Source organism: Eimeria acervulina, genomic scaffold (genome assembly GCF_000499425.1).
Source record: "Eimeria acervulina Houghton genomic scaffold, Eah_scaff22, whole genome shotgun sequence".
Classification (NCBI taxonomy): Eukaryota; Apicomplexa; class Conoidasida; order Eucoccidiorida; family Eimeriidae; genus Eimeria; species Eimeria acervulina.
In genome coordinates, this window is record NW_013548571.1 from 40,841 (window position 1) to 110,552 (window position 69,712).

The 69,712-nt window shown below is 50.4% G+C and overlaps 7 protein-coding genes across 7 annotated transcripts in view; 3 read left to right on the plus strand and 4 right to left on the minus strand.

Moving 5' to 3' along the window:
• Positions 1–18,304: 18,304 nt before the first annotated feature.
• EAH_00005390 (hypothetical protein, conserved) lies at positions 18,305–19,842 on the plus strand (the record flags this gene model as incomplete). Its single annotated transcript, XM_013392835.1, has 4 exons — positions 18,305–19,099; positions 19,280–19,342; positions 19,498–19,569; positions 19,771–19,842. The coding sequence occupies 4 exons, from the start codon at positions 18,305–18,307 to the stop codon at positions 19,840–19,842; spliced, it is 1,002 nt and encodes a 333-aa protein (XP_013248289.1).
• Positions 19,843–21,138: 1,296 nt separating this feature from the next.
• On the plus strand, positions 21,139–22,605 carry EAH_00005400 (hypothetical protein, conserved; the record flags this gene model as incomplete). Its single annotated transcript, XM_013392836.1, has 1 exon — positions 21,139–22,605. One exon carries the CDS (start codon positions 21,139–21,141, stop codon positions 22,603–22,605), a length of 1,467 nt encoding a protein of 488 aa, XP_013248290.1.
• A 4,601-nt stretch (positions 22,606–27,206) lies between these two features.
• Positions 27,207–28,349, minus strand: EAH_00005410 (hypothetical protein, conserved; the record flags this gene model as incomplete). Its single annotated transcript, XM_013392837.1, has 1 exon — positions 27,207–28,349. One exon carries the CDS (start codon positions 28,347–28,349, stop codon positions 27,207–27,209), a length of 1,143 nt encoding a protein of 380 aa, XP_013248291.1.
• A 2,134-nt stretch (positions 28,350–30,483) lies between these two features.
• EAH_00005420 (hypothetical protein, conserved) lies at positions 30,484–32,405 on the plus strand (the record flags this gene model as incomplete). Its single annotated transcript, XM_013392838.1, has 2 exons — positions 30,484–30,529; positions 30,703–32,405. 2 exons carry the CDS (start codon positions 30,484–30,486, stop codon positions 32,403–32,405), a joined length of 1,749 nt encoding a protein of 582 aa, XP_013248292.1.
• Positions 32,406–33,005: 600 nt separating this feature from the next.
• EAH_00005430 (Cytadherence high molecular weight protein 2, related) lies at positions 33,006–59,523 on the minus strand (the record flags this gene model as incomplete). The annotated part of the gene is made up of 50 exons (XM_013392839.1): positions 33,006–33,059; positions 33,239–33,532; positions 33,830–34,267; positions 34,569–34,881; positions 35,050–35,196; positions 35,358–35,810; positions 35,913–36,178; positions 36,486–36,677; positions 36,994–37,663; positions 38,064–38,246; positions 38,398–38,633; positions 38,810–39,012; positions 39,150–39,912; positions 40,157–40,721; positions 40,907–41,025; positions 41,315–41,622; positions 41,771–41,985; positions 42,485–42,833; positions 43,027–43,236; positions 43,840–43,958; positions 44,309–44,472; positions 44,800–44,889; positions 45,108–45,246; positions 45,706–45,856; positions 46,188–46,351; positions 46,488–46,658; positions 47,016–47,065; positions 47,266–47,342; positions 47,764–48,250; positions 48,382–48,538; positions 48,859–49,227; positions 49,325–49,439; positions 49,994–50,335; positions 50,580–50,699; positions 50,952–51,130; positions 51,234–51,321; positions 51,512–51,628; positions 51,991–52,379; positions 52,528–52,584; positions 52,797–53,001; positions 53,308–53,451; positions 54,082–54,447; positions 54,605–54,612; positions 54,875–55,314; positions 55,639–55,741; positions 55,983–56,139; positions 56,301–57,880; positions 58,057–58,473; positions 58,642–59,392; positions 59,487–59,523. 50 exons carry the CDS (start codon positions 59,521–59,523, stop codon positions 33,006–33,008), a joined length of 13,731 nt encoding a protein of 4,576 aa, XP_013248293.1.
• Positions 59,524–64,889: 5,366 nt separating this feature from the next.
• EAH_00005440 (hypothetical protein, conserved) lies at positions 64,890–66,021 on the minus strand (the record flags this gene model as incomplete). Its single annotated transcript, XM_013392840.1, has 4 exons — positions 64,890–64,939; positions 65,294–65,374; positions 65,575–65,709; positions 65,850–66,021. 4 exons carry the CDS (start codon positions 66,019–66,021, stop codon positions 64,890–64,892), a joined length of 438 nt encoding a protein of 145 aa, XP_013248294.1.
• A 2,771-nt stretch (positions 66,022–68,792) lies between these two features.
• The window catches only part of EAH_00005450 (Chromosome I, complete genome, related), a gene marked incomplete at both ends in the record, with an annotated part of 1,293 nt that continues 373 nt past the window's right edge, over positions 68,793–69,712 (minus strand). Inside the window, 3 exons of the mRNA XM_013392841.1 lie at positions 68,793–69,037; positions 69,205–69,345; positions 69,479–69,712. The exon at positions 69,479–69,712 is cut by the window's right edge and continues 373 nt beyond it. Coding sequence (XP_013248295.1) covers positions 68,793–69,037; positions 69,205–69,345; positions 69,479–69,712 — 620 coding nt within the window. The remainder of the gene's footprint in view (positions 69,038–69,204; positions 69,346–69,478) is intronic.

Here is a 69,712-nt window from a genome sequence, read left to right on the forward strand (position 1 = left end):
ATAGGAATAGATATCCTCTATCTCTAAGTCGTTTCGGGCACAAATAAATAATAAATAATAAATGAGGTGTTGCGCAGGTAGAGGGCCTGCACTCTGTTGCACAACATAGGCGTGTACCAACTTGGTGAGCAAGTTTTAGAACATATCTCGGCTGGTTGAATTCCCCACAGTGATCCATCAGAAAGCGAATATGGCGGAGAGCAGTGACACCGACGCAAATCCAACGCCCGAATTTCCTTTTCTAAAATGTGCAAATAGTCGACACAAAAATTTCACCGAAGGGAAACAAATACCGAGTGTGAAATTCGCACACTTTTGTCATGGGCAGCGGAAAATTGTCGATATTCAGCCACTCCTTACTAGATACAAAACCAACGCCCCTTATCAGCTCCGCCAAACCGTCCAATTCAGGTACACTGGTTTGTAGCCTTTGATGCCGTGCACTCTTCTTTGTTTGGAGAGTCTTAGAGCGACGTAGTAAAACCGAATGCTAGGTCGCTGTAAACTCTAAAGTTGGGCGCTAGTGATATCCAGGCCCAGCCGCCTTGTCTGACTCAAACAAAGGCATTTCCTCACATTTTCTATGGTCGCTGGGCTTCAATAACAAATACTTAGTGTGGCTAGATAACTTATTGTTTTGCCAAAGACCTAAACTGATGCATTCGCACGGTTTAGATTCAAGGGAAGTTTTTGACGAGAATGGTGACTTCGTATGAATAGTAGTTGCTGGATGCTTATGGAGGGTAGTTTCAAAATAGATGGTTGCTCTTCGGGCCATCAGGTAGACAAGCGCTGACACGCAGCACAGGTTTATTGCACTCTCTTTGCTTGGAAAATTCAAAATGGTGTTTTTTGCCCAAAGGGCTAGCTGGTTTTCATATCATATGAGGGAAGAAGCGTGGCACGGAGTGGCTGATCGAATGGGTGTGCAACTAAAGATAACGCAGCCTGCTAGCTAACACACAACAAAATCGCATTAATCCTCTCGCAAGATATGGTTCATCTACGTTGCCAAACAGCGAAAAGACGACATTACAGTGTAGCAATTAGTAGTAACAATAAATTATCGGTGCTCTCGTAGCGCTTTTCCCCCTCACGCCGATATGTCATATTCAGTAGCCGACGCTAGCGAAGAGAGGCTGACAGAAAACTGGCAGTCACTCGTACATATAAGAATTTTATGTTTTCTTTAAAAGAGCTTCACTGATGGAATAAATGCTGAAACAATTTGGAGCTAGCCTGTTCAACTGCCTAGTAGCTAGCAACGCGCCACACGCCACTCTGGCTCAACTGCACATCCGTAATACTATGCAAAACATATCACATCGTTGCAACTTATTGTTTCGGAAAAATATGAAAACGACCAATTGAAGGCGCCCAAGAAACTATATTTGGGAAAAAAGGTGACGCCTGTCTGGACTAGGAAGATATGCTGATTAGGTTGCCTGACGCCTCTTTAGGTCACCTTCAGCAAAATATACTTGGGGCGGTGAGCAACGGAAGTTTCTCATGTTCCTCCATCCCCGTATGCAAAACTGTAGCGGTACGCTTTTGCCAAGCGCGCACTCGAGGCGGTGGAATAAAAAGTGAGGCTAAATGACGGTCTACGAAAACTATTTCACATCCTCCCATCTCCCTGTAGTGCTGCGTGTAGCACTGCGCGCCTTTGTGTGCTTGGATACTCGCAGATATTCACATTGAATTCGAATAATTGCGTCAGATGTAAAAAGTGTTGGCCCTTATTAGCTAACTCTTACAGTCGACCGAAGTACGGGCTTCGCGCTACTTTTTCAACTATAACCCGTTTTTCCAGTAGTGGCGGATTTAGCTGTTTAGGCACGTCTTGGAAAAACAGAATGAAGCAGCTGTTCGGGCCGTCTTGTTGATAAGAAGGCTGCCCCATAAGGTTTTCGTGCATTTTGTCTTTTGCCTGGGTTTGGGTAGAAAATATTCTTTTGCGCCTCCCCTAAGATCATCTTGTGCGGCAAAATGAAGGCGCTTGGGATCTGGTCTGCTTCAATTGTAGATTTTTGAATATAGTGCACGCAACCGGTTGCATACGGTGGACCACCGCCGCAAAGCCATGGGCGTGTTGAAATCTCTCCACGTAAAGATGAAGAAATAGAAAACTAGTGCTACTCCCTACAAGGACTTTCTTTTATAATCGGCTGAAGCCCATTCTTCCTTTGCTTTCTCTAACCCTCAATCCATCGCCGTCCATTAGATGCCCCTTGCTGAGATTTGCAGCTCCCGTCAGGCGCGTGTGGCCGTGCATTGCAAAGTTCCATGCCGCTCGTAAGTTTTTGGCTCTCGCGTGGCTTATATATCTAGCTTCTGTTCTGTGTTGTTCTTTGCAGAAATAAGCGCCCTACCCTCGCCTTCTCCTGGTTGTTGGAAAAGGCATTGACATATGCGATTCCCGTGGCGGTCGGTGGACAAATGCAAAGGAGGATGCTTCACTTTTCTTCGGCCAATAGCATACTATCCGCTTTGTTTAGGTCACCCTACGGGGAACTCTGGTTTCTTCCGTCTTGCACAGCAGATCTTGTGAGGTAGCATCAGGATGCCCTGCGCGAATTCGTGTGCGAAAACCTTGTGTTTTGGAGGAATTAAAACACTGCCGGAAGTCGTGGCAGTCTTAATTTTGTATATAGCCTGAGCTGAACAAAACCGTCGGAAGGCATCCAGAATGTTCTCGGAAAACTGTTGTCAAGAATATTCTGAAGGACCGGGCGTAAGCATCAGGGCTCTTTCTCGAACTGCTAGAGGTTTTTTACCCAAAACCCTCGCGCCTGCCCAGAAGTTATCCAAGAATGCGCATTAGCCTCGTGTACGCGGAGAACACAACAGCTCTCTTAGTGGTGCAAGGCCACCTGGATTTTAATCAATCTCAAAGCTCAACGCATTCTAACACGCCTCGTTTTGTCTGATAAAGTAGGATCTCTCGTACAAGCCGATGGTGTGTTAAATCATTGCGAATCGTTCCGTTGGCCTTCGCCTCCTACGTCCTCTCGCGCGCTGCCTATAACTGTATGAAAGCATAAAGAAGCGTCTGCACAGTCAGCGCATTTCCGAAAAAAAAGGTTCGCGGGGGTTTCATGCACCATCGCGACAACACTCCTTTTCTACGCCCGCAGGCAGAGTTTGCCCCCGCACGCATATGATTACCCATTGCTCTGCGTTGTCACCAAAGAATAGACCCTGCAGGAACCAACATGCAGCTCTCTCCATTGGGAGGAGACACCAGTGTTTTCCTGATAAGCAAAAGAAAGTATTTGGAAGTCGGCACAAAAGCGATTAAGTTTGGAAGTAGGCAAGAACAATTGGTAGCTTGGGTAAACGAACACATGAGCATTCGCCCGTGCTGAGCTCATGCCTCGAAGTCGAACACACCCAAAGCAGCCTTGTGAACACCAGTGTGTGCAAGCAACAATACACAGATATGCTGTGTAAATCCTCCACTGCGTGTAAATGAATCCGACCAACAGCCGCCCACACAACTCAATTTTCTCCAGTCAGACACTCAACCTTCCCGCCTCCCACGCAGTAGCACAACCCAGCATGTCACGCTGTTTCTTCGATTTCCGAAGTGCCGCCCATTCTAGAAGCAATAATGCGCCATACCGCCATTGTAAATGGACCTTCCGCTAGCTCGGACCTGCTACTAGGCACAACCATAGCGTGGGCAAATATACTTGCGCGATTTTTGCTGGCTGTATTAGAAGATCGGAAGTGATGCGGGCACCCACGAAACTCTAAGCAGCCGTTTCTAAGAAACGTGGTGGGTCGTCCGCCAGCTCAAGCTAGGCTGGTTCTCTGTGGATAAAAGTTGGGTGTTTTAGCGTGGGGACCGGTAAACGTGCGAAGGTGGAGCCGCATTTTCGGGTAATGTGTCATCGAACGACATTATAGGCGCTCATCTCTTAAAAAAAATTATACCTCTAGATATTTAACGATACGGCATAGAGCATAGCGGAGGATGCAACATATCAAAAACTGACATGCTTGCCATGCGTCCCGTAACTAACGAACCTAACTAAAATGTTTATCGCCGCAGCGACAGGCTAAATCGCTGGCATCTGCGCCAGTCGACAGCACAGTAGAGCCGCTAATCGCCTCCGGTTGAAGTATTCCTGCCAGTACGTGTATTGGCTAACGGTAATAGGTGTATCCCCAGTTGCGTTATGATAATCCATACACACGATATAAGCAAAAGTTAGTGAGCAACGATGAGTCATTAGTAATTGTGCGCAGCATGTTCATCCTTCTTAGGACGCCACGCGAAATTCCAATCGTATTGCTGATATCCAGGCCTCCTCATTGCTCTAACTTAGAAGTGAGCTGAATCACCTTTGCTTGGCGTGACACTTGTTCTTCCGTCCTGGGTTGGCTTCACAATCAACAAGGCCGCACCGTTAGTCCACTACTGGCGAATTCTGCGTCAAATGGTCCACAGCATTTTGCTGGTGTCATTTCTGCTCCCGGCCTGGGTCGTGCTCTCAGATGATTCAAAACCCTGTATTGGTTTTGCCACTGTAGATGCCCCGAAGACAGCCTTTCATAGGTGATTTAACAAACGTCCAGCAGCAAAATGTGGTCGAGCATGTTACGCACAGCACACCAGTCATGGAAAAACAATGGCGCCACGTCTCTAGAATGGGCCGTCAGTAAGAACCGTCTGTAAACGAAAAACCTACAGCCGATAGGTGCCATATAGCACGTGAACGGCAGATATACCTAGTGTCGTTGTGGCTTTCGAGGCTTTCCGGCACCTTCAATGCTAGAAGTGGCCGTTTCTCCCTTCCCACACTAGCGGCCGTGACCCACATCGGCCTTACGATGTGCAGATTCCCGACGAACCTCTCTGAGCTCATGCGAGATAAACATCGGAAGCATTCGCGGTATTCTTCTCTTCAGCATTTAAGGTTTCTCAGCTGTGCGTAGGCTAGTGAGCCCATTACTTGTATTTCCCGGCTTCATGTGACTTAAAGGAGGCAAAACTTTGCAAAAGGAGCTCCCCTGCGCCAAGCATTCGCCAGCATCCGCGATCGTGCGAAATTCCAGGGCGCTTGAGCTCTGGAAAGCTGTCCGCTCCTTTCCTCTACCCTAGCGAACCTATCACTTGGCATTTGGATTATCAACTATATGGGCTTTTGCTTGGCAGTTCCTTCTGAGATTTCGGGCCTTTGGTGGTGTGCTCCGCAAAACGGGTGCAAACTGCGAAAACACAACCCCAAAGAAGTGAATGAAGGCCGACTGGTGCGCTCTACAGTGGTGGATGAGACTTCTGAGCGTATAAGACTAAGCTGCGGCTCGCAAGACGCTGGGGTATCTCATGGCATCTCAGCTAGTATTATGAACGGTGCTCTTTCACTCTTGCGTCCTTCCATTGCCTCTTGTCCATTTGCCGCACAATGTCAGCAGCATTTTTCAAGCCAGTACTCTGTTAGACTTCCCTATACTTAGCTCACTAGTGCTCTACGCTTGCGGTTCCGCTAGGTTCAGCGAGGCGCGGCCAGTGGCGTTCCCCCCAGTTTCCGCCTTTACGCATACATCTCATTCGATCGCCTCCCGCTAGTTTCCCACCCAACCCCTTAGCTGCAGGCCGAATCAGCCAGAAGCATTAATGCAACCCAGCTTTTTGGAAGCCAGGCTATTACGATGGGGGGATGGCCCAGGAGGGCCTTCCATGTTCTTAGTAGTGCCCTGCTCTTTGCCCACTCGTTTACGCAGCTTTCGACGACGGTTGCTCTCCGGCTCTCCAGTCCTCCCGTTAATACTGTCCATACTGCCAAGGCGCATTTCTTCGAAAATGCAAACGGAGAAGCCGGAAAACTGGGTATGAACCAAGTTGTTTCCGCACACTGTGCCGATTTGTACTTCCACGAAGCTGGGAGACTAGGGAATTGCCAGGCGATCGTCACCTTCGCGGCAACTTCCCCCCTTTTCCCGGTCGCTGTGCACGCGTGTCCCTCTGTCATCGTGCGCTGATGACGCACTGAGCAAAAGCCGGCTTTCCATGGCTAGCCGTCTCTTTTTGTAGTGGCGATGCTGGGTGTGGGACTCTTTTGCGCAGGTCATGACATTGGTTTCCTTCCAAACACCTTCCGCCTCACCTAATTTCATGCGGTCTAGGAGCCGGCTGTTTTGGCGACCAGATTGCAAAGGCTTTGCAGCGCCGGCCCTCCTTCAAATTGGTTCTGGTATTTGGTGGGTGGATTAAGCTTTTTCGATAGAATTAACTACCCCCGTTAAAACGCTGGAGCGGGATTCGTTGTGAATCCCGCATGAGCGCGGTGCAAAGTGTTCTGCGTTATACCAACCCACTCGATTGTCCATACTGAATTACGCGTCAGGAGCCGCTTTAACGTGAGTAACTAATGCGCGTACGTAATGCACTGATCCTCTGACCGACTTCGACGAGACAGAAAGGATATTGCGGACCAACCTCCAAGATTGGCAGCGCAGGCTCACTGGGGGATTGGCAATAGCTAACTGAATAAACAAACTGACGCGTATGGCGATTTCCTGAACAAGTAGTGTCTTTCTGTACCCCTGTACGCATAACGGCCTGGATAGGCAATAGTGAACTTCCTAAGCCACAGGCACGTTGAAACAGCCGGGCACTCATAATTTCGAAGGTGCTAGAGAACGGACATTTTTGGACATCGGGCGTGCGTCAGCATGCGTGACTCATTTCAGCAGGGCTAACTCCTGTTTGCACTTACTTTGTAAAAGTGCGGGCAGCCTTATGGTCTTGAAGACTGAACATAAAAAAGTGTTGGCTGTTGCTTCGAGTTTGCCACCATACGACTTGAGTTAACGAACCTTCTTAGGCATCTTTATGGAAGCCCTCGTAGCCTTTAGGGGCGATCGCTTTTCGGGAGTGATGGAGACATTGTAGGTGGGCCAGCTAAGTTGCCTATGCTGCATCTTCTTAGCACGAATCTTCCCCAAATAGCACCATACTTAGCTGGGCACCCGAATCTGTATGCGAAGAGCCGCAAAGATACATTCTACGGTGAAGACGTCCGTGCGACTCTCACCCCATTTCCTGTCAAATTCTGTGGCAGTAGCCGCACTGTGGGCGCTGCTGTAAAACAATTACGTGGACCTGCACGTCCAGGCATTATTCATACTTATCTGCTGTGGCGTCGTTCAATGCTCGAATTTTGCGTTTTACTTGCGAGGTTGGCAAAGTCACGCATGTGGCAGACTTAGCCTTCTTTTGTAACAGAATCTAGCAGCCCACAGTAGAGCTCCGGCAACCACCTGTGCATAGGACGATCGAGCCAAGCCCCGCTTAACAAATTGGCAAGGCCTTCAACTGAGGGCTCCACGGGGTGTACTGGTGATCCACCGACAGGTATCCATCCTGCTCTTCCTGAGTTGTAACATGGCGTTCATGCTGCTCTTCCTATTTTTCGCCTTTTGCCTGTACGAACACACCAGTCTAAATGAGCTCGCTTTTTTCTCAGGCCCTGCGTCTTAAAACGTAAAACCCCCTGGTAAATATGGATACTCTACTCCCTGGCATTCGAACCCCCGTTTAAGAAGAGGCATTCCCTACTGCCTGAGAAGCTTGCTAGAAGGCGAAGCAAAGCAATACGAGAGACACGTCAAGCCTTCGTAAAAAATGTTTCCGGCGATGGGCACTACGGCTCCACGGAAGACTTGGGTACTTTTTCCTCATTAACTCGAAGGTGCGCAAAAGGCCCAGGAAGGCTGTATATGAGATGAACCAAGCAAATATCGAGTCCAACTCTATGCATCGGTTCCCGAGACGTAGCCTTGGCACTTTACAACCTTTGTTTATTATAACATTAACCCAATGTGCCTCTACCAGTGCTGTAACTATTAGAACAAACAAAAAATGCAGCGTACACCAGTATCCATGTAAATACTAAGTAATTCATCTATTTCTATTCCAGGGTCCGTAGTTCAGAATCTGAGATGGCGTGGTCGGGAGAAAAGATCCCGGCACTAAGGGAAGCGCTAGGGGAACCTCTCTTCTCATCTCCCGCTGATTTCTAGGGATCGTTCTTCTGTACTCCAGAGATGCTGGCTCCTTGGCGGGTGCAGGTTGAAATACCCCGGCTACTTTCGGAAACGTTCGACTACCTTGATCAAAAACGCTCTGCCGAGAATCCGGGAGCGGCTAGGTCTCCAGCATAAGCACACGTCTGTAGTCTAACGGTCCCACGTCAAGAGTGCGCCTCTATCGAGCTCAACTGATTGATGACTCACGTTTTCTAGCGGGAATCTGAGCAAACAGTTACTGGTTAATACCACAGGTTCATTTGCCGCTGATATGCCCGATGCATTTTCCTGCATTGGCAGCCAGGCACGTGGTGACGTACAGAGTCTCAGGAAGAGCAGGCGAATGCCAGGAGCAACACCGTAGTGAGGCGTTGTCCCACTACCACTACAGCACCTTGAAGGCCAACACGTGGTGGAGGAGGCAAGAACAACCTGAGCACCCTGGGAGGGGCAGCACACTGCAATACAAGCAGGACACATTACGGTGCCAGTCAATAGGATAGCCAAACCCTGGCCAATCAGGCGGAATTTGAACTCTGGTTGGCTCCAATGCTTCTTGGCTAGCTAGAACTTGGGGGATCAGATCGGTCGTCTTACAGTTCATCTCGGATATCTCCACGACCAACTGGCCTTGTATTAGGTGCCAGGCTTAATGCGGTAAACGCAGCGCTCTACGACGCAGGTTAAACTTTTGCGCAACGGCGTTTGTGAAGGTTGACGCACATACACAAGAAAACCTCGCATAAATTCCACTATTGGGCTTAAGCATAGATGAGGAATCGTGGGGAATATAATTTAGTTGCACAACGGTGTTGAAGAATCGAATTCCCACGCTGTCAAGCCTCTGTTTCGGAATTAAAGTCGAAAACTTCGTACTTGAAGTTTAAGCTGCGCAGCGTCTATCGTTACAGGTTGGGTACCCCATGCAGTGTGCAGGCCTATTGTCTACGAACAGCCGGCATGGCCCTTTCATTCTCGTTTCAGTTGTATCACCCACACACAAAAATTTTAAGGCACGTACACAGGTTGAACATTGTCATTAGTGAGATGGATTGCGCTCGTTTCCTTCACAGCTTGAACCTACCAGGAAATCTCCCACATGAGCGTTCTTTTAAAAGGGAAATTATAAAGCACAGAGAGGAAAGTGGCCGCCAGTGCTGCTTACAACGATTTTGGCCGTATACGTCCACCAATAAATCTACCAATGGGGTAGAAGTTCTCCCACGACTAGGCACCTCTGGACTGCAGTACCAGTACAGTTTTCTGGGAAGGTAAAACCTACGTGAGAACGCAGTGCTATTTAGAGTCTCTTAGCTAGCCTTCAGGAGGCTTTGAAGCACAAACGCGTTGACCAGTTGCCCTGCAGCGTTGACCAGCGCTCAACTAAATGGCGAAATGCACTGGGTATACTTTATGGGATGCCTACCATGGGAAGCCGCCATTCTCAACTTGATGTCACTACACAATTTTGGCCAAAACTGGAACGAGTTTCACTGTGTAATGCCTAGTCTAGCATGCCACCACCGGAAGGTCCTCTCTAAGCCGCCAGTCAGTTCGTCATTGGAAGTCCGCACGAAAGCTGATGCGTTTTCCTCCTGTTCGTTATGATCAGGGAACCTGCCTTTTGAGAGTTCGTGAAAGAAAACAGCGCTTCTTATGACCAGAATACGGTTTCGCTAGAGTCCGCAGGAGTCACAGAAAAAAAAGTGTTGCAGCGCTTCCGGAACACCAAGTGGCTGTCCATATGGCAAGAGCAGAAAACCTTTCTACTACTCCCTAATGGCCTGAGCGCCGCAGGGTAGGATGCATTCCCATAGGAAGATTGCCCAATGATAGCTACACTATTCTTCAGGCGTATATTTTCAACTACATATGTTCTTGTTGACAATATAATTTTGCTAGCGCGAGAATGCATACAATTACATGCCTGTGTACAGATATTTAAGAGGAGATTATTCGACGTGTGGTACCGTTCGCTACACTTCGATGCATCAATGCTCGCTTGTGAATGAGCTTTTTTGCATATCGAGACTGCCTTCCACTCGCTATTTGAGAAGCTTAGTGTCTCCTGAGCAAATTTGCAATTAGCAGGTCTAGGGTAGGCGCATCACGCCAAGCACAAAAGAGCAGCTTCTGCAATTACTTATCAAACACAGCTGCATAATTGTAACCCTGCCGTAGAAAAATTAAGCTGCACAGCTTGAGAACAGAGTGATGCTACTACATCCAGACGGGCGCGCAAGGCCCTTGTTTGCATGAATGAATTTGTGTTTTGTATTTAAAACTGTTGCACCTTCATCAGGGTTCTTGATTTTAACCCAACAATGCAGTTCAAAACACTTTTCATCCGAGCGGCCAAATACCCCTCAGGTGAAGAATGCAACCAGAAAGCACTCCCAGTAATCGCTTGAACGTAGCGAGCTCCATGCCGAGCCTCCCGGGGACGCAGTTCGCCCAAAGTGCCAAAGTCGATATAGAGCGGGAGGAATGGAATTCATTTTTGTGCTCTCAGTCTTCCTGAGAATCCCATTGAGTTTCAGCATCGAGTAAGCACCGTATGGCGGGCAGGACGACACATCAAGATGCTGTCCGCAGTACTTGGCGCTGGCGGTGCGTAGGGGAATTTGTTTTGTATCGTACGTCATTGTTGCAGCTAGCTGCGAGCCTTAACGCTGTGGTAATTAGCAAGACCTTCGATCATAACGCATTTCATGGTGCCCTATGGCGATAGAAAGGGACGGCGTGGATGCTCGACCAGCCAGTCACTAAGATCTTCTCATGATTGTGCACCTTATGTTGAAGGCTGGATGAGCAGGGTCGTGACGGAAGGCGTTTACCCCTAGAGGATAGTAGTTGCCGGACAAAAAATGCATTTGTTGTATCTGTCTGCAAGAAAACATCAATTCATTCGTATATCGTGGTGGATTTTCTCCGTCACGGGGACTCACGATACGAGGAACAGGAGCTTTTGTGGCTGTACCCGAGAATGCAGTCCGCGCACACCTAGACTTCGAAGGAACCTTCTCATCGCTAGCACGCTTTTAGTTCCGGGATGACACAATTGGTTTTGACTCAATTGGCTTCCTCAGTGAAACCATGCTTCGGCTGCTATTCTAGTCGAGATACCGAAGCCCCGCTTTCCAAAACCAAAGCGGCTCTTGAACGGCAAACAGAGGAACCGAAGACTCACTGTGGAAAGACTTACAGTGAAAATAATGGTACAACTGGATAGGCAAGCCCAATCGATATAGGATTTAGAGGAGAAGCCGTTCACATGACTCTCCTTTATAAAACTCCGTTCTATCAGTTGGTGCGTATCAAATCCATGTTTCTAGGCCAACGGTATTGTAGATATGCAGCCTTCAGGAACACTACTTTAGAAAAAATCGCTGAACTATTGGAGCCACTCGTCCCCCCAACCTGTATAGCAAGGGTAGTGACTTTCTCATTGTAGCCACCCATATCATGGGGAGAGAGTGGTGACTTGGCACGGCGTTCTCCGAGCCTAACTACGCCTGCGGAAAAAAATTTCTCCCGCCCAGGGCTTAGATGTGCATGTCACTCAAAGGGGATAAGTCCAGCAGCTAACACGGTGAAGCCCAATGCCTAGCCTTGCCAATTAGCGTGGGGGCGAGTACATTAGCAGGACCATTATGGGGGCGCTATTCCAGTCATCGGTACAAGTGCCTGGGAGGCTTTTTTGCGCCAAGTTTAGGAACGTTGACTCGGAAAGGGTTACCTTCGCGCACCTCCACTCAGCTTGAGGATGAACCGTCCGGCGCAGCAGGCGTCGCTGGTGCTGCACCTCTTCCTGCATGTTCCAGTTACTCCAGACAACGTAACCCACTTGCAAAACCATCCAACGCAGATTTCGTGACCCCAAGGAATGGTTACGCTCTCAGCAAACTTCAGCTGGAGCATGCACGAGCCCGAAAACCATAAATTAAAACTCATTTGCGTGTGCGGGATTGAAACGCAGTGTGGAGCCTATCATCAGGATTTATGGGCAAACGGAAAAATGAGCCAAATCAGTCACATGGCTAACGTTGTAAAACCCCCCAACAGTTCTGGTGGAGTCTCGATGGAAGGGTTGCAAATCTTTCGTTTCACACTACTTGCACGCTATTCTGCAAAGGCGTAGTTGTTGACGTTCCAACGCTGCCGATTGTTAGCAGTTTGCTCCCCGGCCTTTCGATTTTAGCCGCAAGAAAGGGAATTGCGGCGCGTGTTTCGCAGCAATAGTGGGGGATGACGCCCGAATGAGTTTTCGTATCAAAGGGCACTTGCGCCTGAAGTTTATTCAATGATTGTGTGCGTACACCATCTGCTAGGTTGAACTGCAGGGAATGCCCCACAAAGTACCCACATCTGTTGCACATCCTCGACGCACCTGCAGGTACAGCTACCTATGGCGTGTTGGTGTGTTGAGCCGGCACCTCCGATTAAAGCATGCTTGAATCAGAAGGTTCATTCGAGGATTATGCTTTGGTGCTAGTCCCTCTTTTAACCTGATTAGCACGTTGTTAGCCGAGGATATGTCTCGCAGCTCGCGTTGTTGAGTTCGTCGCCAGGCTGTTCAAAGCCTTGCTCCTTCACTTCCCTAACTATTTGTATGCCCTTGCACTTTAGAATTGTGACCTGGTTGATTCCAGGAGAAGGGCAATGTGCGCTGGATACTTTTCCCTGCTCTTCTGAGTGGTCAACTCACCTGGTGCGCCCGTCTCAGGTTTTGTCTTTCCCTGAGTGGGAACGGCCCCGAAAGCTGCCCAGGTGAAGACTGTATCAATGATTTTCAGATATATTTTTTTCTTCCTGAGCTGGGGTGGTACAGTCGGCCTTTCTCTGTCGTTGGAACTTGGGTTTGCCAGCATGTAAGCGACTCCGTTTATCACATAACTGTTCCTCTGATATCCACCCGGATACTGATTGCCTTGCTCTACGCTCAAGGATTGTGATGGAACGCAGGTGCAGAAACTGCAAGGTTGGTGTAAGAAATCTGCTCCCCAAGGATTGATATTCGTAGGGGTTTGATGGGAACGTCCTGTTTTTAACTTTTGCCCCAGGCTGTTTTCCGATTAGACAGGAATCCGTATCGTTCCGTACCATGGGGAATTTTCATACTCCGGAGGTGAGCGGGAAGTGGGGTTTCCTGGCCTAACCCAGCAGCAATTAGCTTGCCTCCGCTCGTGGTGACCAGTATGCCAATATGTACAGCAGCCTTTAGGGCGCAATTTGGAGGCAAGCTCTGACTCTCACCGAAACTAGCGACCCTTTCACTTCCCGCGCATTGCTTTACTCAACAAAATTGTTTTCGACAGAGGCGCCATCATCCCTGGCAGTCTCTCCTGGGGGGAGAAGCACGGATAGGTTCTGGACGTAGCTCTCCACCGAAAGGCAAATGCTGGGAAATGCCTATCATTCAGCGCAAACGTCAAATATCTTCAGGCAAGCTTCTTAATATATTTAACTTCATTTTCGCGTGAGGAGAGGCCCCGTTCCAACCCTGTAGCGGTCTACACCACGCTTCATGAACGATGCCTGCTCGGGTGAGCCACGCAGAGTATAGCGGGGAGACTTTGGCTTCATCCAAAATGCCGGCTGCTGCAATCCCGTCATGACAAACGTGGGCCGGTAACTCCAAAAAGTGCAGCTGATCTCGCCGTGCCTGCGCAGCTCTTCGTTGGCCCAGGGTACTGGAACCAGTGGGCAGAGGAAGAGGCCTATCTTGAGTTGCAAGAGTTGCTGCTGCACCTTCTGCAGCAAAGCTTCCTTCTGTGCAGGCATACTGAAAATCCCCTCTAGTGTATGCACTAATACGCTGTATAATTGTTAAGTACAAACTTGTCTTCCAGTAGCAAGCGGGCACACGGGCATTGCCAGTACATCCAGCAACCTGATGCAGAGCATGTTACAGTTGATGCTTCGACGGTCTGGCAGTTGTCAGGTCTCTAGGAGCCGAAGAGCACCAATGCACTGCATTAACCCCGTTTTTGCCTAAAGAGGCATGCACATGCTTTGCCAGAACACGAATACTAGTTCGCGGAAGTTCGAGGACAAGGGCATAGAAATGCCTGAATGCTTCATTTCCAGCATTCCAACCTTATGATAGTGGCTTACGAAGCTACTACAATACGGTTGGGAGCCACAAGGATATTCCGGGGATGAAGAATGTTTCTTTTAGGCTTTTGCACGCAGCCGCAGATAAGTTATATACGTCAAAAAATTGTCGGAGGAAACCGACTATCAGTATCAGCACGTGTGAGAGTAAGGAGAAAGCAAAGACGCATACGGATGGAGACGTTATCAAGCTAATTTCGGCGGAATAAGTTTGCCACGACCTGTAGGGAAGATGGGCGATTCACATTCAAACGCAACGCATGAGAGGAATTCGGCTGCATAGTCTGCTGTGGAGAGCAGAATGCGTGAACGCGCGGCGGCCACCCACGTATCCCCCCAAAGGGCATTCCTAGCAACAAAACCTTATCGCCGGAAGATAAGTACTCGGCCTGTCATACATACTGACAGACACAAGGCTTCCGATTATTGCCAGAACATTTCTGTAGGGTTTCTTGCATCGCGCAACATGGTTTAAAAATCACCAATTCAGTTATGCCGGTAAGCGTCCTGGACTTTACAGTTCAGTCACACTTTAAGCCAAGACCGCTATACAAACGGTGCCACGCTACATACTGACTAAAATGGGCATTCTTTGACCCTCTCAAAAACCCATTCAAAGGTGCAAAATGTTCAGTATCTGCCGGCGGAATTCTCGCCAAGCATGCATCGTTGTGATCAGTATTACCCCAGAGATCTAGCCGAAGATTCCAACTATGATCGCACAGATTTCCCCCAGGAGATTCCAAGCTCGTTGATGTGCTGCGTCCAGATCCAATAAAGACCACGTGCCTGTGTGCAGTGGTGTTACTCGCATTACGTAAATTGTCAACTGAAGCAGTAGCTTAACCCATGCCTTGCGGACCAGCTGCTGGCTAAGCACGTGGATCCTCTACAGGGAACAGCTAACCGTGAACAATTGGCAAAGCGGGTGGGGAGTCATACAGCAAGCGAGTCAACTGCCTGCTTCTGCAAAATTACAGAGGTGCACCTCGGGAAATGCTGGGCCATGAGTACGGGTCCAAACGTGCTACTGGTAAAGAATAACATCACTTTCGCAATAGCTGGTCGCAAGAGCTTTCTCTTGTGGACGAGTCATCAACAAGGAGTGACCGCGGCGAGTAATTGTGAGGGGTTCCCCTCAATATAACAACTAAACGGGCTTCGCGGCACTTGGGATTTATGGGCTGTAAACGACTGGGGCGCATTCTCACTAGCATCTGTACAAAGACGTAGCCTGCGAGGCTTTAGAGCCCCCTGCAACAGTACATTCGCGGAACGGCTTCCGCTAGCTTATTCCGACAGGGTTCATAGCCTTCTCACACGATGTGGCTTGATGTGGCTTGGAACGGGGAGGTGATCTGGGGGCCACGGAGAATGTTGCAGGTGAGCGAGCCCGTGCCTTTCTCTGTTGTCCCTTGCTTAGAATAAACTGGGTTATAACGCCCTCCTTCCAGAATTGGGTATTTCTTTAAGCCCCATTGACTTGCCAGTTTCTCTTACTAAGCCCCTGCGGGGCAGCTCCCTATGTCCCACTACAGATTATTTCTTCCTGGCGAGCAACACCTGTCCCCCAACCACAACCTGGGAACACAAAAACTCGCATGGCCAGACTTGTACACATCAGCAGGAAAGCGGTATAAAAAGTTCCGAAGAAGTCGATTCCCCCCAAGGCCCACCTGTGACGAGAATCTTACAACGGACCAGAAGAGAATTCCCAGTTGCAATAGTGTCAAAATGCTTGAAACAAAAAATTAATAAAAGCAACACCGCCTTCTGCCATTCCTCAGGTGCCCTGCGCACTGTAACAGGATGGCCTGGGGATGGGGAAGAGATAGTAGTGCCCTAGCATCGTTGCAACTTACCTTGCTGTAACCAGTGTTGCCTCTACAAGCAGAGGTGCACGTTCAACTCAACTCAGCCGCATTCTCTACATGCACCAACACTGCACACAATCGTTAAGCACTTGCTTGGGTCCTTTTTGGAAGGCTGCACGCAAGAACAGGCGCATGCGCCAACTTTGGGCAAACCATCCTGCGGAGAAAGAACAAACGGGCACGGGAGAACTGCAGGGTTTGCAGTCGAAGTCGAGTGCGTACAAGTGATTTACTGCAGGAATGAGCATTGCCGCATGCTCGTGAGTGTCCCGAGCTTGCGCTCGCGGGGAGGACTTTCGAGCTCCAACAGAAGGAATTGGGGTAATGCTGGGTCTCATCGGTTCAGGCTTTCGGAGGTGTTGTTCCAATTTGCTGCACAACAATCTGTACTACCGGGGTAGTATCCGCCAGAAATATTTTCTGTGCTCCGTCGATATACAGTGCACTGCCCGGTCTGCCCATGCCACTCTGGAAGGCACCCGGTGTTGCAGAATAGCCCTACACACGCTATGGAGTTAGATAAAGTCATATACTCCCAGTCACGCTGCTCCAATGCACCATGAGAGCATCTAAGACTCCGGCATATGGGTAGGATAGGAGTGAATAATTGTTTTCGGATTATTTGCCGTAATTTTCTTTGTGCGGTAAATGCCCTCGCATACAAAGCCCTAGGCCGGGCATCATTCCTCTTATAAAAAAGAGAAGTGGTGTCCGGCATGTACACCGCGCAAGAAAACACCAACAGGAATATGGAAAGTCACTGGTGTCAGCTTTTCAGAACCACAGTACACACGTTTCCAGAAGCCTGGTGGACGAAGTGCATGGAGAAACGAAATTGTGGAAAAGAGTCAAAGCTGAGAGTAGGAGGACAACAGGAGAATGATGTTCCACACAAAGACCGAATTGGGAGGCAATTGAGTATGCTTTAATAACATCAATAGAGGAAAAAAAAGGAAATGAAATCAAAGTATAACCCATTCCTGAGGCTGGAGGCAACAACGTGCTACACAGTAGCCAGGAGCCTCGCAAATAGGGGCAAACCGTAGAACTGGAACCCCACTACAGAGGTGTTGCTTTCTGGAATCAAGTAAATATTTGAGTGTGGCCACCTGCAAACATGCTGGTCGCTGATGGGTTTCTAGGAGGTCACTGATAGTTTGGACTTCTCATGCGGCGGCGGGGGCTCTTCAAGGTTGATCACAGTGTGATTTAGAGATAATGCATTAATTCAGTGGTGAGAAATAGTATGGGATTATCATTGTAGCATCATATGTTCCTGAAATAGCCGGAGGGGGGGAGGATGTCTTGTGGCGGACCAATCGTACTGACACTCCAGGATCAAGTGAGACCCTCGCCCTAACCCTAACTATATTAGAGTCCCTAAACTAAGGCTCCAGTGGATAACTGCCACCTGCAAGGTTGATAGTTAAGTGCTTGCCACTTTAAACAGCTCTCGAGATATACAACGAATACGGGACGCTGCGTGCCATGCCCTGGAGAGGCTGCCTAGAGCTTTTTAATGTAATCTGGCGAAAACAGGAGCGTGAAATTCCATTCATGACAACAAAAGCATTCAATTTTGTGTACAACTCCGTATTTCTTGCCTCCCACCGTTTTCGTGACTGAATGCTAAGGGTTCAATCTGCACAGATGCGGGCGCACGGCGGCTTCCGTGACGATACCAAATGGTTATCTTCGAGGCTTCCTTCCTTTTCAGTGCTGTCCTGCCTTTTTGGCCAAATATTTGTTGGACCAGACTTGATTTCCTTTGTCTCTGGGGGATAGGGGCAGACTGATCAGCTGCGGTGCTGCGCCTGGCGTGCTGGTGACAAGCTGCGTCGCCCCTCAAGCGGAGCTCTAAAAAAAATGAACGTTCTTGTCCTTCCTCTCAGATACTTTTTCAGAGGGTTTTAGCTGAGATGGGACACACTATCTTCCAGCACGAGCCTTTAGGGGAGCTTGAACTTCCGTCGATGTGATGCGGCTCCGTTGTGAAGGGGTGACCTTGGGACGAAGCATTGGCACAAAGCTGCATCCCGCCGTTGATCGGCTTTTTTCACTTCTTCCCGAAAGTTAGTGACGAAATTATGAATTTGTTTTAGCATTCCTTGGTGTGCTGCACCCCGCAGTGAGGAAGCCGCCTGAAAAACGTGGCGGCGCTCCGCTCGTCGGCCCGATTTGTTATTTCCTAATTTTGCAACGCGTGCAGCAGTTACATCTTCCCCAAAGTTCTGTAAAGCGGGGAGAAGCTCACATGAAAATCTTGAGGCAAAATGGCTAAGACGCTGACGACGAGTGGGGACAGGACGCCCATTTTTGAAGCCCTGCAGTCAGGTACCAGCGCAGTTTTGCCGGCAGCAACTCGCTCTCAGATACAACAGCTGCAGCAATATGAGACAATCCAGGAAGGCAGACAGGATCAGCAGAGGCTGTCAGCTGTACAGTCAAAAGGGAAATCGCCCGCTGATACTGGGTCGGAAGGAGGTCTTCGCAACTCCTCAACAGAAAATGGAGCAATAGTTGTTGGTATGCTCGTCCAGTGTGGGGAGTGTGGCAAAAAATTTATCAACTCCTACTATTTAGAAAAACATATTAACAAACGGCACAGGGGCGATCCTCGCCAGTCAACTGTTGCTCTGCTTGAAAACCCGCATATCTCAACACTTGGCACTGGTGGCTTTCATCAGGCTTTTGATTCGGTCAGAACCGCCACATCAGCACCCTTAACAATTCTGGAGCAACAGCAACAACAACAGATTACCCAGCAGCAACAACTCCTGCAGCAGCAGCAGACGCTGCAGCAGCAGCAGCACCTGCTGCAGCAACAGCTCAGTCTTCTTAGCGCTGCAGCATTACGAGCAACTGAGATGCCAAAAACGACTAGTGATTTACCTCAGCCTGCGCCAGTGGCGGCTTCCGTGGGGGGCGTGCTTCTTGAAGAGGCGGGAGGTACTCTTGGTTTCGCATCTGGTAGAAAGAACTCAGCGTCGCCCACAGAAGATACCAGAGAACAAGCAATGGCTGATGTGAAAAGCGACGTCCAAAGAGAAATCCAGAAAGCAGTCAAAGTAAGTAAAGGGGAAAGCTAGGTTGAGTAAGATCTGTTTCGTGCACGGTTTCTACTGACGTTGTCCACAGAAAGTTCAGCTCTCAGTTCTCCCACTCAAGCGAATTCGCTAATCAAGCGTTGAAGCACTTGCTGAAGAAGTTACCCGGTTAGGGTGAGCTGAACCTTTGCCTCTCTGCAGACGCTCAAAGATACATTCAAGGACGAACTGATGGAGCTGCAACAACAACTTAACAACATCGAGGCAAGACGCTGATGAGAAAAGCCAATAATTCCCTTAAAATTGTTGGGCACACATTCCGCGCCAACCTACAAAGTCTGTTTACAGCTTCTGTGAAGGAGCAGCATAGGATAAATGCTCATGAGGTGTAGTACAGCTGTGTTTGAACGCGGCCTCAGCCACCACAGCATCGCGATACTGCGGCCGTGTTGCTTGAAGAACTAAGAGATGCACCTTCAAGGGAAACCAAGGTTAGTGCCCCTACCAGAAATGGGGAGCCAGGTTCCACCAATGATATCATGAGCATATTCGAAACAAGTGTACTGGAAACGTCTAACGATGCTACTTTTGCCCATCAAAGTGTAGCATATGCTAGGCGTGGAAGGAAACAACACAAATCGTTGTTGCTCAACGGTTGATCAGAATTGTGTGTTCTCTATGCTTCTCGGCAGAAAAGTCGGAGCAGGAGAGCAGTCAACGCTCCCCCTTCACATACGACAGAGCAAAAGGTGTGCATGCAGTAGAAAACAGCCCGGTACCCAACAAGACAGCCGACGACGTGCTGGGGATGCGAAGCACTGCATTTGTGTGCACCTGCAGTATTCTTTTGGTGGCTTGTCTTTGCAGCACTCGAGATCAATGCGACAATGCTATACGCCGTCTCCTGTTTCTACCAATCGCTCTGGCTAGTCTTTCTTCACTGAAGTTTCCGTGCAGAACCCTACAAACCCCCTCTCCCCCTCCTCCCACCACCATTACGCATAAGCTACGAGACACGAGTACCACGCTCAAAGCCACGAACTACTGGAATATGCTCCAGAGCGCATGTGCCTCTGAAAGCCTTATCTTTAGAAATGCGTCGTTCAGCAATTGCTTTGATCACACGGGCTGGAAGTAGTGCCAAATTTAGAGACTTTGCCCCCGAGTCATTCTACGTTGGCATAAATGTAGTAGCAATATTCGCGAAGATTCCACAAGCAATGAGGCTCACTCCAAGTTACTCTTTTCTTGACAAAGTAGCAGGATAGAGCCTGTCGAAGGATGCATCCTGGATGTGCAATCACTCTGTTTTTCGTAGAGTATGAAACTTTTAAGGGAAACAAGAATAAACTTAACTAAGGGAGGTAGAAAGACTATCCACTCGTACGAGGCAGCATCTCATGAACTTTTTGTTCCGGAGATTATCCCGAATTGCATGCAGACAGTACAGGGAGCAGCCGCACGTACAGGAGTACTTCCTCCGCTTCTACTGAGCGTTGCAGCGCAAATGATGGAATCTCTGATATAACCAAGCATGCTATGAGGCGAGGGGGGGACAGCCACCTTTCGCAGAGGAGCAAAGGAATTTACCAGCGCGGCCGTAATCGGGGAGAAGCTGAGGGAGGTCGTGATTGGTCGAAGACGGCCACAAGGGGCAGTGTACGTAAGCCAACAAAGGCCGTGGACGAACAGAAGCACGCAAAAAATGCTTCACGACAGCCATGCATGGTGCACAACGAGGACAATAGCTCAGTCAGGTCCAAAGACCCTCAAAACAGTTCTGACCTTTCTACTAAGGGGATTCCTCAGTCAGCTGCCGCAACCGGTCCTGAAGCAGCCAAGGAAATGCGACGAGCCATCCTCTGCCTGTTGATGTACTCGCACAGGCAAGAAAACAAGTATCAGCACAAGCGACTAAGAAGTGCACAAGCAAAAGGGGGAAATCTGTATTGTCGCATGCAGTGCAGTGCGTGGTGAGCAACGTAGCAGCAATGCAAAATGCTGTCTCCTTTCCAGATGTTCTGGTAGGTCGCTTTGCCTTTTGCGTCTGCAGAGAGTTCATGGCGAGAAGTCAACTCCCTGACGTGCTGAGGCATAACAACAAGCCTCCTCCCGACGAGGTGGAGAAGCAGCTTGAACTACCTCCAGGAACACTATCCTGCCAGCTAGCCAACTACTTGCTTCACCCAGCCGTCGCAGCGCATCGATCCGGGGTGACGACGTCCAACGCACCCCAAAACTCTGACAGTCTGAATTTGCCCTGGCCGGCTCCCCATGGAGTGGGAGGATGCTGCTATCATCTACACAAGCCTCCCCAGCCCCCAAGAACATTTTCCGTTAGAGCAAGATTGCAGCAGCTTATACAGCGGTTCGCTGGTAAACCGGCTACTCCTGCTATCGGATGCCCTGAAGCTCAACAACAAAATGCAGCGGCAGGTGGTCCTCTACAGACTCCACGTCAGCGGTGGATTCCTCCTTCCGCTGCGGCTCCCCCGAGGGCCGCTGCCTGCAATTTGGGAAGCAATCCCCCAGTACGCCTTAATGGGGCCCAGTTGGTAATGCAGCACGGAGGCCAAGCTGGTAGCGTTGCATTACCCCAGCTGGGGGCACAGAAGCAACCTCAACAGATCTTGCCGTATACTATAGATGGAGGAGCAGCCCAGTCCCCAGTAGGAACGCACCCTTTACCGATGAATACACCGAGAACCGGCGTGGTTCCTGGGGCGCCTCTGGGCCCCGCACCTCGCAGGGAAGCCCTCGAATCAGCCCCACTACAAGATGGTAAAATCACTAGGCAGCGTCCTCAGTCGCAGGAGCAATATGTTGGAACCCGTGAGAAGTCGAAATCTATCACAGAGAGGGAGGTAGGGACTGTTCTACCTGCTCTGGCGTGGGGAGGCGACGAAGCAATTCCCTCAGAAGAGGACCTAGCATTACCTGAGCCGAAATCTCCCTTCTACCCAGCAAGGAACCCCGTCGACGGAAACAAGGTGGCCCCAATATTCCCTCCCTGCACCAGCTGGACTCCCATAGAGCCCCCACCGACTGCAACGTCTGTTCCGGTCTCGGTCTTACACGCAGCACTGGCTGCTAACGGGATGGTTCTTCCACCGCATACGGGTGCAGCTGCACAACCGATAGGGAGGCAGACCACCGCGCAAGTCACGCAGCAACGGGAAAATAACGGACTGATCCCGGAGAAGCAACAGCTCCACCAACCAGCCTTTCCTCAACACCTACAGTCAAACTCCTTCGGAGTGGACTTCGCCGGAAGCCGTTTACAAGCTGCATCTACCCATGAGGAGCTAAGCGGTGTGCAGCTTAGGGCCCCTGATGGCGCTTTTGGAGTTTTTGGAGGATCTGCAAGCACCGCTGCAGCCCAGGGCCTACCAGGCGCTCAAGGAACTGCAGAATTTCTTCCTTCGGCAAGGGGCAGCAGAACGCTTCCCGAAGATGCCGGGTGGACCACAACGACCTACCAAGCCCAAAATGACCTTGGTCCTTGGCAATTCGCTGGGCTGACGTGATGCTGCACCTCTTTGCACCCGCTAACGACGCAAAACTGAACACTCCTGGAAGATGGCGTATTTATATTGCTTGGAAGGGTCCTAACCTTTGGTGTTTTGCATGAACATATAGTGCGTTTTGACTCCTCCAAAGATGAGCAGAATCAGGGAAGAACGAATACTCGAGTATCAAACAACCGTTTATGTTGCTGCAGCCCCCATATCTAGCTCTAATTTAGTCTCCCCCCCAGACGGGTGATGGCATATGAGCTACTCAACGCCTTGCAGACTTTCCAGACTCCAAAAGTAATCCGTTTTAAGAGTATCTGTGCTGGTGTATACTCTATGAACGAAGCGCCTGTTTCCTCATTCCATCGATGCTGCGTAAGCACAATTTTATTGAGGCTCCACCTTTAGCTTGCAGCTTCAGCGAAGGCCTGTCAGACACCCCTATAACTGCAGATGGAAATTTTCATTGTGGAGCTGCACAATAAGATCATTGTAGCGGCAGAATGGGCAACAGGGTACCTTTGCACTGGAACGCTGGCCGATGAGGAACCGCGGAAAGGGTTAGCGGCAGCGACAAATTAATTACAGCATGCGGTTTGAATAGACATTTAAAGGATATGACAGCAGTGCGGTGTCTGACCAGCTGGATGCTTCTAGCACACTTGAGCAAATCAGCTAACTCAAGCGACACTGGAGTTCAACACTCCTGCGGTGTGTAGCGATTGAAGATGGCATTTGCACCGAAGATGGAGGGGCCACCCCACTTAATTTCTACATGCATAAATTTCCACTTCTGCATGCTATAAAGTAAAGCAGTGGCCATAGCACACTGAAATTGCTGCCGCAGCACTTGTACCGCTCCGCAACCGTTTGAGGCTCAGGCGCTGAGTGACCTCGTGGGGCTGCGTGAGCCAGATGGTAAGGGATGCATAATTCCACAAAAATTCACCTGGGTCTTGAAGCTACTGTATTATAAAGTTGTAGGGCAAATATATCTCCCAGTATTTGCTGTAGAACTCTCATGCTGCGTCACTGCTGCTGCTGGCACGACCAGTGTTGAGCACTGCTACAGGTACTGTGGCTGCACGTTGCTTTAACTTGTCCCATGCTTAATATCCTTGTTTATATTCTATATATTGCTAAGTGGGTGTGTGTACGTGCCCCTTCTCCTGCAGTGCGGCAGAAAAAGTAAAAGGTGCTCGACATCTTCTCAGCCAACATCTGTATAGCACAAAACACTCAGTTTCCCGTCAGAATGGATGGAGAAAGCGATGAACCCGGAACTCCCAAGTTTGTAATTATCACCCCGCAGGGGAGGAGCACCAGCAGCAGGGGATATACAGGCCCGGGCATCGCAACTTACGTCGTAGATGAGGAAGGAAATACAGAGAGATTTTCTGGCGAATATATCGGAGGCATTAGGCATGGGGCAGGTAACTGGAGAAGCACACCTATGCCATGCGGCAGGCTGCATGGCTGAGACGAACCACATGATGACTGCTGAGAGTGAATGAAGATTTGCAGCCAGCGTCGAATGTAAAGCAACAGCGTTCTTACGCTGACTGTCTCCCCTATCGTACGACACAGCAGCATGTTTACGCTAAAGAAGCGTGCGGAATAAAAGAGACAGTATGAAAAAGTTCGTCCCGTTCGCGTTAAGGAAACGTGCCACGACGCATGTAGCGCTGCAGAAAGGCAACGGTGCGTCGTTCCCCTCTGTAGGAGAGTATCAGTTTTCGGACGGCTCCCAGTTCAAAGGTCGCTATGAGAACAACAAGAAGAGTGGACTAGGTGATGCGACATACAAAAAGAGGGAAATAAGCGAAGAAGACGGTAACGTGACCACGTTTTCACAGGAGGTTAACGTTGCTGCGCTGTTCTGCTTTAACATCAACCCACGATTTTACCACCTCACAATCTGATACTGTGATGCCGCTTCCTTGTGAGTGAAGCTGGAAAGAGCAAGTCATGTCTTCATGCGGCTATGTGCTTGCATTGACGGGCCGTCTTGCCTGAATGTACCCCTGGTGGCGTGCAGCTGCGCTTCTTACAGGGGAACCCCAGGTGATCGGTGAAGCGAAGTATTTCGGTCATTTCGTTGAAGGACAGCGGCAAACACATGGTTGCATGGTGTATCATAATGGGGATGTGTACCAAGGTACTACCAGAACCGGCAGTCAAAGTGCCGCATGGGTACAACGTGCCTCACAACGCGGCGCAGGGCAAGCTCCTTTAGCGTCCACTCTTGTTTCGTATGCCCTTTGATGAACGAGCACTCCAACATTGCGTGCAGGGGAGTGGCTTGCTGGCCAGAAACACGGCGAAGGTTCTTACCGTTTCAGCGCTGACGGTTCTGTTCTTTCTGGTCACTGGGTTGCGGGGTTCTTGAAGAGGGGCCGTTGGCTCCTTCCTACTGGCGCAGTGTATGTTGGGGAGTTCGAACTAAATAAACCAAGTGGGAGGGGAGCATGGGTTCTACCTGGTGGCAGTCAGTTGCTTGTGGAGTACATCCAACAGGTAGGTGACCAGATTTTTAATAGCTGTTGATGCTTACTCTGCTGTTGATGTGTGTCTGCTGGACCCTATAGTGCCTATAGTGATAGTATAGGGTCCAGCGGATGTGCCCATTGGAACATGTGCGTGGTGTCTTGCACGCAGTGACAGCTTAGCTTTCTGCTGCTGCCATGATGCTCTTCGCATTCGCCTTCCCTGTGTGTATCCGTTGGCTGCTGTTTAGAGAAGAGAAGTGTCCAAGCCAGGAGGGAGTGAAGAAGCCACGGCGGAGGAAGAGGGTAGTGGGAAATACGAAATAGAGCAAATGCACATGCGTTGCATATGCAGCGTTGCTACCCGAGAATAGGCTTCAGACCCCATCTTTTTTGCATCATCCTTGAAAACAGGCGACTGAGTGTCTATTCTTTAAGATAAAACGAACAATTAGACCTTGGTTCTCCTGGAGATGTAGGTACACGGCATATACAAAACTAAGAAGGTTATTTTTAGTGCTGGAGGACTTGTTGGTACACTTAGGGCTGTTGTAGCGGCAATAATGACAGCAGTTGTTGCATCGTGGTGAGTTCCTTACTGAGTCCACTGGACAATCTGCTGGCCTCCCCTGACTCGGCTGAACAGGTAATACTCATGCCAATGCTTATGGCTTATCCTGTTGACAATGAGGTCCCTGTTGAACAATGGTAAAACTAACACTAGCAGAACTGACTAGCGTATTTAGCATTATTCAGCATTATGGTCAACTCCAACTACTCATGGGGGACATTCTAATTTGAGTAAGCATTTGTTCCTAGATATAAACTCCTGCAGGTTTCATCCAGTTTTTGTCAAAGCTAGGCGAATCTAATTTACTAGAAACCCCGTTCCGTCAGGACAGGTCACGACTGATGTACCGCATAGCTGCGGTACACATGGTAGCACCGTGCTACCAACGAATTCGCAATATGCCCACTAAATATTATATGCGCATAACGATGGTATAAGGCAGAGAGCGTCATAGTCCTGGAGTTTACAATGCCCCAACGGCATTTTGCCGTAGGTTTACAAGGACGAGCCCTGCTGGCTGAGAAGGGGCCCGGCAAACACCGTCTAGGCGCATAGGGCAAGCCAAAGCGATAGAGCAAGAGTTGCGACCCGACACAAGGAAAGCGATATGCTCACTTGACACAAAATCTGATGCGCCCAAATTGGCAAGCAAAGACGTAGCGACTATTCATTCTTCTGCATGGCGTGGTACTGCGTGCTTGCAATCCTAGTGGTTTTTGCTTGAGAAGAGGCAAGCTGCATCGACGCACCAGCAACTCTTTGACATTCAACTCAAGAGCTGATCATACTGCCACGGATCAGCAGAAGCCGCTCCACTGTTTGCGGTGGAACAAGAGCCGATTTAGCGGAGACGAAGATCGTCCCAAGTAATGAACTACTCCGTTCCCAATCTTTTTTTGGAACTTGTTGGTCCTTCGCACGGCGAAGTTCGGTAGATTTTTTGGCTCATGCTGAGAAGGAGACGACTGCTTCTTTGCCGAAGCCAGCTTGCACAGTGATGAGAGCAACAAGTTTCCATGTTATAGCGGCCAATAGTTCAGCACAGTTATTAAGCCTTCCATTCCTACCTCCTAGGTAGGGGTTCTCACGCGGAAAGTGGAGCAACTTATGGCGATACGCGAACGTGAACTGGATGGGCTTTGCTGCGAGATGGAGTGTAGCGATGCTTTACCAATATAAGGCTTCACAAAAGGGCGACCACGAGCTCGAAACGCCTCCCTCAGGCGATCCTGAGCGTTTCTTTTTCTATGCAGTGTGTGGACATTATGTTGAAGGAAATCTATTCGTTTTAGATATTCAGGTTGTAAGGGACAGTAGACAGTACAACAGTGCTGAATATTTACTGCGCTGGTGATACATGTTGAGTGGATCCAACCAAGGGTAATGCAGTACACACGAGCTGCATCGTTGGGGACACCAGCGGGTTGCCATCTGACCAACTATAGTTGAGGGCCTTCTTCGAAGGATAAAGGCAACAGCGGTGACGCAAAATGGGTTGTGGCATGGCCACGGTTGTCTTCCAGGGTTACGTCTTCGGGAGTGCTAGCTCCAGAAAATTAAGTGTCCAAGCGCATCTGGCGCAGTCCCTGCCCATTAGGACACTCGCTAGCCTCATGGCCTCGTTTCCTGCATCGGTAGCAGGTGCGCCTAAGCGCTAGTAATGCCCTATCAGGTTGTGGTTGCTGCTGTGGGTGCTGCTGAGGTGGGTAGTAGCAATGTGGAGAAAAGGGAAACGGCGGGAGGCCCCCCGAACCACCTTGAGCTACTATTCCTTCAGGCCGGTGCCGGGCCCGTAGCCGGTGGCGCATTCGATGGGCTTCAGGAGGCAGCCAATGTTCTCGTCCTCTTGTTGATGCTGATGGCGATACCGGATGGTACGCGTAATTGGAGTAGCTTGGCCGTCCCGTTGGAGCGTGGGCGTGGGCCATCATTTTGTGCGGTAAAGGAGGCGGCAGCAACAATGGCACGTTGTTAGACACCCCAGCACAGCTTTCAGAAGCAGCAGGAAGAGGCGCACTGGCCGTGAGCTTTGCCACTGGCTCCAGCTGTTGCATAATCTCTGCCCCCGGTGAATTCACGGCCGAGGAGGGTTTGTTGCCGGTGTAGCTAGTGGCATGCGCATAAGGATCGGCACCGCCCGACAACGCATATGGGTCTGCTAGAGGCTGAGCTGAACTCAAGCTACTGTGGGGATGCGGATTGCCCGGTTGTTGCTGTTCCTTCCCCCACGGGAAGAAGTGTGCTGTCCTTGGAAGACCTTCCCATTTGGAAGGATCATGGCTTGATGAAAGTTGGCTTTTTCTCCATGGAGGAGTAGGGGGCATTTCGCTGTCCTGCGATGCTTGGGGCCTTTCAATACCGTTGGGAGGCTCAGCGGGTGGAAGGGGTATGGCCAGCTTGGGCGGTTGCTGGGGGCAGGCTATGTGCATTGCATGTACAATAGATGAATTCGAGGACCCACCGGGTATGGTGTGCAAGGGCTGATCAGGAGGAGGAGGCGGTGGTGGAGGAGGCACCATGAGACCACCCTGCTGCAAGGCCCAGGAGTTTCGATCCACAGGTTCCGTGTCACTCGTGTCGCTGCAAATAGGGCTCATGTCTCTGCTGCAAAGGGCCCGAGAGTCCCGAATCCTACCAGACGGGACTTTTGCCCAGGGTCTTGCGAGACACCACTCTGCGTTAGGCGTGAATGCGGGCATCGGCGGGTTTCTGTGGCTGGCCTCGCCCCCTTGAGCATTCTTAGGTGTTGTTTGTGAATGTGGCAGTTGGACAACAGCTTCCCACATTCTTGGTTCTATGGTAGAGGCTGTCTCCTTCTTGCTTGTGTAGTCAAGCGAAAGATAACATGAGGATCTTTTTGCTGTTGCCTGTACTGGCTGGCTGTAAATTGACTCCTGGAGCGCCTAAATGCACTTCCCAGAGACACTTGTCCCTCTTTGAAAACAAGTAGCGAACGGGGACACAACGAGGGAAATGTCGTGGAAACTTGTCGGCGACGGTAAAGCACCCAATGACAGAAGGGCCCAGTGGGCAAACCGACAGCCTGAAATATATGCTCGAAAACAGAAATCATAAGTGACTGGGTCTTGTTGGCAAGGCGAAATTCCTGCCACTGGCCAGAAAAAGACAAAAAGAAAGCATCCACCTTCTCAAAAAATCCACGAGTTCAATAGGTGCACGGCTGTCCGAGTCTGTCGCCCGTCCGGCATTGAACCGCCGCAGGTAATGCAGAGGACCCTTTGCGGACAATAAATAAGCTTTGTAGTAATTGTTGGTTTTGGTATAGTGTTTTGCAGATGCGTCCGGAGGCTACCATGAAGAGTCCCACATGTTCCAGGGACCTTCCAGCCGTGCGGGAGGTCCTGTGGTCCCCTCTACGAGACAGATTACATCCCCAATGCTCCTTGAATTGTTTCCTCTGTAAACAATGACAACTAGCTCAGTCCACATTGCAGACATGTCTTCAGGCACCTAAATGCAAGTGGAAAACGCGCGCGCGTAGATCTACTGATCGTGCACCGGCGCAGTGACCTCGTTGGACTTGTTTCTGGGGCTGCCTGATACACGCTCGCTGAGAACATCTAGCAACACCCACCTAAAGATCCACTTGGCAATGGTAGCGTAAATAAGAAACAAAAGCGTATGGTTTTATTTCCTTGAGGCATACTGCCGTTTACAGCGCTGCGAGGCCCCCGCCCCCGCGTTGTTCGAGCACACTGGAAGCGTAGAGGTAGCACTCCACAGGAGGGGAAAAAGTGGCCGTTCCTTGCTTGTCTTTTCAGACTCCCAGCTGAATGCAGATGAGAAATATTTTTAGGGTGACAACTTTATTCTAGCACTTAGAATCGGGGCACCGGAGTGTTTTGCAAAAAAAGTTTTATAGGACGTGATGGCTCCTCCACACACTCTATACGGTTGAAATTGACAAACTTTGGTCCAATAGGCCCTTTGTCAAACGAGTACTAAGAGCGTACATTCCATCGCAAACTTCGAGATGGCATAAGAGATGCAGCAACGGTGTCCACGGACTGAAATAACAACATGACTTCAGAACCTGACGAACCTGCAAAGACTAAAACACCCGAAGTTACTTCTGGGTCGCCTCTATTCAACGACTTGGAAGAGGCAAACGAGCTGAATTCTCTAGCGTCGATTGCTCCGGGCGGCACCGCTGTAAAATCTGCCACTACTCCAGAAGCTCTGGCTACAGGCACTGCCAGCGAGCTGAACTTGAAGTTTGGAGCATCGGAAGGGTTATACAGCTTTTCTTCTGCAAGCTGCCTCCCAGGCTGTTCTTCCAGGCAGCATATGCTGTCCCCTCAGAGTGTCTCTAGTGGCCACCGCTCAAAAACGTGTGTTCCTCTGGTGGAACCAAATTCAGGCTATTCACCAAATACGTCTGTTGCCAGTCCCCTTCTTAATGAGCTCAGATCTGACTGGAGATGCAAGACGGCCCGTCATCTTCCATGCACTGCCAGGTCTCGCTGGAATGCTGGCCTCAATCATAGCGGCGTTGAGAAGAATGGTCCAGCCTGTTCCTCCTGGGAAGTAATCGAAGAGCAACAGCGCATGTTGGAGTATCTCCAGCAAGCAATATGCTATTGTGAAGAACGAACCAGCATGGGACGGGCTCTTCGGTCGCGCGAAGCAGCAGTTCGTGCCCGGTTGTTGCATGAACAGTTGGAACAGCAGTCGCACATGAAGAAGGCGAGAGAAGAGAGAAACAACTCACTCATAAATGAAGCTGTATGGTTTTCACTTCAAAAAGCCATCATCCCGCACCGCCCAGCAGCTAAGCGTCTTGGAGCCTGCTTAACTGTCCTACACAAGCATATGCAGAGGAGTCTGTCATCTTCCGCGTTTGCCGTCGCCTCTACAAGTCAGCCGAATGCTGAAATACTTTTTGCAACCCTCAGCAAAGAAAAGTAGTGCTGAAGCAAAAAGATGACGCTCACGTCAAACTTCTTTGAGGCCTATAGAGACAGCCCGTTGGGCAATTGTTGCTGTTGAAGTGACACCGTTTTTTCATCTCAGCTTGTGAATTGTGTGCAGCCCCCGGCATAGGTGGAACAAGAGCATCCCTCACACCCCCAGCGTTGAAGAAGGACCATGAAGAGCCCCAGGGCAAAAAGAGAGCCATAACGTCCCTAGGCGTCACCGTAGGAACACCAGATTCAATTCAACAGGAAGCGAGCAGAAGATGCTGGGCGAAGAGAACGAACCAAGACTCCAAAGCTTCCACGTCAGTATTATACGAAGGGGCAGAAGATGCTCTTGCTGCGAGAGAGCTTGTACAGACAAGAGCGACTCTTTTACTTCAGAAGCACCACGGAAACAACAGCGATTCTTTGCAACAGTTGCTTTCTCTCGAGGGAGAGGTGCGCGGGCAGATGGCGCTGCTGGGGTCTGAAACTCATCGGGAAGAGCCACACTCACGAACCGCTTATGGAGACCCCCCAAATGCTGCGGAAAAGCGCAGTGCAAGCCCACCCATACCGGAGGAGACACCTGATTTTCACACGCACAAAAGACTGCCCCCCTCACCACCACACCGCTTAATTGCTCATTCCGATCTCCGTTGCTGCTGTAACAGTGCGCACATCAGTAAGCGCACGCCACATCAAACGAATGCTCCCGTGTCTGTCAGCGATAGCGCAACCAGGGAGCTGCAGCCAGCTTTTGGGGAGCAACATTGGCTCAGTCTTGCTCGTCAAGTTTCGCTCATACAAGAAGTGCTGCTGCGGAATCAGCAGCAGCATCAGAAGCTGCAGCGCAAGAAACGCAGTGATAGACAGGGTGGATCATCCAGAAAGTTCATGCAAACAGGTGACTTCATGGAGGTAAATGCAAGTGATAGCAGTGCCCACTCCAACCCACTCGACCAAGCAGCGGGAAGGTCGTTTTCACCTCCAACAGTAGCAAAGGAATGTGCTTTACAACGGGGAGAGGGCAAAAACGACACTGCTCCTAGTACTTGCATACAAGAAAAAGATAAGGTGCAGCCGGGACGACGCTCAGTAGCGGAGGAGAGACTCAGGAGGCACCGACTGCGATTACAGCAGCAAAAGGAGCAAAAGGACAAAGGAGAAAATGACGCTCTAAGGCAACGCTCCAGCAGGCGATGGCGTAATGATGGGCTCGTTGACACCAACAACTTCATCCCCGTGCCTGATGTACAGCCGCGTGAATGTGACAGCATTGCAAATGCTGCGAACAGCCAGTGCAACCCTGGATGCAGCAATAGTAGCTGCGGGGCAGATACCGTCCATAAAGTTCGAAGTTTCTCCGGAACACAGCCGACACCAGCCACCCCAGCAACTCGGGAAGGTCTCAGTGAAACCCAACCTTTAGAGGCACCAACTGCACTACCTACGAATACAAGCCAGCTAACCCACGGGCTTCCGCCTATGGCGAAACTAGCACTTTTGGCGCGTCCTGCCGGAGCCGAAAGATCGCGAGCTCCGTCAGGGCAACTGCGACCGTATCCACCTACAGGGACCCCTCGGCTTCCAGTTTTCCCTGCTGCAGAAGCTGCTGCCCCTTGCCAGACAGCCTCGAAGGCAGAGCTCTCAGACGACAAATCCAAGACCACATGCACGCAACAGATGCTCACTCAAGCTGACTCCGATAGTACCACACAAGCGCAACGTAGCTCCACAAAACAAAGCAATCCAGGGGCCAGTCGCCAGCTTGCATCTGTTGGAGCCCTGCCGCCTCCTGGAGAAGTGGCTGATCTTCTTTTAGGCATGAAATAAGCAGTATTATACCGTCGCGAACAAATCATTTGCTCGCATGTCGTGGATCTGTTTTACAACGGGCTATCAGGCAGCAACATAGAGAAACCGAAAGGAAGAACACGACCGAGCTAGGCTCAGCTTGCACAGTGAAAATCCATGTGCAACGCCATTCTATCAAGGTGACCAGAAACCTTAGCCCGGCATTCGGGTATTCAGGGTCGTTCGTGTAGTGTTTGTGAATAGGATGAATACCTGGATGAGTCTACGTTACGCACACGATGAACAAGAGCCACAGTCTACGCACACCGCTAGGTAAAGCTGCGACTTTTGCACCACTGCGTCCTGACCCACGACTGCCAAACTGGAGAAGCTTACAACTTGCGAGTTTAAATTATGTGTGAATTGTCAAGGAAAAGGAATTATTACTGCCACACGACGGGCGGTTGACGACCACTGCCATTTACGTGCAGCTAAAATTCAGTGCACAAGTCGAAAATACGCTGCCTGCTTCAAGATGGCAATTGCCATTCGTGCGCATCTAAAATCCATTACACAAATCTAAAATACGGTGAAAAAACAGCAAGAATTTCAAATATGGGGTCAGCATTTGTTGACGAATCAGTTTCTAGATGCAGAGTGCGCCACGTTGATGGCCTGAAGAAGCTTTGTAACCTAGAAGAAAAGAAAGCGGACCACAAGAATAGCGAATCAACACATTTTAATGTACACTGCATGATCCCTCAGTACCTTGTCAACCAAGCTTTGACTAGTGTCAGGTCTTGGTTAAAGCAACTACACATGTCAAATCAATTGTTGCAATGCCATTCCAGCTGGCTCCCCCAGAAGAGTACCTGTAAGATAGTCTGCCTGAGTTCTTCGGAAACGGTAACGCCCGCTGCCTCGTGTTCTCCAGAATTTGTTGCTGCTTCAACTCTTTCAAGGAACCGCACTAAAGCGTCATTCAGCTTCTGCAGCTTTTCTTCAGCGAAGGCCTTTACTTCCATTTTCCACACGAACTTCTTGAAATCGTTTTCACCTGCGTCGGCATCCGCAGACTCGCCAATTGTCGCCGTGCACTTTGTTGCGATAGTTTGAAGCAATCCCTGAGCATCATGCACCTCCGCTTGTTCTCCTTGTGCTTGAGCCTATGAAAAAAGAAGAAAGAAGCCGGTTACGCGCGTGGGATTTTCCAAAAATAAATTGGCAGTGCCATGGTGTGCTCATGTGGCTCTGTGGCGCAGTTGCACATGTGAGTCTGTTGCCACAGCGTAACAGCACATCACCCCACGGAAATCCATCTTAGTATTTCCATTTGGTAGGGAAAAACGAAACAATCCATGAATTTCACTTGAGTGGCAGCAGAGGCTCGTGATGTTTGACTGTCAGCGTGACGGCAGCTGGATTTGCCATATGCTTCGCGACGCCATTGGCCAGCTCCTCACCGCTTGTCTCTCCCGAGACATTTTCGCCTGCCTCGCTGCCCTGGCGTTGCGCTTGGAAGCAAGCACTTCCTTTTGCCTCTGACGCTCTCGTTCCGTGGCGCGACGCAATTTTTCTATGCGACGCTGCGAGGCTTGTCTGAGCTCATCTAAAGTTTTGCCTTCAGAGCCCATCGCTTCGATGAACTGCTGCAACTTGCGAGCCTCTTCTACGTGTCTCTGTTGCTGCCGCTGCAGCTGCTTTTCCTGTGCCCGTTTTCGTGCTGCTGCTTCCTGAGCCTTTGCTGCCATTTTCAGTTGCTGAGCGGCTGCGTGGGATTCCTGAAGCGCCTTCTTTTCTTCGGCCTGCTTCCTTTCAAGAACCAGCTTCTCCACCTCTTGAAGCCTGGCTGAGACAAATCGGCGAAGGTCGTCGCGTTCCTGTGTCAGTCTTGACTTCTCCTGAGAAGAAGGAACACCTCGGAATGCAGCTTCTCAAGTCTAAACGGGCTCTGCATCCTATCGAGTGGCGCCAACGAGCTACGTGCAGGGTTGGTGGTCCTCTGAGCTCGTAAGCCAACGATAATTCGTGATATGAGAGCCTTTCAGTATAATGCCAGCAACAAGACAGTCATTTGCCGCACAGTAAATAAGCCCCATGGCAGGTAGGCATACACTCAACAAAAAACACCGTAAAAACGAAGAGAACAGCGTCGCCTTGATATTGGCCCGACGCTAGATTGGCGTAATGGAGATTCCTTACCTGTCTAGCTTGTTCAAGCAAAGCATTGGCGGGCGAATCTTTAGCTCCAGTAAACTCTCTTAACGTTTCAATGACACGTGCAAGGTGATCTTCCTGCAAGCCTAACGCTTCATCCTGTAGCGCGGCGTCTTGCGCTGCTTCTTGAATTTCGCGAACTTTAGCCTGATGCAACTCAGAAGTCTTTCCAGTTGTGTAGTGCTTTAGTTCTGCATGCTCAGCTACTCCTTCCAAAGCAGGGTCCCGCTCACTGCTGCAACAAGACACGCTCAGGTGCACGTTGACGCATGCAGCAAGATACGGAGCCAAGACCTTGCTGGAGCAGCGAATAAAACGGTAAGCACGAAAAGGAAGGACCACCGTCACAACCGATAACACAAAGGTTAATCGTTTAGATCCACCTTCACGTAAGGAACTTGGTATGGTCGAGTGAAGCTTGCTGGGGAATGAAGTGTGCGCTTTCACCAGAAGCGATGCTTCATACCTGCCAGCCGTTGTGCACATGTGTCTAACTTCTTCAGCTTTCTGTTCCATCGCAGCGTTGTGCCTGTACTTCGCCTTTTCTTGCATCTGCTTGAGGACAAGGGCTTTGACGTCCTCTCGGTACTCCTCTTTTAGCTGATTGTGCAGTCTGGAGAATTTCACAATGGCACGGCATGGCGTTTTGGACCGAATCCAACGCTGTGTTTCAATACTCAACCAGCTTACACGCTGAAGTGGCACGCTGACACAGTAATGGGACGCCGAAGCAGTTTTGCTGGAAGGAGAAACAGGTATTACAATGCGTCTCACGCATAAATGTTTTCCGCGCTTGGGTTCATGCGAGCTGCAGCCAACAGCTGAGCCTTCTTATCATTTCTTTCTTTTTCCACAATGCTGTTGCTCAAGTCCAGGAATTCTTTGCGTGCTTCGGCTTTGCATGCTTCAAACTGCCGACGAAGTTGTTCCTGCTTCTCCTCAAGCACTGCCTTCGCCCTTTCGAGCTGCCGCTGGATGTTCGCCTTTTGGATATCTCGCTGGGCCTGCAGATCCTTGAACATTTCAGCAAGGGCTTGCTCGCGCTCGTTTTTTAACTTCTCTAGTTCTTCAGGGCTATCCTGACTGGCTTCCCTAACTCTAAATGACATTTCAAGATTCGCTGCCTCGGCCTGTCTAGAACGTTCGATTTGCGCCTCTGCCTGTTTGTCTTCGTCTAGCAACCTCTGCACCTCCTCTGCATAATCCTTACGAAGCTCAGTCGCCTTGCTGAAATCCGCAGTCCATCTCACGCAGAAGATATAGTCCTGCTTCAGTATACAGTGGGTACTGCAAAAATGCTGCCGCTTTTGAGCTGTCATCCCTTCTCACCTCCGAAAGGCCTCTTTCATATGCTCCAGACGCGTATTTTGCGCCCTGGTCATTTTCGCTTCATCTGTAGCTGCCGGTGCCCTTCCGCCCTGAATACCCCTACATTTTTGCAGCCATTCAGATTCAGCGAGGCTTATCTCCTTCTGCGCTCTTGATATGCTCTCCAGAAAACCCTTGTTTCTCGCCCAAAATTCGGTATTCAATCCCATCTGCGGGGCCTCCAAAGGCTTCTGTCCACTCGCGGAATTTTGGCCAATTTCGCTGCCCTGCACCGCTCGCAGATATGGGTGGAGGGTGGAGTGAATATCCGAACGCTCGGCTTGTCAATGGTCCCAAGATGCGTGCTGTTTCAGTTTTTCTACAAAAAAGCATACTTCTGTCTTGCAGGCAAAAGTCCGATTTTTGTTGGTCACTCTGAAGGGTACTGCTTATTGTGCAATCTCTACTAAAGCCTCTCATGCGGCTGGATTTTCTCAGACGAGTATTATAATCAAGAATGACGCCCGGAGTTAGGAGCAGCAAGGACTCCTCCAGAGCAATGGTATCCGCAGTAGTAGAGGAGGGAGGAATCACCTGTAGACCATCAAGAGCTTTGGGGCCAGATGAAGCGTAGGAAGCTGCCCAATCTGGCCCTCGTGGCTGCTTGAGCCGATTGTCATGTATGCCATTGGCTTCGAGCCGTTCATTGATTTGCCCCGACTGCCAAGTGAGGAGATCTTCCTCCCTGAAGACACCGTCACCTGCAACTTTCCAAAGGCCTGATTTCTAGGACAACAGACGCAGTCTGCCAACCTTTTTCTACGGTGGTACTGCAACGAACGCAGGTGCTTTATTTGGCCGTTATATACCAGTCACTGCGAAAATAGGAGAAGGCGAAGGTCCCTCTATCATGCGCTCCTGCATCTGCAGAGGGCATTGCTGTTCCACGCCGAAGCATCTCTTGAGTCTCCCGAACCCAGCAATCCTGCAACATCAGTTTGCATGCACGACCCGTAGAATATGTGCATGATGAGAAAATAAACAATACCGGACCAGTCCACATTGTTGCAAGCAGCCTGGTTGTAAAGCCCCAGGTACTTACAGTCACTATGCGGTTTTGAATCAGCTGGTGCTGAGCCTCCATTATGCTTTCTCGAGACCTCTTGCAAGCCTCTAGGTGCTGCTGGAATGCGGCCCAAAGCGCATCAGAGCTCCGGTGGAATTCTTCGTCAAATACAGCTTTTAAAAGGCTCGTTCGTTCAAGTACTTTTTGCTGAAGCTCCGCAGCTTGGGATGCTTCATCCAGCAAGGCAAGCGATTCAAATTCTGCCCTGTCCTTCTCTTCAGCAGCAGCTTCATGGTAATATCGTTGCCCAGCGGCTTCTAGGCAGCTCACTGCAACGCTTAGTGCATGCCGTTCCCCCATGGCCTGAAGGTTGCCCTGCGTTTCTTCATCAAGGTCTGCTTCACAGATTAGAGCACGAAGCCAGAGTTCGCGGGGCTCTGTCAGCGAGGCCTTAGCTTCATCTATCGCTGATTTTATTTCATCTTCTTGTTCTTGTCGCAGCTCATCCATTCGCGCTAAATTTTCTCCCAGCAGCTGGCCTTGGAGCTCGCGACACTTGTCGATCATCGTTTCCACTGAAGATTCAGTTTGCTGTTTCTTGTCTTTCAGGTCCTGTTGAAGCCGCAAATTGTGTTCCTCTCCATCCACTTTTTCTATCTGTGCGGCAGCAAGGGTGTCCTGGAGGTCGACTTCAAACCCAAAAAGCCTGCCCAGATGCATATGGAGATTTGCCTCAATGCTTCGTTAGCATGCGTGAAGCACTATTGCTTTGAAAATATCCTTAGCCCTCTTCTTCGTTAAAGCGCTGGCGGTATGTTCTAACCTACCGATCGAATCACTGCGCCTGCACTAATTATGAGCTGGTCGTTCATTGTCTACGGAGATCAGTGCTTTTAGCGCAATAGGTACCATACCGGCGGAGCATAGAGACTCCACAAGCACGTACAAGCCCGCACACCTCAAGCTGCTTAAGGGCTAATGATGAAAAATGATTTCAACTGGGTACATGTCCATCACGGATTTAATATGCTGGCTACCTAGTGAGACACTTTTTCAGCTTTTCTCACGACTACACTACTTTTTTGTGCAGTAATTAGGTAACAAACCTCTCCTGATTCGCAGTTGCAGATGACCACGACGTGATGATGGAACTTCGTAGGAGCTTCCTTTCCTCAGCCGCGCTTCTCCAGGCATGCTTCAGCCGCCGGAGCACCAAACTTGCGAATACATCTGCCTCCGCACTTCTTAAGTCTTCCTCAAGTCGCTGACGTTTGCGTGTTGCATCCATTCTGGGAACGTATGCCATAGCATTAAAAACTCTACAACGTCTGTGCTGCCCGGTTTGCACAAAAAGGACCGGCAGCTTCGTCAATGGGTACGTCTCTCCCGGCTGCAGGTTTACTGTGGGAACGCATTTTATGACACCACGAGATAGCCTACAGGCTTTCGTAAGTCCTTGTAGCTTCCCGCTCAAACTCCTCGATGCGCTCAAGCTTGTTCGCGAATTGCTCTCTGGTGATTCGCTGGATGTTTAGCTCAAGTGAAGAAGCAAGCAATGCTTTTTGCTTCCTATATTCTGACTCTTCTAAGCAGCCCGCCTTGGCTTGACGCCGAAGATTTAGTGCTTCTGTCCTCATGGCGGACTGTAGTGCACCAGTCCAGTCACGCACCGCAGCCTGCAGCACACAACCCACGCAGCTGGCCTCGGCTGAGTTAGATGAAGGTAAAAGCGCCTCAAATGCTTTGAAACATGACGTTTGAGAAGCGCTGTTCTGGGCAAAGTTAAATACGGCGGGATGTGGCAGCTCAGCTGTAATCCTCTGTTATTATCATGAGGTAATATACGACACACCTGAAATGCCTCTTCTTCAACAGCCTTTTTATTCTGTATTGCGAGTTGCGTGCAAAGAAGTAGGAGCTGCCGCTCGAGCCGGTGGACACCAGCCAAATATTCCTCCTCCCCTCTAGCTTTCTGGTCAAGAAGGACGGTAGCTAAGGCTTCACGCTGCTGTTGTTGGGCCTCTGCAGACGCTTGGTCACGTGCGAGAGCCTCTCCTGTGTGTACCACCACTGAACAGGGTTTGATGCGTGGATAAACAACCATTCTACGTTTGCAGGTCAGGTGCTCTCCTACCAGAGCATTGTTGTCATGTGGATCATGGCGAAAGTGCTACTGGGCCTAGTGTCCTTACCGAGCCGTTTTTGCAATGCTTCTGTTGCTGTTTTGAGCGCATGCTTAAAATGCGCCCTGCATTCATTGCTGTAACCTTGAAGGGATTTAACTGCCCTTTGACTGATGCTCCCATTTTCTCCAGCTGACCCCTGAGTGGCAGGGGCTAAACTCAAGAGCCGACTAAGATGCAGCTGTAGAAGCGCATCTTCTTGATCCACAAGGCTTTGAACAGCTGAAGACACTTCCGCATCAATTGCTGTTGAGTGCTTTCTCCGACAAGCATCCAAAATATCGGCTTCCCTTCTTCCGTACTCAGCGAACCGTTCCCTCATGCTTTCTTTGGCTTCTGCGCCGGATGCTAATAGCTTGCATCCGTCGGTTAGGAGTGTGTGTGCCTCCTGTAGCAGCTGTTCCTTCTCCTGTGAAAGTGCGTCAGTGCACCTTTCATCTTGCTCTTGTTGAGTCTTAATGACCGCAACAGATGCTGCGAACATTCGCGTAGTAGCTGCAAACACTTTAAAACGATCGGCGTTCTGAGTGGTGAAACGTTCCCCACAGACAGTTGCGTGAAGCAGTCGAAGGTGCAATGTTGGAGGGTCTCCGACGTTGGCAGGAATAAGAAGTCTTTTCACAATTAAGGCATGTTCGCCTTCTTCTACTTCTTCATCGCCGTTTGAGGATGTCGCAGCGTTCATAAACAGATCGGCGGATCTTAATTCGCCAAGCAGGCGATTGATATTTTCCATCATTGGACCAATCTGTTCCCTCAACCGATCCCGGTGCTGTATACACGAGACCCCACACAATGAACCATGAGAAACGCTCATCTATTGTAGTCGTTGTCACCAAGTCAAAGCCAAGGTGGCTGGAGCAAAGCAAGACGAAAACATCAGAAAGGCGCGCAAGAGATGCAAAGGCTTAAATGCGCTAAACCGTAGAGAGCACAAATACCATGGAACTCAGACTGCAAAAGCCCATTTCGGGAGGATCTGTCGTATCGCCAGGCAAGCCATAGTGATCGCGTACCTGCAACCTTTGCCTGATGGGTGCTAGAGTCGTGAGGATATCCTTTTGCAGCTCGCTAATTTCCAGTGCGACATCTTTCGTCGCTCTGTGGAATTGGTGACTGGAAGTGGAAGAAAATGCCTTGAACTTGATTGAGAGCTCATGCAGCGCTCCAAATGCATCTTCAAATGCCTGGGGGTGAGGAGTACCACGGGGTATGTTATTCAGCAAATTCTCGAGTTGCTCAGGCTGCAAAGCAAGCACTTTGCTGTTTTCCTCCTTGCAGAGTCTCTGCTCAATTAAATCCGCCAAAAGTGACTCTAGCCTTCTTTTCATCACCAAGGCTGCCCGCCGGCTTCCGAGAATAAGATCTCTGCGTTCGTTAAGATCCTTCTGATCTAACGCCTGCCGCTTCTTATACTGCCGTCGTCGTGCCTCCGAGATACTCATTAAGAGTACAACTAGAACAACTAGTAGGCAGACAAATGTCAGTAGGAATATTGTCAGGTCCGGTTCCACATTCACGTTTTGTTGGAGATGCACTCTAAGATGTGCAAGAGACGCATCAGTTGCTGCGTCGGGATATCTGGTTCAAAGATCCACAAGATACGTCAAGCTAACGGAATCAGCAGACGTAATGACGGCGAAAATAGCACCCGTATAAAATCTACTCGCTGACGCAACACCTGGAACCACTGCGCTGCAACAAAGCTTAGATATTGTGCATACACATTGGGAAGAGTCTGCACTACGCTTAACGTTTTCACGGACCTCGTTCCTGCTGGGCATTGCACTCCTTCGCCGACGACGGAGAAAATCGCCTGCGGACTATCATCTTCGTTTGTTCCGAATGCAAAGACTCCTTCAACACTGAACGTATAGACGAAGTACTGCAAAGCATTGGCAAGTTCAGCACGCGAACAGCATTGTGTCATAGGCCTTCGTAATACTGTACAGGAGGAGTGACGAATGAATGCAGTTCCTTCTTCGTAGCCACCCAATCCTAGGGAAAGAGGCACATTGGCCAACAGTGCGTTGAAGGCATTGAGTTTGATACGTGGGGGTCATTTGACTCTATCGGCATCGATAGGCACCTCTGTTGTGCCAGCTGGGCAGAGGCAGTGCCAGCCACCTCTGGGGCTCTGTTCAGAATTTGTCTTAGGTAAAGCAGCCACTTACTTCCAAGTTGGATGTGACAGTTTTCTTAGCTTTGGAACCTCTAGGAACACTGCTGGATCCAAGGGCGGAGGCTAACTGTAGGAAGGCCGAAATGTCAATGGCGGCATTCGTGTTAAGAAGAGAGTCCTTCAGGAAAACGGGGTACACTTGATCGCCCACCCACCAGGCAACGCTATCGTACAGCTGCAAGCATTGGACAGGGAATCTGACTCCCTGAGTAGGCTCGGTTTCAGACAGGCGCCTAAGACCTCTTTTCGGAAACGTGCGGGCAGTTGCAGCCTCACGGCGCTTAGCTTCCTCTTGCAAGCCTAGAAAAACATAATACAAAGCAGGCAAGCCAAGGAAAATCCACATGCAGAGAGCAACATGTACCTCCAAATAAATGGCTTCTTGCCCATAAACCAGTTCCGAAATGTAGCAGGACTTCCTCTGCTTATCTAGAACCTGTTAGCCTACTTTGCGGAACACTGAAAAGCCCCCAAATGCCCTCTTTTGTTGCGTTATAGAAATAAACGGAACAGTCAGTGTTGACGCCTTCTGTGCAGTCGAATTTTCCAAGAACCCTCCCATTAGCCGAGAAGTCAGCAAACGACAACTGCCCAATGGAGCCACCCGCCTCAGTACTGAACTCTAAAGTCCCATTTCGATAGTTTGCGCGGACGGCTTCTTGCCTGAAGAAGAGGCAGGAAAAGACTATTACAATAACATGTTTCCTCCCCCCTGTAAAGCATGCCGCTCTATGCAAAGGCAACCCATGAGAGAGCTGCAGGATCCAGATCCTACCTGCATTCTTCATCACAGATTGAGTTGGAAGCTCTAATGGGCAGGCAGATACATTGTCCTGACAAGGACAAAAAGCCTCCTTTCCCGCCGGGGCACTTGGCCTCGCAAGCCGAAGGGTCCACACAAAAACCATTTTTGTCACGCAATTTAGTAGGTGGAAAAACGAGCTGCGCCAGCTGAGACCCTTGGCAGTTTTCTCTCACTATCGGCTGACAGTCTAGAGAAGAATCAAGGTTGGACAAAGAAGCTCCCGTCATATCATAGCTTTCATACCCCCCCTGGCAAATGCAGGAACCTTGGCTTGGTTGAAACCACCGGTGCAATCCCACGCACGAACAAGTGCTCTGTCCTGCCTCAGCCGTAGACGTTGAGCCACATGCAAAACACCCGGTTTGGCCAGGTGTGTTTGAATATGTGTCAGGTTCACATGGCTTGCATGCTTCTAGTAGGTTAGCCCCCGCTTCCTCATCGTTGTAAGTTCCCGGAGGGCACGGCTGTGGAACAGAACTGCCTGCTGGGCAGTAGTGACCAGTGGGACAGGGCTCCCCAAAGTCTATATCAGGGAGTTGGGGTGCACTTGTGGCAGTTCCGCCGTAACAGAGATATCCAGCAGGGCAAGGATCGCATGAAGAAGCCCCAGGAGCGGGAGAATGAGTTCCCTGAAGCCAGCAGTCAAAGGAGTAGAAGCAGAGGAAAAACGGAGATTCAGGTGGGCTAGCAGCCTGGCCTTCCGGAGCTGAGAATACCTAATTTGATCCTAAAAGAATAGGTGCGTGAATCAGCCACGACCATGGCTTCTGTTTTCGTCCGGCCTCAGTAGCTCACCGCAGGACAAGCTTTACAGCATGTGTTAGTTGACGGAGACTCTATGCAGGACTCAGAAGCGGCCCTGTATGCACCTGCCGGACAAAGCAAAGGTTCCTTCACACCTTCAGGACAAATTGCCTCTTCGGGGCATGCCGTAGGATATGGGGATCCCTCAGGACAGTAGTACCCATTGGGACACGACAAAGGAAGTTCTGCAGCAGCAGGGCAATAGTTGCCAGCAGGACACAGTAACTGCGTTGGAGAACCCTCCTCGCAGAGCCGCCCAGCAGGGCATGGTGAAGGACGGGCGGCGGCCCCTTCACAGAAGTATCCTGAACATCAACGCCCCATAATATCCAAGGAAAGTGTGGACTCTGATTCATGGCTCAATATAAAGGGCAGGCAAAACAAATCTGACCCTCCAACATTCGTTGTGTTGCATATGAGAGACTTGCCCTTAGGGCAGTCCTGACAGTCGTCGGCAGATGTAGCTTGGCTTGTAGAGCCATATGTGCCAGCCGCACATGGCAGTGCAGTGGCTGAGCCCTCTGGGCAGTAGTATCCAATGGGGCAAGGCCACTGAGAAAAGTCTACTGTTCCCGCGCTGCAGACGTAGCCGGCTGGGCATTTCTCGCAGCTGTCAGCAGATGTAGCCAAGGAAATCAAGCTATACGTGCCCGATGGACATTGTATTGGCTCAATGCTCCCGTCAGGACAATAATGCCCAGCCGGACACTCAAACACTTCCTGCAGCGTTGCGCAAAAGCACCCCATCGTGCCACTCCTTTGCTCTTGGTGTGGGCGTGGTGCAGGGTTTGACTGCCTTATCTGCTAACCCGGTAGGGTCAGCGCTTAGCGGGAAAGCAGCACAATGCTAGATATTACAATCAGCAAAGAGCCAGAACCATTTTTTTGGTACTCCGCAGGAGACTTACTGATGAATTCAGGCTGCAGTACCATCCAGCTCTGCAAGGCAAGCAGTCCTGCGCGGTCTTTCCGCCTTCCTTCACTGTGGATGTGCCTCTTTGACAGGCAGTCGGGACAGACGCTCCCTCTGGACAAAAGTGCCCTATGGGACAAGGGCCGCCAATTTGTACGGCAGCTGCCGAATACATATTTTGCCAGAGTTCAGGAGATGTATTAGGCCCAACGCCAGCAAGACACAAATATCCCTCCGCACACGGGCCCACAGCACGCGTCCCATCACAAGCTTGCCCCGAGCCACAGTCAATACACTGCAACAGTACAGGCATGCAATGCACCTCGGCTTGCCCTAAATGCAATTCGTGCGCATCGCGTTCAGTACCGGATGCTCCCAAGAAAACACCGCTTAGGTGCGCCCGCCGCTAGAAACGGCCGATCTAATGTGAGAGCCTTACACGCGGGCCTGCAATGCTTGCTTACCTGGCCTTCCTCGGAAAGGCCCGTGGAGGTCGATTTCGTTCCCCCTGGACAAGGCTTTGGTTGGTGCCCGAGCTCACAATAGTGTCTGGCTGGACACGCTGTCGGCTGCACGGCTCCGACGTCGCAAGTGTATCCAGCTGGGCATGGTGAGCATTCGCTGGAGCCTGAAATCGCCATTAACATCACAACTGCATGTATGGACTGTATGCGCCTATTAGTCCAACGGAAGGAGAGGTCTCGCTTTAAGGGGTATTAACGCACCTTGGTGAACGCTAAATGTACTGAAGGGACACGGCGTGGGCTCCGAGGACCCTATTACGTAAGCAGTGCAGCTTGAGCACGACGCCACGTTAAGCTTCTGTCTCTTCACTACACCAATAATTTTCTCTCTGCTAGCCGTTCGGAGATCCATAAGTGAAATAAAGCACTAAACCGCATCCAATGCATTTGTATGGTTACACCTGTTACGCATCACTGATCAAGTGCACTACCTCGTGGACAGTAATGGCCTTCCGGGCAGAGGTCCCCCGCGGCTTCCTGAACTGGCGTCGGCGTAGAGGAACCTTTTTTGCAGTAGAAACCTGCAGTGAGGCCACATGCAATTAGACCACGACACGACCACAGCTATGTAAGCGGCGAGGCGGACCTGGAGCTCAATAAGCGCTGTGAGGGAATCCACACGGGAGGCTGATTGAGATGATCTGCCTGTAGCTTATGCGCTCCACGCGGTACTTCTACATAGCTCCTGCGAAGCGCATACTAACAACGATCCATCAATGCACAATATACTTCATCTTACCTGGGCTGCAAGGCCCTTCGGGTGCACTGAGACCCCACTTATCGCAGTACTTTCCTTCTGTGCAAGGCAAGCACTGATCATCACTTTCAGCCCCCCATGCCGGATTATATGTTCCTGGCGGGCACCTTTCGGGTGCCCCCTGCGAATACAACAGATGCAAGTATTCTCTGCGATGAGTGTGCTTCTAGGGCTGTCGTAGGTTGGACTAAGACACCATAGACAAGGCCTCATTCGCGTCGGGAAGAAACTACAGAAATTAGGAAGCTTCAATGGGCATACCTTTCCTTGGGGGCAGTAGTGTCCCGGCGGGCATTTGCCACTGCCTTCGGGCCAGTTTTCTGCTTCCTGCCGTGGCGTTGTTGAGCCGGCTTGGCAGTAGAAACCAGCCGCGCATTCACCTGAAGGCTGAGTTAGGCCTTCTCCTTCACAAAATTTACCTGTGACGAAGTGAGTAATTCCCATAATAAAATCAAGCCAAAATGCTTGGCCATTTGATAGGGCCTCCCGAATATACGTGGGCAATTTGTGCTTTGCACTGCAGTGGCTCGCGTACATCTCTCTACATCGCTGCTGTCTTACTCCCTTGAAAATGATTTACCACTGACCTGGGGGACACAGGGAACACTGATATTTTCCCTGTAAGCCTTGAACACGGTTAAACGTGCCAGCAGGGCACTCTGTGGCTTCGTACGATCCTTCGGGACAAATGTGCCCTGCGGGACATGGCGTACCTACGCCACTCGTATCCCCTGCAAACAGCAGCAAGCCCATGCAGAAAATTTGTGGAGAACAGGACCATCTACGTGGTAGCAAGCAACAGCTAGAAATCGGAAACCACGAAGTATTTGTCACCTAGAAGATGCCTAGAATGGCTCTGGCTCTGAGAAGTCTGGAAATTGGAAAGCATTGCACACCTGGTGAGCTGCAGAGGTATCCCGCTGGACAACGTTTGCATTCTGAGAGTCCCTGTGCAGCAGAAACAGAATCTAGCAAGCCTTCCATTGCTGTTGACACGTTTTGACAATAAAAGGGCAGCCAAAGGATAGAAGCTGCCACTTTGAATACTTGATTGTGGCACACCAATAATAACCTGCCTGGACATCGGCGTAGGTTCCTTTGGGGCAAGGGGATTCCGCGGAATCGCCCCTGCAGAAGTGGCCCTTTGAGCATATTTTTCCAGTGTTGTCCGTAGGCCTTGGGACAGAGGCCCCTCCACTGCATACGAATCCAGGGTCGCAGGGCCACTGTCCACCACCAGGAGGGCAAAAGGAATGGGGTGGACATTGTGTACAGGCCGATACGTCTGTGGCTCCCTCCGTGTTCCCTGTTGTCCCCAAAGGACATCCTAGTGGCGTGCTTGATCCAGCAGGGCAGTAGTACCCCTTAGGACACTTTGCCCCTGGAAGGCATGCAGTTTTCTCGTCATCTACGCACGAAGATTCTGTCGGCGTTACTGAGGACGCCCCCAGCCGGCAGTAGTAGCCAGCTTGACAGGCCGTAGCATCAGTGTCCGAAATGGCGCCCTTGTTCGGACATGCCTTCCCTGGGAGACTGAGCATGCAGAACAACTTCGCAAGCAGCCAAGAATCCGAAAGGATTTTCATCAGCAGGCGCACGATTTGCGAATGCGAAAAGCCTGCTGTTTGGATGGGGCCACATTACCATGGTCTGCATGCAGTGACTGCTGAAGCGCCGGTTTTATCAAGGAAGTGCCCAGCTGGACAGGGCTGCTCTGATCCTTCCGAACAAAAATGTCCTGCCCGGCATGCCTGAGGTTGGATTGTGGCCTCAGCCATGCAGGTAGAACCTGATGGCCAAAGATGGGCATGAACAGCAGCGGCGCATGCTTATGTCGTACACAGAAAACGCCGTCAAAGGCCATCTGTTGAGAACGTTTACGCTACGTACCTGGAGGACACGCTTCGCACGCCAAAGCTCCCACTGAAGACTGATAGCTCCTAAGAATGTTTTGCACAGGAGCATTGCAATCTGAGCGATGCGTTTTTCGACGTATCTACAACCACCCATCTCTTGGCTTTCATGTTATATACCGGGTTATTCTGGCATGACTACTAGCACAATAAAGCTGGCGAATGTTTCTACAGTGGCATACACCCCAGGAAGAATTTTTGTGGAGTGCAGGGTTGGGCTTAATTACCCTGCGAGACACTTCTGGGGGGATGTTTCTTTGCTGTTGCAGTAGTGGCCCTTCGGGCATGGAACACCAAATTTCGTCTGTCACAAGAACGTAGGAAGAAACATTGTCCAGAGCAACTGCGCAGTGCAAGGCCTGAACAAACCCTGTTTGGCTTTTCGGGTAAGGCGCCGCTGAACAATACGCGTCTCCAATAGCCTACTCGTGAGCCTTCTTTGCAGTGCCGACCATCAAGACATGTATTTTGCGTCACTTCTGTTGCCCCAAGGAGGGCACAGTATCCTCCTTCAGGGCAGGGCTCGCACTGGTCAAAGGCGGTACCATTTGGGTCCTTTCGTATGGTGCCTAAATTCATGACCACACACTATTTGATGGGCCCGAAACTATATCGATATTTCCGTTGCTAAGGTTCAAACGGGGGACGTTCACAACGTACAGTTCATTCCCACAGAACACGTGTAGATCCATAGACCCTTCAGCTGGAGGCGGGGCGAGACTCACCTGCTGGACACTTGTAAGGAAAAGCTGATCCTTCCGGGCAAACTGACCCCGGAGGGCAAATACCCTGTATCACGCTTGAGGGACAGTCATTGGGGTAGAAAGTTAGAGACGAGCGCTGATCTGTTGCCCCATGCGCACAGTAGTGCCCTGCAGAGCAGTTGCCCGTCGGAGCTTTTGCTTTCTCTTGAGAGCAGTACTTGCCGCTTGAGCAGGGTCTAGCAGATATAGAGCCTTTTGGGCAAAAGAAGCCCTTTTTGCAAATTCCACCACCTTCACTCCATTCATTTGCCGGCTCTTCGCTTGAAGCTCCAGAAATGCAGAAGTGGCCTTCTGCGCATTGCTTGTTTGGCGCAGCGAGGCCTTGTTCAGTGCATGCCCATCCAGGAAGACAGGCAAGACAAGACGTTACACTCTGTGATCCCGTTAGAGGATTGAAGGTACCTGCGCTGCACTTTCGAGCTTCCATGCCTGGAGTGCAATACTGTCCCTGCGGCGCTCGCAAGGCACAGCAGATCATAATACAAGTTTCATATTTACATGAAAAAACAGTGCCCCCCAAGTGCATATTACGTATGTCCTTGAAAGCGTTTTGGATCGCCTAGAGCATATGCAACTCACTTGCGGGCAAAGGGCAGCAGTTTTGGATGTGCAAGCAAAGCCTGCCGGGCAGCTTTCACACAACGCTTGTCCCCCCCTTGGCTGGTATTCATTCATAGCGGCATCGCATGCCTTCGGTTCAGATGAACCTTGTGGGCACATTGATCCAGGAGGGCATCTGGACGCCGTTGGCTGGGAGACAAAACTACCCTTTGGGCAATAGTACCCGGCGCTGCAGATTCCTTCTTGACCAACAAGACCGGGGGTCCCACAGTAGCTGATTCCACGCACGAGCAGACAAGTTCATGCCTTAGTGCCAGCTGGGAGGTGCATGCTGAGTGAGCTAAATCAGCGACATTCGTAGAGTTGCCGCCGGTGAGCAGCGCTTAACACATTTTGGACATTCAATCTATTTTTTCGAGACCAGGCTTGACAACACGGACAGAATTGTACTAAAGGGAAGCCCTTGGCCCCTTTCCCCCGAAGAAATCAACCTACCTTCCTTCAGGGCACTGCGCGCACATTGATTCTGATACGGCCCCGGGAGTGTCTAGGAAGGTTCCCATGGGGCAAGAAATTGGGGCAGAAGACATTTCTGGACAGTAAGAGCCTGCAGGGCATTGTTCTTTATTTGCTTGAATGTATTCAGCCCTTCCTGCCTCGCAGTACGTGCCTGCTGGACATTTCTCAGTGTGCTCCTTCTGGCCGCTTTTGGTGCACAGAGTTCCTCCTTGGCAAGGAAGCGGGATGCTTGATGACTGTGGGCAGTAGTACCCAACAGGGCAATCCTTGCATTCAGCATCTGTCTTTGATCCAGGGCCTGAATATTTGCCTTCAGGGCAAGACTGAATATTCGATTCTTGGGCTCTGAAGGCAGACACACCTACGGAAAGCCTGCCATGATCAGTGTGCCGCTTCAAGCTCTAAAACGTGCAGAATTTCGGCGAAGCCAGGCGTGACCTACGTCGCTTCATTCGGGCAGTAGTGGCCAGGCGAACACTTTAGGCAAAGGGATTCGTTGGAAAGATTCTCTGTTAGACCCATGCTTCCGGGGGGGCAGGGCGTCCCCTCACTCGCCGCTGATGAAAGCAACGCAAAGTATAAACTTTAGGTAGTCATAGTTGTCAGGGCACAGCTTGCTGAGGATGTTTCAGACAATCTCTTGTGAATGCCTACCTTCTGGGCAAAAGTGTCCTTTTGGACACTGTTGCTGATTAAGTGAGACGCCGGCATCACAGAAGCAGCCAGCAGGGCATTTAAGGCATTCGGCCATCCCTTGAAATGGTGCAAATGTTCCCGCTGGGCAGTCTTCCCCAGCAATACTAGCCGGTGGACAGAATTTGCCCGTGGGACATAAATTTGTTTTACGCTCAGCTGTAGCTGTCCCTTGCGGGCAGAAAAAGCCCTCAGGGCAGGGTGAACTATCCAATCCCCCTAAAGCTTCGCACACGTTTCCTGCAGGGACCGGCGCAGTCGAAGCCACTCAACCTTTTTCCCTCGTGTTCACTCTAGCACCAATTCGTAATGGAACAAACCGTTTTAAAAATGCCGAAGCAAGACGGTGTGCAGCAACGACGATAACGCAGGCCTTGCCTTCGAAGTGCGTCCGCCGCTCGCGGCTCAAAGAGCATACCTGCAGGGCATTCGCCGCAATCTGAAATGCCATCCTGCATTTCAGCGAGGCCTAGCGTTCCTCTCGGGCATGGCGACGGAATTTGCCCCTTGGGGCAATACATTCCCGGGAGGCAGGGCCCGGCCTTTCTAATATCAAAATGCGGATCATCCTTTGATGGTGTGGAGGAAGAGGAACCAAAAATGCAATAATATCCACCTTCGCAATCCAGCATGGCTTTTCCGTCTGCAGCCGTTGCCGGGCAGGCTTTGTGAGGGGGACACTGGTGGCAACTGTTGGCTGAGGAGCCATATCCAGTATCCCTGTATGTTCCGACAGGACACAGTTGTGGCGAAGAGGTCCCTTCGTCAGGGCAGTACATCCCCAGGAAACACGGCTTACACTCTTCTTGGCCTGGTGATACTGTTACCCATCTGGAAGGAAGGACAAACAGAAGAGTGCAGGTGGCCCGCAAATGAAGTGTCATTCTGTGTGGCTAAAAAAATACGGACAGTTGTAGTGGCGGGGCCTCCGCTCGCCAGATTCGATGGGCGTATACCACGTGAAGCATGCTCAAGCTAGTTTTGGAGAGCCTGTTGCAACGTACCCACTGGCACAAAGATAACATTCAGCCAGTCCCTCATGCGGACCAAAACTTCCAGGTGGGCACATCGTCTCTTTCGAAGAGCCTGCTGGAGCATAGTACCCTTTTCTGGATACCACTTGCCTGTTGAGACAGAACGCAAGGGACAGACAGTTTTAATAGTATGTAGCGCAACAAAGTGCTACCGAGAGGTTAAACGTCTTGGGAAGCCACCGCGTGTGGGAATATGCCGAGCAAGCTCCCTCTACGAAACTGGCTGCTGGGATGCAGAGTAGCTTAGGCATTCTCGGGATGAAGTCAACAACCCGCTTTCCGTGCTAACGAAGCCGTTGCGGCCACCAAATGATGAACTCTAGTGCAACAAACGTCGCTCACCTAGAGGTCTCGGCCCTTCCTGTGCAATATGCTCCTGCTTCGCATGGCCCATCGGGCTCCGTAGAATCGCTGCCGGTGCAGAAGTAGCCAGGCGGACAATCTTTGCAGTCACTTGCGGACGACCCTCCTTTATCTGGATTGTATGTCCCTCGAGGACAATAGGACTTTGTGGTAGCCCCCTGCAAAGTGATGCACAAAGAAACCGAGGAATGCTTCAAGATAATATAGAGTTTACATGTGACAGTAAGGATAAGCCTAAGCGGGGGGCAAAAGGGAACCGACCGCTTTGCAGTAGCCTCCAGGCGTGCAGAGCTCTCCCGTTTCCCCATCTGTTGGCGTTGCTGACGTAGCTCTCTTGTAGCACAAGTACCTAAATTTGCCACGGAAATCTCACGCTAGTGAAAAATGTCAGCGGGCTTCAAATGTCTGGGCAGCGGCTGTACTCAGGAAATTGAATGTTTTCTAGTTATCAGTGTTAGGCAGCCGCTCAACCATGTTTGTCAGCAGGCATGAGGTGCTTCAATTCGGCATGCTTGCGCAAAGTTCCGCTAGTAACCCACCCTTCCTTACAAGGACCTGTTGGACTTGAAAGACCTGCAGAGTAACACCCATACCTGTGTACTTTTGGTGGTAGCTGGCCCGTTTTACGTTCTCACTATTGACGCCCTCAAGCAAATCTGAGTTCGTGTAGATCCCTTCTCATGCGTTACTGCAGCATGGGGCTACGGTGGAGAAGCCGGAGACGCACCTTCAGTTGCACAGTACTTCCCAGGGGGGCAGTCCGTGCAGTCGTAAGCAGAGGCGTTCCCAGTTGTGTTACTAAATGTGCCCGCGGGGCATTGTTTTGCTTCAGTAGAACCTAGCTCGCAGTAGTGGCCTTTGGGGCACTTCTCTGGACCTTTGTTTTCCGGGCAAAAGTAACCTGAAGCAAAAATTCGGCTGCCTACTTTAATAGTGCTTCAAGAGCTTGCACAGCCATCTGTGTGAGTCGTTTCAAGCGCTTTTGATGGCTGCGCTTTACAGGTCCCGCAAGACATACCCTGAGGGCACTGGTCACACTCCTCTTGACTCCTAGCCCCTTTCTGATATCTGCGGAAGACCATAATGACTGGCATCTCTGGATGCAAATGGCAAAATGCCTTGACAAACCGTTTTACAACGGATAAAGCAATTCTCTTCCACAGTGAAGCAGGCCACCGTGTTTGTCCTAATGCGTTGAAGTTAGCCGGCACTGAAGATAGCGAAAGGCGAGGCATGCCACGTGCAAGAAACTTGCCCGTATGTTCCAGCAGGGCAACGATACATTGTGCCCGACGTTGAGCCTTCCGGACAGTAATACCCCGCTTCACAGGGCCCCTCAGCATGAGCGAGCCCGGCTTGCGAAGCATACTGCCCGGCAGGTACTGGTACACAGGCGGATGGATCTCCCTGACAGAGAGACACAGATCACTCTATGGTGCATTCATAGTAAACGGCGCAATGCCGGATGCATTTCACGAAACCACTGTACCTGTTACTTGTAACTAACCTAAGCTGCCCCTACAAGGAGTCAGACTGCCTACGGGTTCGCGCTGACCTGGCCAGGCTTTGGATTGACGGTCCCCGCTTGGCACTTGATTGCAGTTGGTGCCCCCTGTGTACGTGAGGCGCAAAGTTCAAAAGATCCAATCACTTAATTGGCAGCAAGTGTCTAGGAAATATTTGGGCCTTCGTAAACACCGTATTGCATACGTTTCACTGAAGAGGTAACTTTACAGGAATTCAAGGCTTGGCCTAACCTCGGGGCAGTAGCTCCCTGCCGGGCAGGGATGGCTTGCGGGAACGGGAACAGTATTGACCCCGGACTTGCAGTACGCTCCTGCGGGACACTTTTGCTTTTCCATTTGTTCCCTTGAAGTCCCTTCCTCGGAGCAATAGTGGCCCGCTACGCACTCTTTACATGCTCCGCTACCATCGCCCTTATCCGAGTAGAATCCTCTGCCGCAAACTACCCGTTGACCGTCGTTGCACTGAAAACCGGCGTCACAGGCGACACACTGTGCGCTTACACCTGAAAACACCCAGAGCAACACCACCAGTCTGCTAATTTTAGTTGGATGAACGCGTGGCCCCCCAAGGCCAAGAGTGCAGCAGCGCCAAAAATATGTTCCGGAGTTTCACGAATAGTACATGCACAGCATTCAAAATGCTGAAACGCCTGCTGGTAGAGTTGGCTTATGCCTCCCATGAGCTCGCAGCAAAAAGCATCTAAAGCACTGCTGTGTGGGAGGGCACAATTTTCCGCATCTTCTCTTTGTCCTACATTGTGCACCCTATGGGCAAAACCGCCAATACGACTCCTGATGGCACCCCTTACCAGCTTGAGCCGCAATAGGACGTAATGCATGCGCAGCACCGAACTGCCCGGTATTTAGAGACATTAACCCTTCAGGGCACTTCCCGGTGACAGCGTTTGGAGCGTTGGCTTCATCTCCGTAGTCGCAGTAGTGTCCAGCTGGGCCTACGGACAATCGGGGACACATACTTTGGAATTGAAAGCTATCAAACAACGAAAGATCCCTTGGTCCTCTCCGACGATAAATCGCGCGAAATTCATCCCCCATAGCGTAGCCTCACAAGGTAGGCACTCCGACACATCTGTCAAGCCGGTAACATTGCTGTAGAAGCCAGGAAGACATTTTGGTCCTCTGTCTGAGTCTGTCCCAGCAGGGCATACGCGGCCTGTGATAACGCAAGAATGGATTGGGCTAGCCGACCATACACGAGTGCACGCGGAAAAGCAAACAACTGAGTATCGAACGAACCTATGCATTCTAGTCATCTCATATCCCTCTCATTTATGCAAATTTCAACCCGTGTGCAAATACCTGGGGCGCATGGCTGGGAGAGCATGTCAAAAAGGCTATTGCCCTGCTTGCAGTAATAGCCGGCAACACACTTTACACAGTCGTCAACGGACGTCATTTTGTCGGAAGCTCCCGGGTATGGTGTGTGGGTTCCAGCTGGGCAAGGAATGCCCTTTTCCGACCCTTCAGGACAGTAATGGCCTGTGGGGCAGGCCTGCAAGCCTACACTCTGAAAGGATCTTTCGGCACACAGATATCCAGCAGGACATGGCTTGCATGCTGACTTATCTTTTCCACCGACGCTGTGGTTGACCGTCCCTGCTGGGCACGGCATAGCTGTCGGACTGGCGGAGCCTTCAGGACAATAGTGGCCAGGCCAGCATGGTACGACCAGCTGGGCTTTGGTGGTGCGAGACATGGGGCATGGCCAGCCTGCAGGGCACTTGATGCAATCTGTTCCAGAGTCGTTGGCATAGGTCCCGGGTGGGCAAGGCCAAGGCCAGTGGTGTTTGCCTTCACACTTGTAACCTTTCCAACACTTATACTCCCTTGGGGTCGGAAGTTCGTCGCGCAACGCTGTGACGCCTCCACGCCAAGAAAGTTGGAAATAGCCGGGCTTAATAGGACGCCACTCTTCAGGGCCGCAGACACTGCATAACATGCACATTATCTCAGAAAGTAAGGCACCCTCATACAACCGTTGTCGCTAGTATATTAGATGGTATTATTTGGTATATTAATCGTTCGCTAAGTTCGTGGTAGCTGCGGCGCTCCGTGCGTGCTGTGTGGCAGTGTGACACGGCGTACTAGCCAATCTGACAAGCATATTCACTTGACAGCACAGATCCTATGCCCGGGTGGAACAATGTTTTCTCCCGACATTCAATCTGTGTAAAACAAGCGAAAGGAAGGAGAGAATGCCGCGAGCAGGCACGTATAACTTCCACTGCAAATCATGTTCTTCTGGTTTGCTGTAGTACTGCGCTCAATTTCCAGTTGGTGTGGATATCAGGTACAATGCGTACACGGGTTGAAGATTCGTCAAGCGATCGTAAATAACCGCAGGAGGTGAAATACTGCGAGAACGCTCCGCCTTGGGCAAAGAAAGGAGCTTTTCTAAAGGCACTAGGCCACGATATCGGACTGACGGGGTAGGTTGGACACCAGGTTGTAGGCGGCAAACTCGACGAGAAACACGTGATGTGGTCCATGTGCTCTAGCCCACACACATCTGGGAAGGACTCCGATCTTGCTGCTACAAGATTGTCAGCGGGAGAAGAGCGCATCGGTGGCCCGCTCGATTCAAGAGCGAGGTTCAAGTCGTCGTATCCAACGCCACACCACCACTGGCCCGCTAACTCGAGAGGTCTCAACCCGTCCTCGCAAGGTCTGGCAGGTAGATGCTGCTTTCCGGGTTCAACGATTAAACCAGCAGGAGCCGAGGAGCATTTACGCCTGCCCCCTAGAGAGTTTGTCCCAGGAGGGCAGGGCTCTGGTACTAGTTGCGGATCCGGACACTGAAACCCAGGTGGGCAAGGGACGCAGATCCCCGGGTACTCCGGTTTAGTATACGTCCCCAAGGGGCAGGCCACCTCAGATAAACCTCTCATTACACTTCCGCTCCAGCCGCCACACATTTTTCCAGCGGGACAGGGAGTGCATGCTACCTCTTCCCCCTTTCGTTGCCATCCGAAAGGGCATCTCTCTGGTGCTTTTGCGGGGTCAGTGCAAACCGCATCCTCAGGACACAGATAGCAACTTGCGCTGTTAGCGGGCGAGTACGTGCCTAGGTTACAAGGGGTTTTCTTTCCGGATTGGCAATAGAAACCGGCAGGGCATACGCTGCACTCTGGAGGGCCCTCATTTCTGTCTGAGAGGTACATGCCCATCGGGCAGTTTGCGGTTTCGCGCCCTGAAGTGACAAGGCCTTCTGATTCTCTGTGACTGCAGTAGCAAATGCAAGGTAGATCGACGAAAGCAATGATTTAGCTTCTCATGCATTCCACATCATCGAGTGATAGTGAATGTACGAGGGAACATGGGGTACACATACCCTACAGAGTGTTAGCGAGCAGCGGCATCAAAGTAGCTTTCTCCTCCTCCACCCCATGCAATTCACAGTCAGTACTAGCCAATTTGAGAAACTGGCTGGCTATCTAAATTAACAAAACGATGAACTGCTTACATGCTCGAGATCTGGCAAGTGAGGCTTCCTAGCGGGCTGACTTCCCCGGCCGTACACGGCTTCACCGTGGCAAGCGAACATTCGAAATCCACGGGACAAGGCTCGCAGGCGTTTCGCTGAAGCGTGAAGACCTCGCCTTCTTTGCATTGCTTCCGTACTGCAGAGAGGCAACATCGCTTGCAGGGCTGTATGCAAAAGCTCGCTGTCGTCCCTTCCTCTCTGGGTAGGTGGAACAGTCTAGAAGGCAGCATATGCGGGAACCACCGGAATAACTTTTACAGTAAAAACCCTACCACTGTTTGAAGGACCAACACTCACCAACGATTATATCCACTGAAGCTTTAGGGAGAAACTGTAGTTGCTGCTTCTGATTTGCCATAGCACGGAATTCGCAAACCACGTGATGATGAAGTAGTCCTGCGCTAGCTGAACTTAGCTGGCCCCAGTCTAGTAATACCAACAGCTCTTGCCACCTTTCGGACTGATGTGTTTTCTTCACCTGCGGTCCTGGCTGTTCGTCAGAGCTTTGAATAAAAAACGAATTATTAATTGTGGCTAAGCGGACGTGTCCCGCGTCTGTATCCACACACTGGCCTGTCACATTCACGCTAGACACAAAAGGCGCGACGACTTTCAGCTCCAGCACAACCTTGGTCTGGGGCGCCAAGAGGTCAACCACTAAACCTACGGCCTTCCATTGAAGAAAGGCGTCTACCTCCTCGTTAATCCACTGCATTGGAGCAACAGGCGGTTGCGTGTCCCCTTCAGCTGCCGCCGATTTCGGGGACACCAAAATCCGGGAGCGTTCCGTCAGTGGACCCGAGCGCACGTCTATCCACTTCGGCTTCCCGATTTGCTGGGAGCTTAGCTTCGCAAAATGACTCGATCTCGGGTTTTGCAACATGTAGCGAAGCCCGCTTGGACCAAGCAGGGATCGAGATGACAGTACAATGACTCTGACAGATCCATCAGGAGCGGCCATACCCTGCCAGCGTACTCCAGCCTTGCTGGTGAACGTGCTGTCAGCGCTGAGGAGCTGGAACGACACTGTTTGCTCAGCTTCGTGCAGGTATAGTTGACGTGCCGTTGCTGCTGCAAACTGCCAGCAGGCAGGCATAGGCCAAACGTAAGGAGAGATGCGGATGCTGGCATCACCCAGGAGAGTAAGCCCTTGCCCATGCTGTGCTTTTATTAGCACATCAGCGAAAGGTCTGTCTAGTAGCTGTACGCACATTTGCGCCGGATGGCCTGGAAGGACAAGGGCGGCACTGTTGTCATGCGTCTCCTCCAGAATTCCCTTCGCTGAGCGCCACCTTGCAAGGGCGGCTGTAGCTCTGGTAACGTCTTTGAACACGCCAACAGCTGATGAAGTATCGAGGACGATCCGAGGCGTCTCCAATAATAGGGGGGGGTGCCCATTCTCTAAGCCGCAAGTCACGCATTCAACATGAAATTTCACCCAGGGTGCCTGGAGAGCAGTACCGACTCTTTGCTCCTGAAGCCAGACTGTTAAACCACTCAGTAGCCCTCGCCCCTGCTCATTCGTTGTGCTCTCTATTTGGCCGGAGAGGAAAATCAAATTATCCGGCCAAGCTTGCGCAACGGAGATGCGAAGAGTATGACCGGCAATCGTGTTGTTCGGAATTTTCGTCCTTTGCCCCTGAGAGCCAAGGCGACTGCGACGCTGCCGTCTGTGAAGCATGCCGTAAAAGTTGATGCTTTGAGTCCAGCTGCTCCAGCCACCAGGAGCGGACGGTGTCGCAGATGCTGCTCGCTTCCGTAGCGAGCGTTCCCTTGACAAAACTTTCTCTGCGATAGTCGAAGTAACAGGCTCAACAGCCACCTCGAGATTCCACGGCTGCCCCACTCTGACAGCAGAAGGGGCAGCGTGGACGAATCTGAAACGCCCACCCACATACACGAACATATTTAAAGTCCTACTAAAAACTCAACTGCAATCTACCACTTTTGAACCCATGGGTAAAGCCCTCACCAGTAGCTCTACCCATGTCTAAGTACCCAAACACCGGCAGATGAACCATAACAATTCACACAACTCGCTCTAGAGCCGTACCTGAGCGAAGCACGGACATCTGGTCCTATTTGCCTCGGAGTGTCATATGTCGTGAGTCTAGCTGAAGTTTCGGCTAAGGCCACCTTTTTAAACATGATTGGGGCAGATGTTGCAGGAACAGCGAGCCTGTGCAAACCTTCCAAACTTGCGGTACGCTCAACCACAGTAGCCGTCAGTTTATGCTTTCCCGGACGGCCTCTAAGGAGAAGGTTATCCCATAGGCAAAGGCCAAGACGGCAATTCGTTTTGTGGACTTCTTGCGGTATCTCATCGTCTTTAGCACCATTGTCCAGTTGAAGCTGTATCTGGCCTGCAAAGCTGGTATCCCTTCCACCGCTAGCCAGCAGTACTTCTATCGCCACTCTTATAGGAGACAAAAGAGGAACGAGTACCACCGCTGGAGGCTGTTCGCAGAACCTGCATCATCAAAGACATTCTCCAGATGTCTTTGCTCCGAGTGGATGGGACACGTAAGTCCAAAATGCACCACCCTTCCTTTTTTGAGTCCAGCTAACGTACAGTGTAGTGCTCTACTGCATGCACATTGCCTGCAAGTAGCTCGGAAAACTTATTTAGATAACACACCTAAGAATCCGAGAAGCTGGGGGGGTAATTATTAAGGGAGCGCTTTCTGCAGCTTGTGCACCATCAGCGGTAGCAATCAGCTTGTACGTTCCCGGCTGAAGGAACTGGAGCTTGGGGAATGAAGCTACTCCATTAACTAGAGGAGCAGCCGTCTGGCCTCCAATTAGTGGTAGCGAAAAATTGCCGTCGCTATCGATCGCAACCGCAGCAAGCTGTACGATACCCGCGAAGGTATGGAGAACAACAGAACCGTCAAGCGCCAAAGCAGAGACTTGCAGCGGTCCGCGAGGTGTATTTTCCAGGACGGACAGGCCTTCTATCGTCTGTGGCTGGTCCCACGAAATGGCCAATTTGGCAGCAATCTGGGACACCCTAATTCGGAACTCAGACTTCTGCTTAAGAAGCATTCGCTGAAAGCAATTTGAAAGCTCTGGCGCCTTAGAAGTCCCATCGTGAACGCTGCAAGGGATTTGGGCAAAGACAGTTGCCCGGTAGTTTCCTGTCTCAGGAAGCTTCACCGACCACCTGGCCTTGTCCCCTTTCAACGGCTTCCACAACAAGTCAGAAGAGCCTGCCAGCTGTTTCCGCTCATTGTTCCCAAGGACTGGTTCAAACCTAAGTCCCAACAATACAGGGGGCCACTGTGGGTCTTTTGGGAGGCTCTCATCAAAGTGTACAGTAACCTCAAAGGCTTCTCCAGGGACGACCACTAGTGCTCGAGATTGCACGTCCACTGGCGAGCTGGTGAGATCTGCAAACACAGTTTGATCCCATCACTACAGAAAAATAGGACAATATTCACTTCACTCTGGCTAGTGCCTAGTTTGCATCTCTAGTGAACCTACAGCTCCTTTTCCTAGATGTGGTGTCTTCATCACCCATGAGCTCTACTTGGGTGTGCAACAAGAGGGCCTTCTCTTGGGATGTGGCTGTGTGCGTTTTTGTGTGTGTTTGTGTGTGCGTGTGCGAGTTGCGTAAGAGTTACCGTTAGGTCCCTCGAAGTGGGTATGCTGTTTCGCACTCCTTGTGCCGGCTTCGGCCTGTGAAGCTGCAAGCGTTCCCAAAACGGCTTGGGACAGGGCCAACAGCACCGAGGCCCTCATCTCTACCAACTTTTCACATGACAGGACGGGTAACTCTATCCAGGGGTATCACTAGAACCTAGACGAACCTCTGGCACCAGCTAAGCTGAGCCTGAAAGCCTCCACTAGCAGGGTAGGCACTTGCAAATTTCCCTGTCTGGCGGGAACTTGCTCCAACGTAAAAGGAGCTACGAAAAAGATAGTTCGCACAGAAAGTTTGTAGTGAGGCAAGACAAAGAAAGAAAAATGCATTTAAGAGTAACAACACCGTTTGAACTTCATATAGTTCTCATACTGTTGAACTTGAGGGGTGGCACGAGATGCACCAGTGAAGCACGAAAGAAACTAGGTATAAAAGCATATCAGAAGGTCACGAAAAAGGCAGGAGGGGAACAGAAACAAAAACGTACCTGTAGCTCTAGCTTCCTTGGGAGACCATCTAGCCAGTACACCTGTATGGACCGGCCCCATCATTGGTGGAGGACGAGGGTTCGCCAGGAGTGCTCTTTCGAGTGCATGATGCTCCTAGCAAAGTAAATTCATAAGCGTTTAAAGCTTCTCCATGCACAGGCTGTTAGTTCGTTGCCGTCAAATTTTCTCGTAGGGGTCACCTTTCTCTTCAAAATTGGGGGTCACTGTTCCTCTGGAGACGGTCCACCAGGGTGCTGGCCTTGGGGTCAATGAAATGCGAACGTCTTAGGACTCTGCTCTCAAAACATTGTGCTGCCTACACAGAAAAAGACTCTTCTGGCAAGCATTTGAAGGAAACAGTCCCTAGGCGCCGAAACTTCTTGCGCCAGGACAGAATGGGTGTGTCAACCGGCATCCGAGAGACCTTGTTGCCAATTTCCACCGAATTAAGAGAGCATTATGCCTAAACCACTAGTTTACAGCCTACGTATTTGGGAATTTAGGCAGGCACATCCAATGTTCAGCTATACGAGGACGCGCAGTAGCGAAGTATCGCCCATGGACATTGGAATGCAGACAGTGGGTAACCGACTTAAACTACCCAGCTAGATGGCCAAAGAAGAATTTTCTGTGTCCCGTATCTATCTGGGCCCCTCATGATTTCTGCAAATTTCTTGCTGTTGTCGGAGTTCCCTACAGATGAAGAGAGAACACGAAGTGGTGTGCGCGAGAAACTGGGGGATTATCGACAACGTTGCATATTGCGGGCTCGCATAGAGCGGTTCCGCAACGTTTCACAATCGCATGTTTGCAGCTAAGTCCCGTATTGAACCCCCTACAAAGCCAGAGGCACACAGCATGTGTCGGGAGCTAAGCGTGTGAACATACGAATGACCAGGTTGTGTCGCTTGCTCAAGTGAACAGAGCATCTACTCAATGGACTCCCTTTCATCATGCCCTCGATAACGGATAGGATAATTTACATAGACACATGTGTCACTGGAAAGCTGTGAGCAGAAAAAAATTGACCGGTCGCGGCAAACAAGGAAGCTAATCTCCACGCTGTGGCGGCAGTGGTGTGGAGAGATGCTATACTTGCACTAAGCTTTTAATCTAATTGCGAAAACTTGCAGCAAAGCCTCTAGGCCCCTGCAGAAAGGTCTAATGAGGAGGAAGATACACGGCGCAGTTGTGGGAAGCGCTGCGGGCCATGTAATTATAACATGCAAGACAGAGGAGTCAATCGCATCCTCTATCCTTGTTCGGCATACGCAAAATTGTCCTGTACAAGTCGACTATTTATAGTGATCCTTTCTCACGGTTATACCCTACGTAATGAACGCCTGCCTTGCGTGCTAAGTAGGTCAGCTTGGCATGCAGTAGAGCCATGCAACGGTGCCCCTGCTGGCGATCGGAATCATCCCACTGTGAGCATCATTTGGGAACAATGAAGCCAGGCCTCAATCCGGGTACAGTATTAAAAGTTGGAGAATGGTTTCCTTTGTGGAGAAAAGAAGCGAGAGAGTGTTGCCTTAAGCTGTGTGGCATGCGATAGTTTGTATGCCGTGCCACACTGTGTCATGCTTAACATGGCGCAGACGCGGTCCACAGGGTTAAAACTTGAAGCATGAGCATTAGGGTTCATTTTCTTGAATGGTTCGCATGTAGAGGAGAGTACTCAGGTGAGTCTCACAAACCCCGCCTGAGACAGCCTTAGTGCACGACGGCCCACTGAGGTCCGCCTTCCACTTCTGGATCTACGTGGCCGCTCTATGTAGACTGGCACTTAAGAATTGTATGACTGCAGCTCTGCCAAGGTGGAATTTTGGTCTTTTGACGGCCTTGAGTTTGCAATGCAAAACTGCTGGCCTTTTGCATGGTTCATTAATTTAAGCTCCTCCGCTACAGAGCTTTTCCTGGTCAGAGGAGGCAAGATTAGGTGGTCTGTTGATGCATGACGTTGAGGGGAGTCGTGGTGCATTTCCGCAAATTTCCTCAGCGTCGTATAATCGTAAGAGAATGCTCAAACGTCAGCGTTACATAAGGGGAAACCCAGTATCCTGAGGTCTGAAGTAGAGCGTCAGCTTGACAACCACTAGAATAACCATAAGTCGTATTTCTAAGTGTCAATAATGGTGCGATGCTGCACAAAGCAGTTATCGGTAGCACGGTGACAGCGATAAGCACAGTAAAGCACTCCGTTGTTAAGGACGATGGCATCCAAGTGTACCATCAGTGTTTTCGTATATGACATGTTATACGTGCCTCTCCCAAGGCATCTTGGAGTAGATGAGCTTCCCTAGAAACTTTTCTTACATCGATTGCGGACAAAAATATTAATCCTGGCTGGTTGTAGCTAGCAATAGAGAGTATAATTCTCGCTATTTGCGTGTTGGGCATAGGACCCGGGCAGTTTCCAAAGCTCTACACTTGCGCGTGTGAGCGCCCCCCACCGTCCACCCCTGGTAATATTCCCCGTTTGTCTGGTGCTGTACGATACAAACTGGTCTTTAGGTACGTACACTAGGCCTACACTTGCATTATTTCCACTGCAAAGATATGCAGAAAGGCTGTCACCATGCTGGAAGGCTACCAAACTAGCTGCGGGCATCCTGCAGGCTCAGAACGACAGTAGATGCCATTATAAGCATCTCTACTGGTGATTCAGTGTGCTTCGGAATTATCTCAGGAAACAGCAGTTTCATTAATGGGTATGACAGCCCGCAGGCCGTCCTCTATTTGGGGCCTCAAGACATCTCATTGAAGTAACACGCTTGAGCGGTCACGGCCAGTGGTCACGACATTTGGCTGGAATGACTGCAACAGAGAATTCACTCACACCCGTTACTTCGGTGGCAGTCGTGAAGGCCGAAACGACTGTCTTTGGACATCTGCCTTCACCTGTGTCCTCACGAGCGGGGTTGCCGTGGCTGCACCTTCTGCAGAGTGGTCGGCTTGCTGCCACCTGGGTCCCTTTTCTTGTCATTGGCATCCACTCCAGAAGTTGGCAAATGCCTTTTTGCTGTCTTGTCTGTCCTCTGGGTGTTCAACGTAGCTTCATCTTGACCTGAAACTGGATCGGCTTCCCCGTCGTTTTCTAGTAATGCGGAACAGTACAAGTCGAACGCAGCGTGCGAGGGTGTTTGCATGCATCCTCTGCTTTCACATTCCCTCTGCAAGCTATGCAAGGTACTTGTATCCGAGAAACCAAAGTGTGGAAGTTGATGCCCATGTTTGTGCAAACCAAGCTAACACGTATGCATAAACTGTAGTTCATATCTGTTTGGCTGAACCATCTCCACGAACCGGTATGAGGCTACTTACCTTGCGCTCCATGTGTCTGTACAGCAGTGTTATGCGGTTTTGTCGGTTGCTGCTCAGGCAAGTCTTTTAGGTGCCATGGCCTGCCTGCTTTTATCCAAGGTGCATTCATAACGTCGCTAAGGTTAAGTCTTTTGCGTGGATCTGGATGCAGCATTCCCAGGATAAGGCGCTTCAGTTCCGCAGTCGGATTGCCGTCAAATGCCAAATTTTGCTAAGCAGCAACGCAGTGGCTTAGAAAAGCCAGGCCGGTGATACGCAGTATACTGTCGAATGTACACAACCACCGTGTCCAGCAAGTTTGGCTGCGTGTAACGTACTTTGTGCAACCGATCGACTACAGCTTTGTCGGCCCGAGAAAAGGGTAGTTTCCCTTGAGTCAGAGCATAAAGAATAACGCCTGCGGGCAAATAACAGGGAGGTTTCAGGGGGTAGCATTGGGCATTTTGCCCAGCGGGCTAACGCCGTGTGAGTTTAGCCATCTAGATGAAGCAATAAGCATTAAGAGTTTGCCAAAAAGGTTAAAGACTTAATCGCTCCTTTGTCTGGGATGCAAAACTAACCGAGAGCCCAAACGTCTAGTTGGAATGGACTTGAGTACTGGGAGGTTTGACTCCAAACTTCAGGAGCCAAATACGCCAGTGTCCCCGCTTCCGTTTTCATACCCGTGTTGCCGACTACGAAGTGCGATAGTCCAAAGTCCGCAATTTTGCACCGGCAGCAATCGTCTAGTAGAATGTTTTCCAGTTTTAAGTCTCTGAGTTGCCAAGGGAATGAGAGCACGGAAAGGCGCTCGTTCACAGCCTCACCTAATGCACGACCGCTTTTTTTCGCGGCCTCTCAACGAGCCAGCGAGTTGCTGGATAAAGCAGCTTCGAAACATCCCTTCCACTCATATACTACTCCTAAATGGCCTCACTACGCCTCAAGTAATACTGCAGCTGTAGGGTTTAGTCCGGTGCAGGGCTTGCCTGTGGACAATGTTCTTGGAGTGGCAGTAGTGCACGCCCTTGAGCACTTGTTCGAAAAATGATCTTGCTCCTGCATCGTTTGACGAAACCACCAGCTTAACGACACTCACGGAACAAAGCGCTTTACTAAAATTGGATGCGTTATGCAAAGGGCAATGGAGCCTAGTTGATTAGCTTTTATTATCAAGGAACTGCCATTTCCAATTCTTTCGCACGGTCTTCCGACAAACGGCCCTGAGAGTGTAGGAGGCCGCGCAAGTCGCCTTGGCTCGCAAACTCCATCACAAAGCACACGAATTTAGGATGGGCCACGACGTCCAACATTTTAATTACATGCTTGTGTGACAGGTCTCGTAGTGCCTGCCCGACAACCGACCACCGCAGAAACTAAGCCTTAAAAGAATTCTCATTGAGCAGAAGATTATTCAAAGAGGATCCTTCACCAGGCCTGCTGTCCACAGGGCTATCCCACATGGTTCATGGGCAGTACAGAATCTGTGGAAAGTTCGAATTCTGGGATTCGCACGCAGGCAGGCAGGGGTGCAGATAACAGAGCTTTGAATCTGCCTCGCCTGGATTTCAACGAAGACTCTGTCCGCATCATCAATTTCCTTAAAGGATTGCTTGTTAATAAATTTTACTGCGACTAGCTCTCCTGCAAAAAGGCGATTCATCCGACACGGCGGCAGCGTCGTTGGGCTGTTGCTGCTCCTGAGAAGATGGCTCTGAATCGCAGCGGGTAGCCCTGCCGGTGGGGCTTATGGTGCAATGCAGTCTGAAGCTCTAACATCAAATTTCCTTTCTAGGCAATCAAAACGTTCTGTGTAACTGTCAAGACGGCCTCAAATAAGTGATTGCACTACTCACCGGTTTCTGGGTGAATACCTTTGTAGACCTTGCCAAATCCACCGCTACCTATAACCTCTTTCAAAATATACCCTCCAACAGCTGAGATTCAGAAAAGTCATCCGAATGGCGTCTGCACGTGGGCGTGAGAGACACAATGGCGTGCCAGTGGCAGCTCGTGCATGGAAACGCAGCTATGCAGAAGTGGTAGGTTTTGAAAGCAAAGGAAAATTAACGCCTTCCGTTTGCGCCAGGCAGCGCTTGTAGTGAACTTCCTACTTTGCAGCCCCGCTTTCACTTACCTCCGCCAGTACTGCCGTAATTCCCAACGATGAATCCTGGGCCTGTTGAAATGTACACGAGGTCGTCATCCAGGACTTGTTCCATATCGAATATCTCCTCGCCATTGTCCGAAAACGCTCGCTTCGCAGGCTCCGCTGCATGCGCACGAGCCGTCTAGTTGCATTTATCCTGAATTTCGCCGATGGTGTGTTCGCTGTTGCGAGCAACACAATCAGGCGCGGTTCATTTGGCAAAGGGGCAGTAATAGTGTCAACGTGGCACTGCCTGAACCTACCTAACTCGTGTAATGCAGAGCTCCGCTCCAGAAAAGTCGCAAATGTGGTTTGGGGTGGCAGTTTGAGCTGCCGGGGCTCAGAAAATTCGCCGTTCAGGGCTACAAGGATGCGCTTCCATCCGTAAGTGCTCGAGCTAATTTTCTCCACCTCTAAGTCTGGAAGCCCGAGCATCCTTTTAGCCACTCTAGGCAAGATGCCACTGCCGGTGGTGGCTTCTGTGTCTTTTTACTGCCCGGAAAATTGCGGTATATGCTGTGCGGAATATGCCTGAATAGGAGCAATTCCAATGTACTCGGCCATGAGAAGAAGGCAGGGCATTCGGCTTAGTTAGGATTACTTCATTCCGATCTCCACCAGTAGTTATGGAAGGCAACGCGCAGCTTCCAGAAATCCTGGCTTCTTCAGGAAACTGAGCTATGCTAATTCCCCTTTGAATCCCGGCTGGGAGTTGACTAACTAGGCGGTTCCTATCACTCGAGGCCCATGGCCCAACTTGCTTCCAATCTTTTCACTCGAAAACCAGTCCGCAAGGTGAGATTTGGCATTAGCCCTGGGATATTAAATTCAAAAGGGAAATATCGCCTGAGAATAGACTTTCTGGTCTTCGTTAATGAACCGTCACAAAAAGTGACCCAGCTCGTCACGTCCAAGAGCATGGGGCCTGCGGGACGGAGATGAAAACCAATGAGCCAAGTTATTTCCTCGGCTTCTACACTAGGAATAGACACTAGGTATTCTCTTATCATGTGCATTCGAAGAGGAGAGGCACAATTTTGCCCCTTCCTGTCCCCCTCTTCCGGCGGGTAACCCTGGGCGTCTGCGCTCTCTGCATACACAGGGATCTTTCCTGTTGAGACAGCAGGGATCACCATTCGAACGGTAGATTCATTACTTCAAGAGACTAGATGCCTTTTAAATCCAGTAAAAGGTGGGTGCGGGCAAAGATAGCTAAGCGCCCTGAACCATGCCATCTCTTGTATCCTGGGATTACGCTTTTCGTTCATCCAAAAGAGATGCAGATTTTGTGCATTTGCCGCGTATATCTATATAACGTTCATCCAGAAGGACAGTTTGACGCTTGAAAAAATTTCATGTCTGTCCCTTCCAGTGAAGCTGGTTCCTTGGAGGACGGCGGCACAGGATGGCTCTCTTCTAGGTACGGTCAATGCCAAGCCGATTTTCACGGGAGTTCTTCTGCTCTATAAGCACCGCAGAAGGTCGACCAGGTTTTCCACGTACTTAGGGTTTGCAAATGCACATTCCATCAGATGCTGTATTCCCGGTTCCTCGCGAGTACTGAATCCCCCGGAATTGCAACCTGCCTCAAGGCAAATTTTTCGTGTTCTTGGTGTACAAAAGAAACTTAAATCCCTCTGTGTTTCTCTGAAGCCATGACGTGGCATTATCACGCTCTCAGGTTCTACTTTTCATTAGCGGATCCCACCAGGACCATGCCTGAAGGAAATGCTGTAGGGAACACTCCATCCACTTATCGACTGTCAGGGAAGGTTACCGAATCCGCTGTTGCTTAAAATGTGAAAGGGATGACTGGCGGCTGTGTATAGTCCATAGTAATTGCGCTGACGAAGTTGCGGATCCTGTATAACGGCCTGTCTGCAATGAACAAGATGTTTTTTCGTCCCTTCACTTCCCTTTCTAATATGCTTTCTTGTAGCACCCTGAGTGCTGTGTACTCCTGGAAGGCTACAGGGTACTCAGGAACACTTTCACTTGTATTTTTGTGCATCAATAAGGGGTGCAACACACATAATCGATGACACGTGAAAGAGCTCGCACAATAGACTTCAAAAACAGATTACTACGACTACTGTGCTACAAACGTGATGAAGGAATCAATATTCTCTTTCCGGACTAGGGACTTAATTCAACTCATTCTGAAAGTTCTGATACTTTAGTAGAAGGATCAGCATCGCTAACCACAACAAATTGCAATCAGAAGGCCGCCACAGCCTGTTTCCAGGTTTTCGTAGTGCCAATAGTGCAGCACGCAAGCACGCCAAGTAGAAGCTAAAATGCTTAAAAGCGCAATGTGTGAAAATCACTGCAGGAAGATTCTATAAATTCTTCCGAAGAAAAAGCTCATGCTCCCAGATTCCACCACGAGTGTTGCGCTTCTTGACCGGTCTGACCAAAAAAATTTTTATGCATGGTAAGCTTTAGCGTGGACTTTCGAATGAAACTTTGGAAGGCTGACAGTACTAGAAATGTTGTGTTCCTCCCCTGCCACACCTGGCTAGCTTCAAGTACGGTTAGAAAGCCTAAGCCAACACTACTAAACGAAACATCTGGAGTTGCGAAATTGATTGGGGTTGCATGGGTCTTGGCGTGCCGCCGAAAAGCGCCTTTTCTACTGGAACCAGTGAAAGTTTTGAGGCTACTTCAACGCGAGTCTTGTTTGCGCGGGTGCTTGTACTAAGCGGCCTCATTCTACTGCAAGGTCGCATCAATATTTTAATAGACGCAAGCGCAGAAGGATTGGTCAAGCACCGTGACGAAGAGTCAGGTTGCGTGATTCTAACTTGTTTTCCAGTGGATAAGCGACAAGAGTTAACTGCTGCCAGTGTGTAGATGATCGACAGATCAGCAAAGCTCTTTTCAGGATGCGCAACCACCCATGGCTTTGCGTAGGTACTGCGCGTGAACCTTGCTTCCCTCATGTACCATTAATTAATGACTTGTCAAAAATGGGTAAGCGGAGTGCTGAAAGTATTCCTTTTTACAAACCAAAGAAATCATTTTGCAGAGTTAGATTGATTCAGGGAGATTGCGACAGGTAGAGAAATGCTGCGATCGTGTGTAGGAGACAAAGTAAGAAGGCTCAACCAACCCCAGGATTTAGTGCGGTGGGCAAGAACTATTAACCGCCATGATTCACGGAGACCACTAGCATGCACTTGATCCAGAGTGCTGACGTAGGGTCATCAGCAATGCGTGGACGGCACCGAACTCCCTGAGTATACATCTTTTAGCTGCATACAAAACGTCCCGCTCTCCTCATCAGCGAATCTGTCGACGAGCTCAGTCAGGAACAGCGTCTGCCGTGTAAGGGCTTCTAAAGACGGGCTCTCCACGTATTTTATGCATTTCGGATGGCATTCCCATCCGAAGCTTAGCTGCAGATGGTTTGCTGCGTTGTGCAATGCGATGTGCTCAAGTTGCTGGTCTCCTGCAATCAGCAAAATAAGAGCCACATATAACCAAGGTCGCGATTGATCCCATACCTGTCTTTGCCTGTTATCAAAACAACGATGGGAAGCAGGGAAAGCATTTTGCAGTTCGGGCTTTCTTGTAACATTGGTGCTCTAAGGGGGAAAAAAGCAGATATTGGCATACCAATTGTCATGATTGAGTGTTTCTGTTGCGGGCGTTTGCTTATAAAGGCAGTGACCAGTCGGACAAGGGCGGTGTCCTTCCACTTTTCCAGTGGAAGCCCGTGAGGCTCACACATGTCCCGAGCTGATACGACCTGCACCTCTGCAACGGCGAGTAATCAGCCGCAGCTCTAAAAGCCCTAGTAACTAGTGTGGGGTTTAAAGAGATTGCTGCCTGCTTAAGGTACAATAACTCACTTGCTGCCAGCAGAGCAGCAGGTACAAAGAAGACTCACTGAGCTCAGTAAGCGTTCGCTGGACAAGTGGGAGGAGCCTGAGAGTCTTCAGAAGACCGATGGAGGTAGCGTTGGAAAGAATTGCCACTTGGCCACGTTCTGTGCACTTTTGTAAGAGGCGTCGAACGCTGGTCTCAAGAACAGCCAAACGGCTTTTAATAACAGGAGAACACAGTGCGGCGCAAGGCCTTTTGGCTGTATAGACGCTCTGCCCGCAGCGTGAGTAGAGTTCGC